The sequence below is a fragment of the Ambystoma mexicanum genome, chromosome 6q, assembly GCF_040938575.1.
Source record: "Ambystoma mexicanum isolate Mex_15411 chromosome 6q, UKY_AmexF1_1, whole genome shotgun sequence".
NCBI lineage: Eukaryota > Metazoa > Chordata > Amphibia > Caudata > Ambystomatidae > Ambystoma > Ambystoma mexicanum.
In genome coordinates this window covers 126,668,260-126,740,348 of record NC_090937.1, presented here as the reverse complement: position 1 = coordinate 126,740,348, position 72,089 = coordinate 126,668,260, and positions in this window count along the sequence as shown.

Sequence of the window (72,089 nt, the reverse complement as noted above, 5' to 3'; positions counted from 1 at the left end):
ACGTCAGGACCGGAAATGCATTCTCGCAGGCAAAAGTGATGCTGAAGTGGGATGTGAGGCAAAAGAGCTTTGTGCTGGCAAGAGAAGCCGGAGCAATGTGCAGACTGCCACCAGCCACAGAGACGCACTGCCCGAAGTGGAGAGAGCGGAAGCTGAGAAGGACCCGAGCGGGGTCGGAGAAGCCAACAGAGCCATCCTAAAGTGAAAGTGAATGAACATATGAGAGAATCCTGCAGTAGAGTATACCAGGTGTTTTGCGAATCTGAGAGCTGCACCCAAATTGTTTCAGGATCTATATGAGAAGATCTTGCAGGAGATTATAGCAGGTGTTTTGTTAGCTGAAGAATCCCAAGGAGGATTAATGCCTTTAGGATTTTGAATTACATTTGTGGTTTTGTGAAAAGAGAATCTCAAGGATTCATGCCTTTAGGATTTTTAATTGCATTGAATATGGAAAAGACCTGGCGGAGGAGGTAATTTCCCCTGGAGTGAATTGCAACGCCAAGTGGAGGGGGTTATCCTCTTGGTCTACAAAGAACTTGGTTATTCTTTTTGAACATTTGTTTTGGTGGGGAGAAATCTGGGGAAGGGAGTCATTCCCTGGAACTGTGAACATTATCCATTTGGAACTTTTGTTGGCTTTATACCTGTTTGTTGAACTTCAACATTTGTGCACTTTTCAAGCCAAAGACAATACCCTTAACACCTTAGAGTTATTTTTAGAATGAGCTAGGATAGGATTTTGCCTGGTCATGGCTTGGATCAGCTACCATACTTTCTAAATGTGCACAAACAACAGGGAAAGATTTACTCAGGACCTGAGTAGCAAGTAACTTATGTTGCACCCAAGGTGTCCCATGAGCTTTCCTTGGTTTATGAACAGACCGTTCCATGGCTAATCCCAGAACACGCAATTCACACAACCTTCTGGGGCTTTTTGTATACAAATAAAACAATTGCATTAGCATGTTGGACACATCACTAAAGTAAGTCCTATCAAATGCATCCTTCATTGCCAATTCAAAACGGTTAGAAAAACAATGGAGAGACACCAGCCATTTAATGTTTTGCTTGAGTAGCGCAGCAAGATCTCGTTTCACACCCAAATTAACAGCTGCTCCGTCAGCCCTAAACCCCACCATTTTCGATTAGGTTAGCCCTGTTTCATTAAGGGCTTCCAATAGACGTTTTTTCAAGCACTCACTGCGACCATCATTCACTGATTTTATTTTGAGAAAAGAAACCTCCACTTCACCACTTTGTGGGTTTACCTATGTAACATACACCAACTGCTTTTCTATTACACCGTTATCTGTGCTACCATCCATTAAAACAGAAAAAGCACCACCAGTTCTTCCTAAAGGTAGCATCCAATGCAAATTGTATGCTCTCGTCCTGTTACAGTATTGATGTACTTGGAGTCCAGATCAACACCATGACGCTTCTCCTGCTCAGCCAACGCAGAAAAAGTTTTAATGGGAATCTCCTCCTTTCCCATTTTATGAAGGATATCCATTCTCTTGCCCACAGTGAGTCTATGCTGATCCTCTGCTGTAGCCAAAGCTCTCCCTTTTTTCATAAAGAAAAATCATAAAATCAATGACTGTCAAAAGCAGCTTGCAATTGCTCGAACTAAGCACAACCCTAAGAAAAATCTTCACTAATTTACCAATTGGAGTGTGGCGATTAAGGTCCACAGCACTGTGTTGTTTTCTGAATTTCTTGTGGTTTTCTGCTCTTCAGTGTTGCTCTGTTTCCAGGTGCTTGGTTTTGCCTGGGTCATATTTTCTCTGCCACCCCAAAGCTGTGGCCCATTTCACAGTATGTGGTTTCGAGGTGGCCATGACTAGCTGAAATAAATTCTACAAGTTTCATGCACCATTTGACTGCATCACAGTGTCAACTGCTCAAGATGAAGATAGCAGCTACACAGAGTTTGTGACAAACTGGGGCAACAACTTGGGGACATTAGTTATCTCATTTGGCAGAACCAAATGCCCAGATGTCAGTCTCTTGGTCTGCCCAGGTCAGCGAGGCCCTGATGCAGCACCTACCAGTTACTAGTGCCGGAAATTCTCATCTGCATAACAAATGAGCCCAGCAAGTTAATATGTAATCATCCATCCGTGATCTGGCTTATTGCAAGTCAGCAATATCTCAGATGATTTAAAATATCAAAATAAAAGAGCTAAAGAAGCAGTGCCATCCCAGACACCGAAAAGCCAACAAGAAAATCATCAGGGTGCCCAAGAGATTGGGAATCTATTCCCTAAACCTATGGCACACAGGCACCCCATTTTGGGACTCCACGGCATTATGGGCAGTACTGAGTGCCATGTTAGCAGCAAATGGTGTAATTTAATGCCGATCAGGCCACCAACGGTTACGCTCACCTGGTATCTACAGGGGCGCCAACCAGCTGGGTTACTCGCTGGTATGCTTCTCAGCTTTGCCCTGATGTGGTCTGCGGGGAAGGTTCTGCCTGAAAATACAGGAGGACTGTGTTCAAGACTGACCGACTGGGGCAAGTATCCTCCCTCCACCCCCGTATGATTTCAGTCCCTCTGGCGCCCTCTCCTCACCTTGTGGTAGAATTAGGTGTGCTCTCCGCCCTGCCTTCTTTGCAGGGGCGCGTTGTCTTTCATGGGTGTGTGCGGTCCAGTTACTTCACTGACGCCGGCCCATTTGATATTGTTCAATTAGGTCTTATTGCTGTTCTTTAGTTTCGTTGCTCTCCTGCATGCCTTTCTTTGTTTAAAATGTCTCTTTTTTCTCCCTTAGGTATGCAGAGCTTCAGCGTGGCAAACTGGTTTGGTTGAGCCCCGCTGGTAAATGTTGGCGCATTAAGAGCACTATGATGTGGTAAGTAAGCGCTATGCGCAGTGCTGCGAAGTCTTGCCTTTGCTAACCTGTGTTTTCCCTCCTTGTAGGTCGCAGTGTTCTTCAGCGCGAGTGGAATGTTTGGAGTGGTGCCAGCCGAGAGGCGGTTGCAAGCTGCAAAGTAACGCGAAGTGTGTTGTCTTGCTCGGGTGTGGTTTAAATAGCCCCAACAAAATAGTCCAGGAAAAGTAGTCCCAAGGCTACCACACCCAAAGCACTAGACCGCATAGCTTGGTTCTTAAAAACCAAGCTATGTGGATGCCTCCATGTTTACTGACAATACAATAAAGTACTTACCAGGCACATTGTTTTTTCATGGTGTATGAGCCTGGCGCCATAGGCGCCAGGACTGGCCCCATGAGGGCTTTTGAAGAGGATGCCAGGTTCTAGAGGCCTGAGTCCTGACTCCACCTGGCCAATGGGTTTGCCAGAGGGGGTTTTGGACGAGGGTCGTGACAGCACACCCCCCTTAGGCCCCTCCCATGGTGTTCCTCTGTCTGGCCTAGGTTTGGTTGGGAAGTTCCGATGGAATTTCCTGATTAGACGTGGTGCGTGGATATTCTCACTGGGCTCCCAGGATCTGTCTTGTGGTCCAAATCCTTTCCAACCGACGAGATAATATAGCTTGGTCCTAGAGTATTTAGAGTCCAAGATATCTTTGACTTCGAATTCTGGTTCTCCGTCAACAAGTATGGGCTTAGGTGGTGTCCCAATCCGTGTGCCGGATTGCATTGGTTTCAGGAGGGACACATGGAATACCGGGTGAATGTGTAGATTAGGTGGTAAATCCAGTTTCACAGCTGCTTGGTTGATAATTACCTTAACGGTATAGGGTCCTAAGAATCTGGGATGAAAGGTCCGGGTTCCTTTGATGGGTACGAATTTAGCGGCTAACCAAACTTTGTCTCCTACTTGATAATCAGGGGCCTTTTTGCGGTGTTGGTTGGCGAATCTCTTTTGTTTTTCTTTGGCATGAATAAGGTGTTCCGTTGCCCTTTTGAAAGCCTGAGTAACGGTTGTGTGTAGAGTCTTTACCGCTTGCATTTCCAAGCTGGCTGGAAGGTCTAGTTCAGAGGTACGTGGATGTCTGCCATAAAGGGTATAGAAGGGCGTTTGTCCCGTGCTTGAATGCAAAGAATTGTTATATGCATATTCGGCTATTCGTAGTAGGCCTTTCCAATTCCTTTGTTCGTGGTGCAGCATGCACTGTAAATATTGCTTGAGCGTCTGATTGGTTCTCTCGGTTTGGCCATCCGTTTGGGGATGGTGACTGGTAGATAGCCGAACGTCGATCTGCGACATTGCACAACATTTTTTCCAGAAGTTTGAAACAAACTGGCTGCCTCGATCAGAGACCAGAACCGAAGGGAAGCCATATAGCTTAACCACACCCTCCAGGAACACTTTTGCTAAAGTGGCTGCGTCTGGGAGGCCTTTGAGAGGAATAAAATGGACCATCTTCGAGAATAAGTCCACAACTACAAGGATGGTGTTGAATCCTTGGCTTGGGGGTAGATCAGTGATGAAGTCAAGGGAAAGAGTGTGCCATGGAACTGGAGAAATGTCTAATGGTTGTAGGAGACCAGATGGTTTTTGTTTCTGTGATTTATTTTGTGCCAGACACCGCAGGACTGAATATATTGAATGATGTCCTTACGCCAGGTAGGCCACCAAAAGTTCTCTTTCACCTTAGCTAGGGTTTTGGCGATCCCAGGATCCCCTTTGATCAGTGAATCGTGATAGTTTGAAATAATATGCTGTTGTAATTCCTTCTTGGGTACAAATAGGCGATCCCTAAAAAAGGGTAGAAGGTCCTTGATGGTATATTGTTCTCCTTGAGTTTGCCATGCGAGGTAGGCATCAGGATTCATTGTCCGTTAGATTTCTTTTCGTAGTTCTGCTTGTGTTAAGGCTGTCGTGATACCCAAGAATTTGTCTTCAGGTATAATAGGTATTGGGTCTGGAGTTGTATATACTATTTCATCTATGCCCATGCGAGATAAGACATCTGCCTTTCTGTTTCTGACTCCTGGTCGAAATGTGATTACATAATCATATTCAGGGAAGAAAATGGCCCACCGTAATTGGCGCGAGGACTGGGCTTTGGCTGTTTTTGAGATATTGCAGGGTTCGGTGGTCTGTGATAACTGTAATGGTGTGTCTGGCCCCCAGAAGGTACTGCCTCCAGGCTTTAAAGGCGGACTTGATAGCCAGGAGTTCCTTGTCCGTGATGGCATAATTAATCTCTGGAGGCGAGAACTTTTTCGACCAGAAGGCCACAGGATGTAGCTGGGCGGTTTCCGGGTTTCTCTGTGAAAGGACAGCCCCCATTGCGAGACTGGATGCATCAGTTTCAGCGACATAAGGGAGGTCTGGACGAGGATGTCGCAGGATTGGAGAGGAGGTAAACGTTTGTTTAAGTTCCTGAAAGGCTTCTTCTGCTTCTTCGGCCCAAGCAAACTTTTTATTGTTTTTTTGTAATAGTACTGTGATTGGGTGCACAACCTGAGAGAAGTCTGGGATGAACCGGCGGTAGAATTTCGTAAAGCCCAGCATGCTTTGTACCCCTTTCAGAGCCATCGGTGAAGGCCATTTCAGAATGGCATCTACCTTGTGCACGTCCATTCTGATGCCTCCTGGAGTAAGGATAAAACCAAGAAAGTCTACTTCAGTGACGTGAAAAAAGCATTTTTCAAGCTTTGCAAACAAGCGATGTTGACGGAGCTTGGTAAGGACTGAACGAACGTACCTGACATGATCTTGTTCCGAGGCTGAGTATACTAAGATGTCGTCTATGTACACTAAGGCGCACACATCAATTAACTCCCTTAAGACGTCATTCATGAAATACTGGAATGCCGCAGGAGCGTTGCATAACCCGAAGGGCATGACTTCATATTCAAACAAGCCGTACTTAGTACAGCAGGCGGTTTTCCATTCATCTCCTTTTCTGACTCGGACCAGGTGATACACTACTTGAAGGTCCAATTTGTTATAAATCTGGGCATCTTTAACTTGGTCTAGCATCTGAGGGATAAGTGGCAAGGGGTAGCGGTTCTTCACGGTGATCTGGTTCAATGCGCGGTAGTCAATACAGGTTCTGAAGTCTCCTTCCTTTTTCGGTACGAAGAACAAAGGACTGGCTGCGGGGGACTTCGAAGGACGGATAAATCCGTTTGCAACGTATTGGGCTAAATAGGATTTCAAATGAAGGTTTTCTGGTTCTGTGAGAGCGTAGATCCTGCCGCAAGGGATTTGTGCACCAGGAACAAGGTCAATCTGACAGTCATAGGGCCTGTGCGGCGGCAATGTATTGGCTTGGTCCTTTCGGAAAACATCCTGGAAATCATGGTATTCACTAGGCAAGATATTTGTTGCTCCCAGGGTTGATACTGTCGCTCCGGGAGTCATGTGGATACAGACGTCGGGTTTCTCCTCTTGGTAATGGCAGGCAGGGGAGCAGTCACCGGGGAAGGTTAATTTTCATGCCCGCCAGTCTATCAAAGGGTTGTAAGCAACCAACCATGGCATCCCTAGTATTAGCCTGAACTGAGGTGCCTTGATGAGATCGAATGAAATAGACTCCCGATGTCCGTCCTGGCACAGCAAGGTTACCCTGGCTGTGCACTGGGTTACTGGTCCGGAAGCGATTTCTGTCCCATCCACGGTGGTTACCTTGTCCATAGTTGGCTTAGAACACAAAGGAAGCCCCATCTCTGCTGCCAGTTCTTGATCAATATAATTTCCAACTGCTCCGCTATCGATGCATGCTTCAAGGGCATGCATTCTTAACGACTGCTGGTGGTTAATTAAGATCACTGGTATTGCAAAGTGCGAGGTCAGCAACTCTTTCTTCTCACTCGACAAACTGACCTCTACGTTTGACAAGCTTGGTAGTTTTCCGATTCCTTAGCTTCATCCTTCTCTGTGGCCCCGACTGTTCTTCTTGGGGGTTTTACTGGACAGTCCTTCAGGAAATGTCCTGGTTTCCCACAATACAAACAAAGCTGTTGTTGTCTTCTTTTGTCCCGCTCTTGTTTTGTTAATGGAGGCCGTATCCCTCCAATCTGCATGGGTTCTACAGCATTTTCAGGTACACAGGGTGTGTTTTCCCTTGGTCGAACATACACGGTCCGAGGGTCCGTCTTAGACCGGTCTGCCTTTCGGTACTGCAACCGGTGGTCTAGCTGCACGACCAGATTTATGAATTCTGCACAGTCTCTGGGTGGATCAACCACCTGGGCTAAAATGTCCTTTAATTTGCCTCGTAAGCCTCGATGGAATAACGTGGTTCTTTTGTTTTCTGTACACCTAGCTTCGGCAACCAGTCTGTTGAAGGTAGCAATGTACGTTAAAAAGTCCTGATTCCCCTGTCGGAGGAACAAGAGTTCATTGTCTACTGCTTGTTCCTGGGGATGGCGAGCAAAACGTTTTTCCATTTCTCTCTGGAACCCCCCAAAGTCATGTAATAGAGGATAGTCATGGGTTACCAACGGCACCGACCAATCTGCTGCACTACCACTCCGTTATGATAAAACAAAAGCTACCCGAGCTTGGTCGTTTGGAAATGCTCCAGGCCTACAAAGAAAATGAAGGCGGCACCGATTGATGAATGCTGCATACTTCCGTGGGCCGCCTGAGAACCTTTCTGGTGCTGCCAGGGGCACTGTTCCAAGTAACGTGATCTGTACCGGAGTGGGTGGTATGGCAGGGTTTTGCATCGTTGGATTGCTTCCAGGTAGAGGCGTCTGTCCTGCCTGTGATTGCAAGTATTGCCTGCTAATCTCTTCAGTGTGTTCTTTAGTCACTATTAGGTCTCTTCGGAGGGCATTAGTCTCTTGTCGAGCAGAATGAACCTCAGCACGAAGTTCTCCTAGTAATTGGGCCAATTGGTCCATTTCTGATGTCTCCATGGTCCCCAGCTGGATTTGTTATGGTAGGCTTCGCGTTCTGTTACGCTCACCTGGTATCCACAGGAACGCCACCCAGCTGGGTTACTCGCTGGTATGCTTCTCAGCTTTGCCCTGATGTGGTCTGGAGGACTGTGTTCAAGACTGCCCGACTGGGGCAAGTATCCTCCCTCCACCCCGTATGATTTCAGTCCCTCTGGTGCCTTCTCCTCACCTTGTGGTAGAATTAGGCGTGCTCTCTGTCCTGCCTTCTTTGCAGGGGTGTATTGTCTTACATGGGCGAGTGCGGTCCAGTTACTTCACTGACGCCAGCCCGTTTGATATTGTTCAGGTAGGTATTATTGCTGTTCTTTAGTTTTGTTGCTATCCTGCATGCCTTTCTTCATTTAAAATGTCTCTTTTTTCTCCCTTAGGTATGCGGAGCTTCAGCGCGGCAAACTGGTTTGGTTGAGCCCCGCTGGTAAATGTTGGCGCATTAAGAGTGCTATGATGGGGTAAGTAAGCGCTATGCGCAGCGCTGCAAAGTCTTGCCTTTGCTAACCTGTGTTTTCCTTCCTTGTAGGTCGCAGTGTTCTTCAGAGCGAGTGGAATGTCCGGAGTGGTACCAGCCGAGATGCGACCAGCCAGGTAAGCCTTTTGAGCAGTTCGTAATTTGTAAATGTCTCTACTGCTTTCTTTGATGTTGCCTCTATCTTCCTCTTTCAGGTCGTTCTGTCCCGGAGGCGTGCAGATTCGAGGAAGCTGTTCTCAGTAGCTGCGAGTGTTTAAAAATGAAGACTGCAGGTAAGATGCTGCTGCTAATGATGTTCCTTTTGTCTCCTTGCAGGTTCTGCTTCTCTAAGGTTCGAGGAAATAGCTGGACATGGTGAGGGTCACGTTGCAAGCTGCAAAGTAACGCAAAGCGTGTTGTCTTGCTCGGGTGTGGTTTACATAGCCCCAACAAAATAGTCCAGGAAAAGTAGTCCCTAGGCTACCACACCCAAAGCACTAGACCGCATAGCTTGGTTCTTAGGAACCAAGCTATGTGGATGCCTCCATGTTGGCTGACAATACAATAAAGTAGTTCCCAAGCACATTGTTTTTTCATGGTGTATGAGCCTGGCCCCATGAGGGCTTTTGAAGAGGATGCCAGGCTCTAGAGCCCCGAGTCCTGACTCCACCTGGCCAATGGGTTTGCCAGAGGGGGTTTTGGGCGAGGGTCGTGACACCAACACTGCCTAAGGATAAATAATGCACATTTCTGTTTTTACTAGCACACTGGTGTAGCTGGGTTGGGTCAAAGGATTTGCACAGGATCATGCAGTTTGGTTAAGCAATGAAGCCAGAATTTTTCAGCAATTTAAGCTACTTACCACATACTTTTCAAACTCTAATTAATACACATTTTTGTTTTGTGTTTCAAGAACCAAAATATGGTTGTTTATTTGCAAAGTACAAAAATCACTCGAAGCGACCACCTTTGTGGGAGTATTTGCACCACCCTGATTGGAAGACTACAAGTGACAGGCCACTACCAATAACACAACCTGCTTGCAGGAGGCCTTTTAAATGTTCTTCCATTCTCGTGATTAAAACACTGAACGTGGCTGGCATCTGTTGGAATCGCTCAGGGAATCTTGGAGAGAGCTTTGTTTCCCAAAATAGAGGATATCAGGAAAGCAGATAAAACTAAGAGAGGGGGGAAAGGCTTTGGAGAGGCAGATGAAGATTCCTCAATAATATCTGAGGTGGTACAACAAATAACCCTTGGTGAGAAAGCTGAGATAATTGCTGATTTAGCATTTGCTCAACGGTATGACCCTGTCAGGATTCAGTCACGTCCGAACAATTCTTTTTCAGCCAAAAGGAGACGTCAGAGTTCAAGGCAACCTTCACACACTAGGAGGGCTGTGCCATCGCAGTCATCCAATGTTCAATCTCGTTTTCTCCGTGCCCATTCTACTAGGTGTCCTGGACACGGGTCGTAATGGCGACTTTGGCATCCACCACACTCTCGTTACAGAGTGTGATGCTTAGGGGTGGAGTTGGCTTCCATGACAACCCTTTAAATAACTTCCGGGTTGCACTAGACGCTGCTTCTGATTTTACAAAATCACGGCTTTGTTTTGCTTCGCTTCGTTTCCTGTACTCTTGTCTATCCTTGCCCTGATATTGCTTCCTTGTGCTTCGTTTTTGACCTGGACCGTTACTTGAACTATGCTTTTGTCTGTCGAGCAGATTGCATCTTACACGTGTACCGAACCCGGTCTGCCCACAGTTTTCTCTCCTGCCTTACGATTCAACTCTGCAATGCCTGCATATCAGAACTGACCTAGCACGCTTACAGACTGCTCTTCGCTTGCCGATTTCAATTACTAACTGCCTGCACGTTAATGAACCAGAAACAACCTCTGGACTCTTCTTTGCCTTCTGATTCAGATCTGCACACCGCCTTCACAAAGCTGAACCCGGACTCCTTTTGATCATCCTCCTGGTTGAGCCTTCACACGGAACGTTCATTCCAACCAACACCTCCCTGGATTGCTGGATTACTCCTCCACTCATCAAGTCCACTCTGGATCTGCATATCTCCTTCCTCTGGTCCTGTAAGACTCCAACACTGCACCAGTGCATTCCTGCAAAGCGCTGTTTGACTGGAGACTGCATAGTACTGGTGCTAAGGTCGTTAGGCGTCCTCGTGCCGGCGGGGTAGTCCTGGGACTAGACACATTTTGATTTGCCTAGGCGTCCTCGTGCCATTGTGTTTTCAGCAGAGGAACTGAATGCACTGGTTGCTCTGTTGGGCTACAAGGACAGATCAAGCCTCATCCTGGTAAGTGCAGTCCCGGACTGGCCTTCTTTCCTTGTTCTTTGACCTTGTTCCTTAATCTAATATCGTACATTGATTTTCCATAGAAATTCTCTTGCTAAACCATCTGCTTGGAGCTAGGAGTTGTCTCAGATCAGATAGGAACAGCTCTTAATATCACTAGGTTAGTGCCTTGTTGACTTTACCCATTTGCTGTGCAGTGTGGAATAGACTCTCCAACTAACTTGTCCTTGTTCCCTTGCAGTGCCTGGTCTTTCGTGTGGTGTTCCCCTCTTTCAACTAATTGACTCTGGACTTCACCTTGTGTGTCCAGAGGGGTACATTGGTAGGAAGAACTCGACGGCTACACTTCGGGTTCAACTACCACGGATTCTGACAGACCCCTTGCTAGCAGAGGCTTTTCTACAGCCTCATCCAGAATCTGGAGGTATCCCGGCAGTAATACCGCCAGGATAAAGCCAGTGCAAATAGTATTACCGTGGAGGACTACACCTCTGAGGTTGAATTCCAGAGTGAGCTCCCTAATGTGTGTTCAATAAAACCACCCATTTGTTTGCCTTTCTGGTAGGGCATTACACACCTTGCACCCAGACTCTAGCCTATATCTACTGGCATCTGTCTGCTGCTTGGCTAATGCTCAATGGATCCATATGCAATTATACTGATGAGCAGGATACCGTCCATGAAGATCTCAAAATAGCACGCCTTGAGAAAAGGTTATTTGTATCCGCCTTGGGCAAATTGAGTAATACTATTGACCCATGTTCCTGGAACCCGTTGGACTTTCCCTGTTCTATGCCGGCTGCCGTGTTGATGGTGAGCATCTTCCTGTATGGAAATGTGCCATTCATATAACAGTCCAGGTTCTACTGGATAAAAGGACATACATACTAGACTGTGCCTCCGATTTGGGCCGACACATGTACTGTATACACAGTGACGCCTTCTTCATATGTGCTCACTCCCCGCACCACCTCAGATGAAGGCCTGGCCAGGTCCCGACGGGAGGAGTGATGGAAAATCCCCTTGCCACCCATCCTAACTGGTGTACCATATTTTGTTTATACTTCCTGACCTGGGGGGCCTGTCAAACATGAAAGGGCACTGAGCAATATGTTTGCTTCACTGGACATTTTTTCTAATGCCATGGCAGATGCAATAAATGCTGCAGCACGGCTGGCACTTGGAGCCGCAAGAATGGCTCATTCCTCCAGCCTTTGTCGCCAGTTTCATTGGCTACCAATTAAGAGCCGTATTCAATTCAAGGTTCTCTGTATTGTGCATTGGGCTTTCTACAATACAGGGGCCGAATACTTGCGTTCTAAGCTAACCAGATATATCTCTGCAAGGCAGCTGAGGTCCACCTCTCTGAATTTGCTGGAGGTTTCCATGTTCTGTCAGGCCGAGCTGGGAGGTTCCCATGTTCTGTCAGGCCGAGCTGGTGGGGCGCTCCTTTTCTGTTTTGGCACCTTCTCTTTGGAACTGAACTCCCTCCCGCCCCATCTTCGGGAGATTAAGGGCCTTGTGGGTTTTTGTAGGGCCTTAAAAACCCATTTATTTTGAATTTCTCATCCTTTTTTCTGGTGAAATCCTATGTCTGACTGCGTTTCTGCTCTTGTGTCTCCTGCAGCGCCTAGATGACTTTGAGCCTTTTGTTTGCACTTTAGAAATGCTAAATAAATAAATAAATGCCCTAAAAGGTAGGTTAAAAGTCTGCAAGTATGGTCTAGAACCATATGGTCCTAGATGACCTGCCTCAATATTAAACACCTCCTGCTGTTTCCTTGTGGATGGCCAGGGCCAAATAGAAACTGACGTTGATGCTCTCATTATGGCGCAGAGTACAGTTTTTGGGACAGTGGCTGAGGTGGGAACCCAAACTATGAGAGTATATTAAACTGGCTGGATCACGTTGTACCTAATGTGGAAGTTTCAATAAAACTACGGATCGTGCTCGTTTTCATACTCTTGGTACTGATCAGCATACTGATGGTAAGTGCTGTGCCACTGATTTCACACATCTGACATGCCACAGAATGTCCCTGACACCCTCTCTCCATATCTTATGAATACCTGATCCCTGACCAGACACCTGAATGTGAAGATACCCAAGAATGCATCACACGCCAGTGTGTGTAATAAACGCAAGAAGCAGCATATACTTTTTTCTTATAATTTGTTTCTTTTATTTGTTTAGTTGATAAATCAACTTTTCAAATTATTAATAAAGACAATATTTACAATTACAAATGTTAAAATTAACATCATGCCATACATAAATGAATATCCAGAATAACTAAAAAAAAGAAAAACAAAGTTAGAGTTCATAAACATTCTGGATCAAATAACATTTCATCATTGTCCTTATACAAATTCAAATTATTAATAAAGACAATGGGCCTCATTACGAGGTGTGCCAGTAAAAGCGGGTGCATTACCGGCATGACGGAACGAGTGGGTCCGTGCTCGTATGAACCCGCTAACAGCGGGTGATTACGAGTGCGCGGGCACGTGCGTTCCCCCATGCCGGTAGTGCCAATTCCGCCATGCCGGTTAAGTGGGACCAACCCCCTCATACCGGCATTGTGCGGCCCGCCCATAGCGTCACCGCCTCATACCAACACCTAAATACCGTCATGGTAAAACCGGCACGGTATAACCGTGTACATAAAATCCGGATCCGGAAATCACGTCATCGCGCAGGAACGGGAAACGGGCCGCCGGCCATCTTTAAAAACACAATCCATTGCCATCCTCCATTACCACCACTACACCCGTGTTGTTGACTGCCAAAACACAACCAGGATGTCAAAGGCCACCGGAAAAAGCACACAAAGGAAGAGGAAGCAGCGCTTTTCAGATGCTGAATTGACAATGCTAGCGGACACCCTACAACAGCATGCTGACATCATCCGAAGCACGGACCTGAAGCATGCGGCCCAAACCCGTAAAAAACAGGTGTGGCAGGAGGTCGCTCAGAGGGTAACAGCAGTGGGGAGCACCCCAAGAAGCGTACGGGATTGCAGAAAGCGCTGGGACGACCTCCGCCTCCGGGTCCGGAAGATCCTGGCGGAGAACTGGAGGACCGCAATGGCGACAGGCGGTGGCACACACTCCTCTGTTAAGCTCACAGCATGGGAGGAGATCGCAAGTGGATTCATCGACCCAGAATCCATAGAGGGGATAGGAGACCAGGAGTTCGGGGCAGCTACTACAACAGAGGAAGGTGAGTGAACCATCACATCCACCTATAACAAAACATGATGTGACACAAGTGAGGTGGAAGTCAGATTAGGCAAGGCAATTCCTTTATCCAAGGCAACATCAACTCACCAACAGAATACTGATTGCCACCCCCTGCACCACACGCAAGCTGAGTGAAATATGTAATCCCAACAGAGGTGCAACATGACCCATCCATGCCCATGTCCCCCCCCACACCTAGACAATCCAATGCCACCAGCCATGCAATCATTGCCAACATGTCCCCTCAGTACACCAAATGCCACACAACAGAAATGAAATCATGCCTGAATGTATGAATATATGACACCGCAACAAATCACAGCTGCCATTTGACAATCTCACTGATGACCTGCATCTCTTCTATCTCCCAGGCATCGATGAGGAAGGTAGAACCCAGGACAGGGGGGCAAGCACATCCATTGTACACAAGGGGACCAGGGCCACCGCAACCCCCTCCTCCAAGAAATTGCCTGCGACCACTCCCAGTGTGCCACTCAAGGCATCAACCCTGCAGGGGGCACCTGCTGCGATAGTGTCAGCTGTACCGCCGGCCACCACGGACGTCGTGTCCACAGAGGTGGTTGAAGAGGCCGAAGAATTTTCGGGAACGCCGACCCCCATTGGCCCCCACTCCCCCCTGCGGAGACAGAGAGCCTGGATGACCCATGTCTCCATGACTCCGACCTTGGAGATTCGGATATCGGCATCTTCGAGGAGGACAGTGCCCAGGACGAGGGCCCCACGCAGGTGCCTGCCACCACCCTGCCTTCCACCACCTTGCCTTCCACCACCCTGCCTTCCACCACCCCACCAGCCACCGGTACACCTGCGACCTGAACCCCCTTTGAGGTCCGTCTGACAAGGGTGGAGGCCCGCCAAGACGAGATGCTGCAGATAATGCGACAACAGGTCGTTGCCGGTAATGAGGCCATGAAGGCCATAGCCATGGCCATTGCTGCGAATACAGCTGCCGTGGAGGCGTCCATGTCTGCATTCAGGCAGTGCATGGGGTCACTGACCGAGGCCCTACTAGCGAACATCACGCAAGTGCAGCAGCCACATAATGGCTCAGCAAGGGGATTGACAATTGACACCTCCACCACGTCAACCCCTTCCACCTCGGTTCAATCAAGCCCTGTGCGCTTAACGCGCAGGAGCGCACGGCGCACGGCCATGGCACCCCCAGACCCAAAAGTCCCAAAGAAATGACATTTTTGGAAATGAAAAAATGTGAGGAGGAACATTGGTGAAGGCAACACTGTTTGTTGCACACATGGGGACATTTGGGATCTGTGGGGTGGGTGAGGGAGTTTGTTGGGGGGTTCTGGGAGGGGGGAGTGGGCACAGTTTTGCACTTACAGATAATACACAAGTTTTCAGGAGAACAATCCATGGCTGGACAGTGTTATTTTTGGTGTGCATCCATTTAACGTGTTACGGTGTTCAGTGTCCAAATAACAACATTCCCTTTGCGCATGTTCACATTGGCCCAGTGTCTGACTGACAAAAGTCATTCATGGTCCCTGTGTCTTAAAAGTATTCGTCAATTAGTGCTTGGTGTACAGCATGGTCGTCCCGTGCATCATGTACTGGCAGGGGGGCTCCTTCGCCTCTGTCTCCATCCCCTTCATCCTCACCCGGCCCATGAATGTCAATGTCAGGTGGCAGTGGTACATTCCTTCGGACGCACATGTTGTGCAGCATGACACAGGCCATGGTGATCTTTACCACCTTCTCAGGACTATATAGGAGTGCCCCACCAGACCTGCTTAGGCAGCGGAACCGCGCCTTCAATAGGCCAAAGGTCTGCTCAATCACAACACGGGTACGAGTGTGCACACGATTGTACTCCTCTTCATGGCTGTTCTGCGGGTTCCGCACAGGGGTAAGTAGCCACGGCCTCAAGGGATATCCACCATCACCTGCAAGCAGATAAAAATAGGTATGTGTCACTCTGAACTGCCACCTTCAGGGTGCATGGTCATGGCAGCAGCTATTTGGTGTGGGCATGCACATGTCCCTGTACGTGTACAAAGTAGTCACCTATATGCAATGTATGCTGTAAAGAGGTGTGGTACACTGGATGGGGTTGAATAGACGATGCAGGGTGTAATCATGCATGCTGAGGCAGATGTGCTGTGGTATTGCGCAAATGTTTACCCTCCAATTCATGCTGTATACTCTTTACTATGCATGGTCACACTAGCCACATTGCCACAGTTGCCACCTTATTCAGTCATGCATTGCTTGCCATCACCATGGTGCCCCGGTTGTGCCTCTTATTTGTTGACATCCATATGCATTATTTGTGAGATGTGGACCAGTGATATGTCATGTTCCGTTTGGCTGGTTCAGGCAAGGAGTGTTTAGCTCTGCATTCATCATCCACTCACTGGCTATTGCCACCCAGCTGCACTATTCCCCCCCTTTCCTTCCCTGCCGATCTATCCCCCCCTTTCCCACGCGGGTGCAGTAGCCCACCCCTTCTGCATCTGCACACATGAGTACCCAACGGCATGCCCATGGCCCTGTTGTGCATCTCACCGAGCAGCCAGGCACGTGGTCCAGCATGTCGCTCCATGTGACAGGGTAGCGTGGAGTTGCAGTACCATGGCATCATGTGTGGATCCAGGAAATCGGCCGCAGCAATGAGTGATGATCTTGCTGGAGTCACATACCATTTGCACATTGATGGAGTGGTATTGCTTGCGATTGCGGTACACCGCCTCTATGGCATGGGGGACTACCAATTCCACATGGGTGCAGTCGATGACACCGACACAATTGGGCAAGCCTGCCAGTGCATGGAAGCCTACTTTGGTTTCAGCTATCTCCTGGCCAGTCCGTGGTAGGGATATATGGGTGCTTGCGTGCTTCAGGAGGCCATCCAGCACTTGGTTCAGCATGCGTGAGAATAGTGGTTGTGAAATGCCATGCAGCTGTCCCACTGTGTGTTGGTAGGTGCCTGTGGCCAGGAAGTGTAGCACAGACACCACCTTTAGTAGTGGGGGGATGGCAGTGCGTATTTGTATGTGGCTGGCAATGTCGTTCTGTATCATGTCCATTATGGTGGTGATGGTGTCACGGTCCAACCGGTACAGGGTGTGGATCTGCTCAGGGGTTAGGTTGAATGGGCTGAGTCTGGTGCAAGGGATTGGTGGCTGCCTACAAGGCACTGGTGGCTGCGCTGGTGGTAATTGCTGGGCCTGTCTCACCCTCCTTCTCCTCCTGCGTCTCCTCTGTGCTGCCTGTTCTTGCTGCTGTTGTTGTTGTTGTTGTTGCTGTTGTTGCTATAGTTGTAGCAGTATAGGCATGTCCTCCTGCGCCATGATTGCAAATGCGAGTGGTAGCATTTTGGTGTAGGAAGGGGTGTGGTGTGTGGGTGTGCTCCTTTTGTACTGGGCCACTCTACATTACCTACACCTCTGGGGGGGTTGTGGTGTGTGGGTGTGCTCAGTGTATACTGGCACAGCCTCCATTGGCTCCACCTGTGGGGATTGTGTGCACCTGTCGCAGCTGCCTTGTATCTTGCTTGCTGTTTGCGGGTGGTCCGCAATGCCTGTTTTGCCGGCATCATGCAGCCCGTTATTACCGGGTTTGCGATGCCGGTATTTGCATGTTTGCGTGGGTTGTGATTGCCCCCTATTACCGGCATGCCGGTATTTACTGCCTGGAGAGGCGCGTGTACGCGCCTATGCCGCTATTAGCGGCACAGTAAATAATGTTGCCGTAAATACCGGGTTTGTGGGTCAGAATGCTACGGTACATTAAATGATGCCGGTATTTACATACCGGCATCATTTTTCACTTACCGGCATACCTCGTAATGAGGCCCAATATCTACAATTACAAATGTTAAAATTAACATCATGCTCATACATAAATGATTATCCAGAATAACAAAAGGAAAAACTGAGGTAAAGTGCATAAACATTCTGGACCAAATAACATTTCATCTTCGTCATTATACAGATTCAACCAAATGAAGGGAAAGGTAACATTGCTTTTACTCTTCAGAAATAGAGTTTGGTAAAATCATGTCCAGGAATTGAACAATTGCTATTTGTATTGTTATTCTTGGATTGGAGAATAACATTTGCCATTTTTGATCCTGGCTTAGATAGTTCTGGAGCGATAGTTTATCCCTGAAGCATTTGCTTCGTTCACTGCTCACTGCCTTACAATCGACTATAAATTGTTGTAAAGTTTCAGTTTGGTTTATGTTCAAACAATAGCGGCAATCATTTTGCTCTGTGGAGATGATTCTTCTTCTGCACAGAATATCGCGAGTGCTCCACAGGTTTAACCTGAACCTCAAATACTTTCTTCGAATGACAGGGCATGGACACTTCACAAAATAATCCGCTATCACCCCATATCTTTTGGTGCCAGACAAGAATATGTCAAAATCTCTATGTGATGAACACTTTGTTACATTTTCCGACCAGTCGTACTGAAAAATGTTTACCTTTGCCCGATCAGGGTTTGTGATAAGTAGATGAATTGTGACAGCTGCATCAGCTAATGCATTTAAAATGTGCTTACGCCATTTAAAAGGAAATTTATTTTTAGATGTAAGTAGATTATAAACTATGATCTTTAAGATGGACGGTTTATCTAAGCCAACTAACGCTTTCCAAAGAAAAGCATTGTTTCCATGTTGCATGTGAGTAAAGAGATGAGAGGCCTAGTTCATAACGAATCAGCGCTAAGGGAGTGCCATTTGGTAGCTGCAAAACTCGTTTCCAATAAATGGACTCTATGTTGTCCCAAAATTTGCGATCTTTCGGTTCACTAGCTTCCACTCCATACAATAAAATTGGAGTCACTTTCATTTTATATAACATGATGGTATGTTTCAAAGAAAATTTTCCACATTTTTTGATCAGTATCTGGGTTTGAGACACTAAGGATTGCAATTTATTTTTAACTTTGCATGTGTACTGTATTAAAGATTTTCTGTGCTGAATTAATGCACTTAGATATTTATACTGGTAGATGTTAACAAGTTCACATTGTCGCAAATACCATTTGCGATTGTGTATTCTGGACTTCTGATTGCTATTACAAATCACTATCTGTGTTTGTTTTGCTAGTGTTGATGTTTAAATTATTGACTTGGGCATAAATGCCCAGTTGTTTCAGCATATTTTGTAACCCCATAAGCGTTTGTGATAAAAGGACCAAATCATCTGCGTATAGTAAATACAAGATTTGTTGTGTTCCAATTTTGGGGGATCACCAAGACAATTTGTTAAAGAATCGCCTATGTCTAGTATATAAAAGTTAAACAAAAAGGAGGCTAGACCCCTATGAGTGGTGATAATTGGTGATAACTTACCATCTAGGAAGATGCGTACACGCATCGACATGTTTGTATGAATTATCGTTATCAACGAACACAGAGAGGAGGGGCAGTTGTGTTTTTTTAGCTAGGACAGAAGCATGGTTCGGTCGATTGAGTCAAACGCGGCTCTGAAGTCAATAAATCCCAAATACAGGGGCTGACCTCGTGTCAGCTGGTGGGATTGAATTAAGGAGAGGGCAAATATGTTCGGAATCATGCCCAATCCCCTGACAAAACCAGATTGAAAGGGGTCTAACAGTAATCCTTTTACTGACCAAGCATTTAGTTCTTTAAAAATTATCCTACAAAAATGTTTTCCTGGGGCATCCAGTAGTGAAATTGGTCGGTAGCTGTCTGGCGATTGTCGATCGCCTTTTTTGTAAACTGGGACAGTTATAGCTTGAGTCCATGTTTGAGGTAACTTTTGATTGTGATTCACGGCAAAAAAGATGTTAAATAATATGGAGGCCCAAAGTTCTGGATGCACTTGCATGATGTAATTAGACAGGCCATCTGGGCCAACTGCTTTTGAATTACTGGCAGTTTCAATGAGGTGAAAAATCTCAGATTGATCAAAAGTGAGTTTAAAAGCAATTGGTACATTTAAGGTATCTAAATTCACACTGTGTTTGGGAACTGCACATAGTTGACTGAAGTGTGTAACCCAAAGATGCGTATTAACAGCAGTAGCCTGTATGCTGATTTGATGACTGCCTAAGGCTTGGTTCATTACTGCCCACATTTTAGAGATGTTTTTACTGGCAAGGGTGCTTAACATGTTTGCTCCATCTCTCTGATAAAGCGATATTCTATGCCCCTTTACCCAGTTCCCATAGATGTTATGTACCTTTTTCAATAAAACAGCTCTGACGGAGGGTGGATCCACAGCAAGTTTTCTAAGATCAGCTTGTTCGTATCAGATTATCAAATACGTGCAAATAATTTTGTCGATTGCTAGTAAATGTTTTTGTTTGCTGAAAAGCCTGAATTGTGTTACTGTATACAATACCAACACTTTCTAATGTGTTGTCATCACTCGACTTTGACTTCATCAGAAGTTGATTAAAATGTACTAAGGCATCCTTTGACCATCAGAGGTGGTTTCCACCACTAGACATCCCTGCTCAGGTACACTCTTAGTAGCAAAGCATTCCAATAGTACACACCATTCTTTAGATAACATATTGTGATCGCTGGCATCAGAAGGAATGACATTGAATTTTTGCACAGCCGGCCACAACGCCGTCTTCACATAGATGTAATCAAGAATTGATGATGAAACACCTTTGTGCCAGGTCAACGAGGGTGGAATGCCCGAGGCGAAAGCACCGTTGAGGACATGCAAACCTCTATGATTGACCAAGCACTTCCATCGAATGAGTCTCTGATTGAGACGCCCACGCACATTATCCATGTACTTTAAATTTAGATCACCAGCAAGAATGAAAAACCTGGTGTTTTGATCTTCAACAACCATGTCTAACAAGCTATTCAGATCTTTAAAAAAGTACTCATCAGTTAATGCAGCAGGATTCCAATACACATTCAGAATGGCATACTCATCAGTAAGAGTCCTAACTTTGACCAACAGCATAAATTCATTAGGGGCTGCCCAAAACCTAGAGGTTAGACCGAAGTTCATTTTGACCGCAGAAATGAGACCTGGTGTTGGTCTTCCCGCTAGTGTCTTGATGGCAGGATTTAGATGTACTTCATAGTTTTCCCAAATTGAGGGAGTGGTTAACCATGTCTCTTGGAGGAGCACTAGATCGTATTTATTTAAATGATGTTGATCATTGTTCACAAGATGTTTGAAACCTCTCGTGTTCCAATTTAAGAGGGAGACTGTGTGATGGCCTGTAGATAAGTCTAGTTAATTCTGCTGTGTTTTATGCTGGCAATTGCAAGACTTGTTTGAAGAGTGGGTATTTCTGACACTTTGATCACTATGGGATTTAATTTAGGAGGTTGAGCATGATTTTGCTGAGATGGAACCATCTCTGATGTTCGATGGTCGATGCTCAGCACAAATCCCAATTTATATAGTGAATCTTTGGCCTGCCAGATTAGGTTCTGTACCACTCTAGATTGCATCCATAGTCTCACTGCAATTAAATTTCGTTTATCAACAAATTCTACTAATGCCAAATCAGCGGAGACAATATCCTCCAATTGTTGAATGTCCGAGAAGATTGCCATTACTGTCCTTCGATTTAAATCGTATTGGGTGGAAGGGGGTGGTTTGCATGCTAAGATTAATGAGTGTAGACCTGGATTTATTTTGATAATGGCGGGCCTCCTTTTGTCACATTTCTGCTCTTGGAAACTTCAGTTTCGACCAATTGCTTTTTTGGGGAGTTAGTAGACTGGGGATTCCCCAGTGCATTTTCAATCAAGCGAATGACCGCTTCAGAAAGTTCGTTCAAAGATGAAGCAACATTAGTTTGCATACCTAAGGCTTGAGGTGAAAGGCTTTCACTGGAGGAGGGGGCCTCAGTTCTTGCCTCTACATTTGGCTGAGCATTAAAAGCTCCTTGGAGTGTCGGGAGTATTCCTGTAGAGCTTGAATCTAGGGATGGGTCCTGACTTGTAGTTGAATTGCTGTCTAGAGGACCAGGGGCTGACGATCCAAACTGCACATGCTCACATGATTTTCTACACAACTCTATTTGGGGTGGAGCATGTCCAGACATGTAGGCATCAACTACCTTTCTAATTTTGGCTCTATGTTGATTTTCACTTAGCACATTCTTCGCCTTTATTTTTTTAGCTGTGCATAGTTCCTGACTGTCAGGATCCAAGGTGCGACCAACTGGAACAGCGCAAGCTGTATTTTGTTGCATAATTACTTTCAGTAAATCATTTAAGGGAGGATAATTCAGTGCTTGAGATGGTTGGAAGCCACAAGGGCCCATTTTTTTTTTAGCATGCATTTGTCAAGAATATTTTTTTTTGATTGCCTGGGAGGCAATCAAATTCTTTTTTTTTAGGAAGAGAGATTGCCTTAAAGAATTGCTTTGTTGACGCTCCCCCCATGTACTTTAAGGCAGCTTTGTTTTTAGAAAGCTTTGAGGCGGACTTTCCTGTATTTTTACCACCATTATTATGCAACTGTTGAGCGTTAGCTGGATTCAATGCTATTGCTTTCTTATGTACACTAGCGACTGCTGGAGTGAAAATTGAATAAAGCTTCCTTTTCCCTTGAGGGGCCACGGTAGATTCCGTATGTGAACTCAAATTCGAATCATGAGCCAAATGGATGACATCTATTAATGGATCATAAATTATTACGTTTATGCATGGTAAGGCTGCCGTGGCCCCTCTATTCTCTCCGGCCTGTGTGGAAGCATGTGCAAAAGGCCACTGATCAGGCTCGGCATCGGTCTGGCACGCTGCAGATATTAGAGAAGCTTTGAGTGGTAAAACAGCAATACTGGAGGTTAAATGCTGTTGCACCTCATGTTTCGTCAGCTTTTGTAAAGATAGCACTTTTTGCATGACCTCCTCCTGCGTGAGTAGTCGTCTGTCAATGGATTGATATATTTTTCCCAGTGCCACAATAGTCAAATTCATGGCTTGCAGAGTAACATCTAATGTTGTTTCGGGATTGTGAGTGCGTAATGTGGTGTTTGTGCCGTGAGTGTTAGTCTGAATTCTACTCGACTCAGAATATGAGAAGGAAGAGACAGTTTCAATAGGGCTCTGAGATACCTCAGTAAACGTAATAGGAGAGCGTGATACATTTTCTGATAACATTTTGTTGGAAAACACTGAGTCATTGAGGTCAAGATCTATCACAGCGTCATCCTCTGCGGATGGGGTTGAGTAAATAGACTCTGTCGGTTGGGCAGTTGCTGGGATACTATCAAGAATTGCCGTATCAGTTATGGAGTGGTGGGTACCAGAAGTTTTTACAGCCTGCTTCAGCTCGGTTTTCTCTACTATAGCAGGGGCTGGTGTTAAGACTTGGACGAGCGTGTTAATAGGCACACAATTACAGGTTCCGTTAAGGTTTGGTGACTGACCCATTTCCAACCTATTCTTCACTCTAAACATATGAATGTCCATATTGAGCGACCCCCCCTCTAGTGCCCTTATCTCTAACCGGCGTTGAGTTGAAATGTGCTGGAGTTTGAGTGGAGTATGCTAAGTTCTCTGAGGGTATAGAGATAGAGAGGCTAGGCGGCATACCCGATTTTAATGAGAGTACCTTCATAGTGCTAGATGTGGGTTGCGTGCTGCTCAGCGCCGTGTTTGACTGTCAAAATGCACAGTTAGTACGAGAGGAAGTTACCAGGAAGAGCTCTCCACCTCTCCGCCGCTGCGATGAGGCGAAGAGGCTAAGAGGTACTTCCTGGTACTTACCTCGGTGCGCGCGCGCTGGTGCGCATGGGAAGCCAGTTAAATAGGCAGTGCCTAAGAAGGGGGCGTGGATTCAGTATCATCACACTGAAGAAATACAAAGAAGTGAATATTAACATTGGTATGCCTTTCCTTCAGGTATATATGCACAGTTTTAGCAAATCACAGTCAAATACCCTTAGTCCAAGAGTAATTACAGCAAATACAATGAAGTCCACAATCCACCGAGTAGCGTGCCGAGGCTAAGAGGTACTTCCTGGTACTTCCCTCGGTGCGCGCGCGCAGGTCCATGCGGGAAGCAGGTTAAATAGGCAGTGCCTATGAAGGGGGCGTGGCTTCAGTATCATCACGCGTTAGTCCAAGAGTAATTACAGCAAATACAGCAAAGTCCACAATCCACCGAGTAGCGTGCCGAGGCTAAGAGGTACTTCCTAGTACTTCCCTCGGTGCGAAGCAGTATATAGATGCCTGTCAGCATCCAAGTTGCAATTGTGGAAGGCGGGAAGGGATTTGTAACATACACCATTCATGTATTATTGTAACTTTACTATCAGATTCCATTTTGTAATGACGTTTTCCGTCTTTTCTCATTTTGCTTTGTGTTTCTGCTTATTTGCATGTTTTTCCTTTTGCCCTGCTGCCTTCCCATGTGTGCCTGTGAATGTTTTCACTTCATCCTGCTTGTAATGAGATTGCTATGAATTCTGAATAATTTGGGATGCATTGCAAGAAAGTCGGTTGAACTGAGCAGTTCATTCTCGCTTGCGAACTGGACCACTCTATGGGGGTCATTCCGAGGTTCGAGGTAAGCAACGGCCCTTACCGGCATGGCGCAAATAGCGTGTCTGTGTAGTCAATAGACAGCTAATAGAGGGCTATTACGACTTCGCAGGCACGAGCTTTGCACCATGCCGGTAAGGGCATTAGCGCCATGCCGTTAAAGGCATGAAAAACGCCCTTATCGGCATCATGCATAGCGCAGATAGCACTACCGGCATGAACCAATGCGGCATTAGCGGTGACCGCTAATAGCGTTCACTGCTATTAGCGGTCACCGCTAATAATGGTCACTGAAAACAATCGGAACCGGAAGTAGCGTCATCGCACAGGAACGGAATGGAGCACGGCGGCCATGTTTAAAAACACAATCCATTGCCATCCTCAGCACACAGGACCTGTGGGACTCTGCTGTGTGTATGAAAACCTTCATCCAACACACCACAATGCCCAAGGCCCTTAAGAAGGGAGCTGCCTGCCAGCGCAAGGAGCGCTTCAAGGAGGACGAGTTGGAGATGCTAGCCGGGACACTGCAGGAACATGCAGAGATTGTTTTTGCCAACAGCATGAAGAGGGAGGCCATCCTGTGGCACAGAAAGTGAGTGCAGTTGGAAACACCCCACGCACCATTAAACACTGCCGTAAGTGCTGGGACGACTTGCGGCTCAGAGTAAGGAACATACTCTCCGTCAACAGGAGCCAGACAGTGGCAACAGGCAGAGTTGCCAGCTCCCTCATCAAGCTGACCCCATGGGAGGACATCTGTGCCAGCATGATTGGTATGGAGGGGATCGAAGGTGTCAGTGACATGGAGTGTGGTGCCACAACATCGGCCGATGGAGGTGAGTGTCCTATGAAAAGACTGTAATGCAGAGTCTGATCAAAGTCAACCAATATGTCAGTCCAAAGAGGCAAGCCATGGCCCAACACACACACATTCCCAGCAAAGTAGCCGGACGCATCACAGACATATGCAGATGCCTGCAGCAAGGCAATGCCATACCTGACACATACCACACAAAAAGTAAATGCCATAAGTCACACAGCATGCAGGCCCCAACAAATATATGTGTCACATAGCATAGGTCTTGGCCAACATGAGTGACCCCAACGTATGCCTGCATTACCCACCCATGTATCAAACAACGTGATCATCCAAACTCAAATGCCTATTACCCTCGATTGTGTGGAAGATCAATTGTCCAAATGTATGTATGATGCCTATCAAAACATCACTCATGCCGTCCCTCTCTTCGACCCCCACAGGATCTGACCATGACAGGGATGGCCAGGACTCAACCCCTGCTAAAACCACCCCCCGGAAGAGGTCCCAGGATGATGCCAACCGCCCTTCCACCTCGAAGGGCCAACCTAGGGGCCGCCGAGCACCACCAGTCAAGACACCCCGTGTGGTTGCAGCCAGTGCACCAATGCTTCCAAGGGCTGTAGAGGTGGAAGCGCCAACACCCATTGCACAGCCAGAGGAATTAGCCGAGGCACCACACTCGGAGGAGTCAAGTTTGACTTGTGAGGTGGCAGCCAAAGCACCACAGGCTGTGGAGGAGGCACAGGATGAGGTATGGGTGCCCTTCGAGGACGATTTCTCAGAACTGCCCCGCACGCCCAGTCCACAGGCATCCCCCCAAATCTCATCCCTTGACACAGACCATGCCACCACCTCGGAGCAGTCTAGGCTGGAGCAAATTGAAGGGCACTTTAGTCCGATAGTGGCGAGTGCTGAGGCCGAGAAAGACACCCAGGAACCGTCAACCTCCACAGGTGCACCCGCAGGGCCACAGCGTGCAGAGCAGCTGACTGCCCTTGTGTGGCAGTTCGTTGAGGAAAATGCACAGGCTAGGCAGGAGTGGCGGGAGAACATCGCCTCTCTAGGCTGGACCATCTCCGACAACACCGCCTCCATGGACAAAATATTTGCGGAGAACACTACCTACCTCTGCGAGGAAGTATCCGCCCTGCGCCAGGTACTAGGCCGCATAGTCGATGCCATGGAGTCAGGGCGTCCGGCAACCCAATTAGAGCAGGCGGCAACACCATCCTCGTCTAGCTGTACCCAGAACAGCCCGCTCCACAGGTCATCACGCACCCTGCGCTGGCCAGACATGCTGCCACCTGGTCCAGGGAGTGTGAATTAATAGTCTGGGCAGCCTGATGTAGGCATCAGAGATTTGATGGGACATGTGTGGGGGAGTTGTGGGGAGGAGGGGGTGAGGGTGTGTGGGGGCGTTGTGGGGGGAGACGGAGGGGGGAGGGTGTGTGGGGGAGTTGTGGGGGGAGGTAGAGGGGGGTGAGGGTGTGTGGGAGAGTTGTAGGGGGATGGGGTGAGGGTGGTGGAGGGTTATTGCACTATCGTTTTCATTGTTAAATTTAATACACCCGTTGTGTCGAAAGTAAGACCTGAGTGGACATTCATCATTGCGCATGTGTCATTTATTCATATACAGTGCATAGTGTGCATGTACCCACATACCCAGTGGGCTCTGTCAAAATATCATGTCACCCGCTGCAGCCATGTGTGTCAGTAATATTGTGCAATCACTGACTGACGCACAGCATGTCACTCCTGTGCATCGGCACCGCAATGATGTGCAGCCACTTCTTCTTCATCCCTTTCATCATCACCAGGTGGTTGCAGTTCAATGTCAGGGGTCAGGGGCACTTTGCGTCGGATACACATGTTGTGCAGCATGACACATGCCATGATGGTCTTGGCCTCCTTCTCATGCCTGTAGATGAGTGCCCCACCTGACAGGCTAAGGCAGCAAAACCATGCCTTCAACAGGCCAAATGTCTGGTCAATGACCACACGGGTAAGGGTGTGGGATTGATTGTAGTCTTCCTCATTACTGTTCTGTGTGTTTCGGACAGGGGTGATAAGCCACGGCATCAAGGGATAGCCATTGTCACCTGCATGGGAGGCATAAAAAGCAATATGTCAATCAATTGATGATGGGCATCTGTACTAGTCACACATGTCGGCAGATCATCTGTCTCACTTTGCCTGAAATCTCACCTGTTTGTCTTTCGAAGTCTTGGTCTGGTTCTTTTCCTTTTTCTGGACAGCTCGAGACTTGCAAAGACACGGGCGTGTATCCTCCGTCGCCAGTGTGTAGTTTATTCTGACGGTAGGAGTCTGCGTTCAATTCCAGGAAGGAGCACAAGCAACTAAGTTCCTGGAAGGAAGGAGACCAGGAAGGAACCAGGAGAATCAAGGGAAGGAGCGAGCGCTACAGGCGAAGGCCCTCGATGAAGGGGAGCGCTGAAGGAGACTAGGAAAGAGAAGCTCAAAGATCCTGGACAGAGGGTAAGAGCACAGGAAAGTAGGAGCACACTTGCCGAAGTTCGGAAGTCTAGCGTTGAGACACGAAGCGCTGCGGGGGCGTGTCCTTTTTTAAGGGACTGGCGAACTCCTGGAAACACTAGCGCAGTACTCGCGCACTTACGTCAGCCATGTTGAGTGTGCCTTAGAGGGAATGTAGCAGTGCCTTATGGACCACGTAGTCAAGAAGGGGCTGAAACGGCAAATCATGACCGCATGCCCCCTCTTAAACTGAGATCCTCCTGGTTTGCCCGGATGGGTCAAATGAAACCGTCGTAGCATTCAGGTTGGACACTGGTTCCCATGTTCGCTCACTAGGTGGATATCCTTTCCATTCCACCAAATATTGGAGGCGATCCCTTCTGTATCTGGAGTCACAAATCCTGGTAACTTCAAATTCGACCTGGTCATTGTTGATCACGGGGGCAGGTCGAGGACAGATCCTGGTGTCATGCAAATAAGGTTTCAGCAGGGACGTATGAAAAACTGGGTGAATCCCTTTCCAGGAATGGGGCAATTGAAGCCTGAAGGCCAAGGGGTTGATTATTTCTCTCATCGTAAAGGCTCCATAGAAATGTGGAGCTAACTTGTTGGGTCTCAGATGTCTAGGTAAGATCTTGGAGGAAAGCCAGACCTTATATCTGATAGCATACTTAGGCCTTGGTCTTCTCCTGGAGTCAGCATATCGTTTTACATTTTCCCTGGCCTTTTCCAAACGACTTTTCACATCCTTGTGTACTGTAACCAAATGGTCTATCCAGGAATCAGCCGATGGAACTGGGGTGGATTGAGGTAGCACAGTAGGTAGAACTGAAGGGTGAAATCCCTGGGAGCAGAAGAACGGACTGGTCTTAATGGTGAATGATCAGAGTTATTGTAAGCAAACTCAGCCACGGAAATCAAGACGGACCAATCATCCTGGACCTGGGAGGCAAAACATCGTAGATATTATTTGAGTGTTTGGTTGACTCGTTCTGTAATTCCATTGGTCTGGGGATGATATCCAGAGGACAAGGCTTGTTGGATGCCTAACACTTTGCACAGATATTTCCAGAACTGGGAGATGTACTGGGGGCCCCGATCCGAAATGGTTTTTGAAGGAAGGCCATGAAGTCTAAAGATGTGGTTTATGAAAATTCCTGCCATTTCTTGTGCTGAAGGTAGCTTTTCCAAGGGAGTAAAATGGGCCATATGGGAAAACAGGTCGATGGTCACCATTATGGTCGTAAAGCCTTTGGAAGGAGGCAGTTCCACAATAAAATCAGTAGCAATAGTCGCCCAGGGACGGTCAGGTAATGCAGGCTGATATAGGAGTCCTGCTGGTTTCTTATAGTCATGCTTATTCTGGCAGCAGATTGCGCAAGCTCGGATGTAATTTCGTACATCTTCGGCCATTCTGGGCCACCAAAAGTTCCTCTGAATGAGTCTGAGAGTTGCTGATATGCCTCGATGCCCTGAGTGGAAGGTATCATAGCAGAGTTTTATGATCTTTAATCTCAGTTCTTGTGTAGGTATCACTAAACTCTTTTCTTTGAACAGGTATCCATCTTTCACTGAGAGTTCCCATCTATTTGTCTCAAGAAATTCCTTCCAGAGATCAGATGAAGGTGTCGCAGAATGAATATATCCAAAAATGAATTCGCCTGGGCAACAAAGACGGAATCGGGAAATATCTTAGGAAGAGCACAAGTTTCCCTTGGTTCATAGTCCGGTCGTCTGGACAAGGCGTCAGCGATAATGTTGGTCACTCCAGGAACGTGGTTTATCTGGAACTGATATTGAGCAAAAAAAAGGCCTGAAGAATTTGTAAATTCCTGTGATCAGTCCTGACTTGGATCGGAAATTTGGCCCCCAAGAGCAGATGACGCCATTCTGTAAAGGCCTGTCGGATGGCTAGTAACTCCTTCTCCAAAACAGAATAATGGGTTTCACTGGGATTTAGAGTTTGGGATAGATAGGCGATGGGATGTTCTTTTTTGTCTTACTATTCTTGTTTCAGAACAGCTCCTATGGTGTAATCAGAGGCATCTGTTTCCACCAGGAAGGGTTTGTCAATGTCAGGTTGTGCCAGGATGGGACCTCGAGTAAATCTTTGTTTAAACTCATGGAAGGCCGAGTCTTGGTCTTTAGTCCAATTAAAAGGAACGTCTTTCTTTAGTAAGGCGACTATGGGTTGTACAATAGCAGAAAAGGCAGGAATGAATTTCCGGTAGAAATTGGCAAAACCCAGGAAGGACTGTATCTGTTTTACAGATGTGGGACTGGGCCAAGATAGGATTGAGTCGACCTTGGCAGGATCCATTTCGATTCCTCAAGGACTTAGGATGAACCCCAGGTAACGAACCGTTGGAACGTGGAAGATGCATTTCTCCGGTTTAGCGAGTAGATTATTCTCTCGTAAACGTTGTAGGACCATAGAAACATGTTCTTGATGTATTGTTGGGTTCTTGGAGTAGATTAAAATGTCATCCAAATAAATGATGACAAAGAGGAACAGCATGTCGGAGAACACTCTATCCATGAACTGTTGAAACACTGCTGGTGCATTAGATAACCCGAAAGGCATTACCAAGTACTCGAAATGCCTGAAGGGTGTCCTGAAGGCAGTTTTCCATTCATCACATTCTCTTATGCGGATAAAAAGGTAGGCTCCTCGAAGGTCAAGTTTGGTAAAGATCACAGCTCCTTGGACCGCTTCTAGGATATCTGAGTTGAGTGGTAGCGGATAACGGTCCTTTCGAGTACATTGGTTGAGCCCCCTGTAGTCCAAACAGGGTCGAAGTTACTTAGTATCCTCCTTAGGCACAAAGAATAAGGATGCTCCTGCTGGGGATTTCGATGGACGAATGGTTCCGTTGGATAGATTAGTGTCCAAGTATTCACGTAGGGCTCTCTTTTCAGGTTCGGAAAGTATGAACATCCTTCCGAATGGTATGACTATGGAGTCATCTGTTTCGATGGCACAGTCTTTGGATCTGTGAGGAGGTAACGCTTGCACAATTTCTGAAGAAAATACATCCGAGAATCATTGGTAAACTCAGGTATCTGGGTGACAGTAGACACACTAATGGGTGGGTCCTTAGTCTCCTGGGGTTCCCGGACACAAGGTTGAGCCTTTTGAGTCCGACAATGCGAGAGACAATACTCTGATCCCAGGAACAAGGATCCCACGGTCCAGTTAATGTACGGATTGTGTCTTTGAAGTCAGGGCATGCCTAGTACCATCGGATAGTGAGCAGCCTTTATTAGGTCAAAGTGTAGCATCTCTTGGTGGTTGTTTATGGACAGTAACAGTTTTGTGGTTTGTTGGGTTATGGGTCCTGAAGATAACGGACTTCCACCGATACCTCCGACCACCTGGATGATGTCCTTGGTTTCCCGGGGAATATGATGTTTCAAGGCCCAATCATGATCAAGGAATATCCCCATTGCTCCGCAGTCCACCAAGGCTAGGACGGAATATGTTTCATCCTTGGTCACTGATAGAAACATTTGAAGAATCACCAGATTGTTTGTGGTTTGACAGGTTTTACTTGGAGAAGACTTGGAGCAGGAATCTTTCTCCCGAAGCTGGGCTCCGTTCAAGATCGGGAGCTGGCGTTTCCTGAACGCCTGGGAGGAGCTATTGGGCAATTTCTTACTAGGCGTTTGTCTGATGCACAATACATACATAGCCCCGTCTCAATCCTACGGGTTCTTTCTTGTGGAGAAATGGGCCCCCGTAAGGAGCCAAGTTGCATCGGTTCAGGATCTGGCTGAGGACTGGGAGTCGTCTCCTTACCACTGGGATATTCCAATGGGGCCTTTGTTGGCAGGGAACGTGTCTTTTTCTTTTCAGATTTTCTTTCCTGGATGCAGAAATCAATTTGCAATGACAAGTCCAATAAAGCCTAGAACGAGCTTGGGCGGGCTACCTGGGCGAGTTCATCCTTGATATCGTCGTTCAATCCACGGCAAAACAGTGTAAAACAGGCTTCCGGAGCCCAATCAGCCTCCTTGGCCAATTGTTTGAAACGGGTGACATATGACAACATATCCTGATAACCTTTTTGAAACTCCAGTAGCCTCTCTTGAGCACTGTAAACTTGTTCAGGTCGATCAAACATAGTTTTAAAGGCATCCACAAATCCTTCATAGTTGTCCAGAAGTGGGTCCCCTGCATTTACTAGAGGTGTTGCCCAGGCCAATGCGTTTCCTGAAAGATGGGAAATTATGAAGCCAACCTTGGCTCTGGGTGTTGAGAAGTAGTAGGGTTTGAAGGTAAAATGAACCAAACACGAGTCGAGAAAGTAACGCAATGTTTTGGTGGTTCCGTCGTATTTGCCCACAATACCCCCTACTATGGCGCTTTCTTGGAAGGCAGAGTCCCTGGAGAGAACGAGTTGTTTCAAGGCGGCATTTTCCGCCTTTAAGTTCTGTACTTCAGTTGTCAGCTCTTGCATACCTCTCATGAGGTCTTGGACGGCGGATTCCATTGTAGAATCAATATTCAATCCTTGGCGTCTCAAACTGTCACACTTTGCCTGAAATCTCACCTGTTTGTCTTTCGAAGTCTTGGACTGGTTCTTTTCGTTTTTCCAGACAGCTCGGGACTTGTAAAGACACGGGCGTGTATCCTCCGTCGCCAGCGTGTAGTTTATTCTGACCGAAGGAGTCTGCGTTCAATTCCAGGAAGGGGCACAAGCAACTAAGGTCCCGGAAGGAAGGAGACCAGGAAGGAACCAGGAGAATCAAGGGCGGGAATGTAGCAATGCTTTATGGACCACTTAGTCAAGAAGGGGCTGAAACGGCGAATCATGACATCATCGTTGGTCACATGCACATGTCCCTTGTTGTATGCACGCCATTTTTAGGCCCTCAATGTGTCCTGTGGCATGGAATAATGGTAAGGGTTGCATCTTCAAGATGATACACGGTGTGCTCTGCCGTCTTGTAGTTCAGGCATTGTGTACGCATACAGCTGTGTTTGTGTAAATTTAGTGATGTGTTGTGTTCTGTAGGATTTTCTGATGGGGAGCATTGGCAGTAGGCTCTGCAATGTTGGGCTTTCTGCGCTGATTTTTGCCATGGTGACATGCAGCATTCCTGTGGTTGATCCGGGATATCGGGCACAACAAAATGTGTGATGATCTTGCTTGCGTCGCCTTCCATCTGCACCTGTTTGTAGTGGTATTGCTTGTGATTGTGGGAAACCACCTCCATGGCATGGAGGCCACCTTTTGTTTCAAGAATCTCCTGGGGAGTCCGTGGTAGGGATATGTATTCCATTGTGTGCTTGAGAAGGGCATCCAGCACATGCTTCAGGATGCGAGTGAATAAGGGTGGTGATATGCCATGCATGTACCCCACTGTGTGCTGGTAGGTGGCTGTGGAAAGGAAGTGGAGCACCAACACTACCTTCAGTAGAGGGGGATGGTGGTGCCTATTTCAATGAGGCTGACAATCGTGTATAACGTCCACGATGGTGTTGATGGTGTCCCGGTCCAGACGGTACAGTGCTTGTGCTCCGGGGTTGGGTTGGCGGGACTGGCTCTGATGTTTGGGATTGGGTGCTGCATGCGTGGTTACGCTAACTGCACTGGTGGGACATGCTGGGCCTGTCTCACCCTCCTTCTCCTGCTGCGTCTCCTCTGTGGTGTCTGCTGTTGGTGTTGGTGTTGTTGCTGGTGTTGCAATGCATGCATGTCCTCCAGCTGAAGTGTTGATGCTACTATTGGATTGATCTTGGTGTGGAAAGGGGTGTGGTGTGTGGGTGTGCTCCTTTTGGTCAGGCCCAGACTACATTGCCTCTACATGTGCTGATGGTGTGCACTTGTGGCAGTTGGGAACACTGCACATGGCATTTTACGGTTGGTCTGAGATGCCGGTATTTACGGCATGCCGGAATCCATTTTTAGCGCCTTCATGATGCCAGTATTTGCATGTCCGCTTCACTTGTGATCTCCTCCAGTTTACGGCATGCCGCTATTGCTGGTATGATGGCCCGAATGGCCGCACCCATGCCGCCATTAGAGGCACCGTTATTTACGGTGCCGCTAATAGCGGTGGGGCTGGTCGGAATAGCCTGGAGCGGTAAGCGATGCCGGTAATCCTTTACCGGCATCGTTTTTCCCTTACCTCCATACTCGGAATGACCCCCTATGTGTCTGTCTTCTGTGTGACTGTGGGCCTCATTAGGAGTTTGGCGGTAACCATGGCGCTATTAGCGCCATGGCTGCCTCTAAATCCTTACCGACTCCACCCTGGTGAATGGAGCTATTACCGCCCCATTCCAAGGTTGGCAAGGCGGTAATTCCCCATTCACCAGGGCCCTTCCCCATTCCCATTTGAGCCCCCAGAGGGCTCAATGGGAATGGGGAAGGCGCTAATAACTGTACCGCAAATTGCGGTACCGTTATTAGCACCAAAGTCCCTTTGCGGGTCCCGTCCTTACCACCTGGTAAATCCAGGCGTTCAGTGCGGACCCGCAAAGGGAACTCGTAATAGGGCGGTAAGGGATTACCGGTACCGGTGCCCTTACCGATACCGGTAGTCCCTTACCGCCCACCTCGTAATGAGGCCCTGTGTGTCTAGCCCTAAAAGATGCTATTAGCACCCTGGGGAAAATGCACAAAATGTGCTATGGGTGAGGTAATAGAAGGAAAACATACAATGGCCTCATTACGACCCAGGCGGAAAACCATGGTGCTAATAGCACCATGGTCCATGCCGGTAACTTACCGACTCCGCCATGGAGAAAGGGGGAATTACCACCCCATTACAAGGTTGGCGGGGGCGGTAATTCCCCTTTCCTCCATGGCCCTTCCCCATTCCCATTTTTGCCCCATAGGGATCAATGGGAATGGGGAAGGCGCTAAGTACGGTACCGCAAATTGCGGTACCGTACTTAGCACCAAGGTCCCTTTGCGGGTCCCTACTTTAACGGCTGGTGTAGACAAGCCGTTAAGGTCGGGTCCCGCAAAGGGACCTCGTAATCAGGCACTAATGGGTTAACGGCGCCGCAGCCTTTTACGGCGCCGTTAACGCATTAGTGCCAGGGTCAAGGCAAGCGTGCGGTGCATGTGTTCTGTTTAGGTGAAATAAGAGAAACATGGCTACCATTAAAATGGAAGCTGGCTTTCCTAGCAATGTCCCATTTCCTTTTTCTGGCATGGCCGTTCAGGTGCCAATGTGGAGCAGGGGTCTGGATATTGAAGAGTAGACCTGAATAGTGCAGTGTTGGGAATAGGTTTGTGGTAAAAGAGTGGACAGACGGAAGAAGCAGGGAAAGGGTGATGTGTACAATGGCAGGTTGACAAATAGGGCAGGGGGTATTAGGCACCACAAACAAACTTCCAACAGGGGCTTCCACCTGTTAATAAATCCTGCAATCATGCAATGCAAAGCTGCAAGGCAGGCGTGAATTCCCTGTGTTCATGGCTGTAAATGGAAAAATAATTGTTGGGAACCCTCTCCGCCTGCGGAGGGTGGAGCCATGAGGAGGAGGTTTGCTCATGGACAGGAGGGGGTGGGATCTCAGGCCAGGTCACGCAACACTGTGGCCCTCATTACAACACCGGCGCTAAACCATGGCGCTATTAGCACCATGGTTGGTGCCGGTGTTGTAACGAGTCTGCCATGGTGAAATGGGGAAATACCGCCCCATTCCAAGGTTGGCGCGGCAGTATTTCCCCATTTCACCATGGCCCTTCCCCATTCCCATTTTTGCCCGATAGGGCTCAATGGGAATGGGGAAGGCGGCAATTACGGTACCGCAAATTGCGGTATCGTAATTGCCTGCGAGGTCCCTTTGCGGGTCCCTACTTTAACGGCTGGTCCAGACCAGCTGTTCAGGTCGGGTCCCGCAAAGGGACCTCGTAGTAAGGCGCTAAGTGGTTAACGGCGCCGCAGCCTTTTACGGCGCCATTAACCACTTAGCGCCTGGGTCGTAATGAGGCCCTGTATCTTTTCACAGAACCCAAGCCTGCCGATTTGCATAAAAGCAAATCATTTTTGGGAAATGTAACAATAGCCTCAATTTTAAATTGGTAAGGAACAAAAGGAGGGCTCCAACCACAGAAGTATTTCTAAACACTATTTTTTGGTGTCTAAATGATTGTTTTCAAGTTATTTACAAATTGAGGTTTCGAATAGTAAACCAAGTATCTAAATGAGTACACAATCGTATCCCCATTGTAGAAAATAAGGCACAAATACCCTATTTATGTAGAAAATATGTATATTTTTAATTCAATTTATTCTTTGTCAGTATTATTAACTCATACACAATCTCAGACTATTTGTCTGAAAAAATGAAGAAATCACAAAAAATCAAAACAAAATCACAAAGGAGAAAGGACCAGAGCTGGTATACTGGTTATCTAAAAAGCACATGTTGGGTGGGTTAGTATCATTTGTGTGATGCAGATTTCATTGTACAACATCAAGGAAAACATGTAAAAGAGAAAACAGTAGCAAAAAGTTAGCACTGTATGGCAAAAATTATTCAACATTTGCACACTTGCACATCGTAATGAAATAAGTAAGGGCACCAGATATTGGGTCCCTGACTGTTGGCTCAGGTTGTTTGATAACCTGGTTTCCCTTTCAATGTCTAAAGGTTTATTTTGAAGGGTAAAAAGGAAGAAAGGAAAGAACTGGTTGGTCTGGTCTCGGAGTGAGCAAGGCACACACTGTCTAGCTATGCTCTAAGGACCTGAACGATCTAACCAGGGTGGCTATTAAATTCTAGAAACAGAGGACCAAAACCATCGGTCAACACCAGGGGGAGAAGCCCCCTATCTAGTTGGAAAAAGGCAAAATAAGCACAGTGTGTGCTTAGTCCTATGGCGTTTCGGCTTGTTGTTGGAACGCCTTCGTCTGGGCCTCCGGGATGGGGATCTCTGTGAAGTTAATGAAAAAGAAAAACGGAGTGTAGGTGAGATCTCTAAGAAGTCTCAAGTGCTATTAAAAACAAGCTAAATACTTGTGAGAAAGAGGTAAAGCATAGCTGCCTATTGTGTAAACATATAAAGAAGATACTATAAAATTAACATAAACCATGTTATTCCTGGTCTGATGTAGATGTTAAAAATGGGGGGCGAAACTGCATGGAGGCTAACCTGTAGGGAAAACGCCGCTTGGCGGTGCCCCAAGGAAGAGTTGTCCTGTATTCATTAGTAATACACTTGAAGGTGGGATGCTGCTAAACTGCTGACAGTGTTCCTTCGGTGGCCAACGGGTCTGGAGCAAAGTGCTCGAAGGGTCACCATGGATTGGGTGAACCTGTAATGGATGAATGGAACAGTGCAAAGGGAAGAGATCACTCAGTGTCTAATGCTGGTGGACAGTGACGAGGTCAGTAGAAAGTAAAGTTGTATGGAAGGAACATATACTGTACCTTTGTGTCACGTAGCTGGGGTCTTTGATTCCTGCTGGGTGAAAAGTTGTGAATCCTAGATTAGCTGTAGGCTAGATGGGTCTCTGTTGCCGTGTGTTGCATAAGTGCAGAAACAGAGCTGAAAAAATGAGGAAAAGCGTCAGCATTGCTGTCGTAGGGAAATGTAATATGCTACGGGCATAAGAACAAGGTCTGGATAAATTGGAACATGTCTGATAGTGATTCACCAAGAAACCCTTTTGAGAGTGTAATGGAAGTTGGAATCTGCTCTTTTCATTGGTCACAATACTCACCCTAACAAAAAAGGATGTAAATTGCAAGACATGTATACCTATTTGGACGCTCTGAACAGTATGTGAGGCTTCGCTGTTTCTGCATTCAGTCTCCCATACTCAGTTGTCTGAAGCGCAGGTTCGTGCTGAGAGCTCGGTTTGAAAACAAATATGGTTGTTTCCTGGGCTTGCCCGTGGGCCTCTGGGGGCAGCTATGCTCTGTCTTGTTCCTGCCCATTTCAAACCCTGTGTGTTCATAACACATGTGATCTCCCAGCTTCCATTTTGCTAAGGAACGCACTGAGCAACGAGAGGCCTGCGTGGTCGCTGCATTAGCCGCGGCGCACTGTTAGGGAGAATTCTCCTTCTAGGGCTAATTTCCCTCCCCTAGTGAGTCCCCCAGCAGCTTTGCTGGATTTCTGAAGTTTATTTTTTCCACCTGGTAAGAGTGTACATCCTTTTTCCACTCTTACATGTGTTTTGGCCTATGTGTTTTTACTCATTTTGTGATCTTTGGCACTGGAGCACACCACTCCAGGTGCCCCTGTTCTTGTATGGGTTACACAGCACCTTCAGTGTAGTAACCCAGGGTTGTCTTTAAGTCTTCCCTCTGACTCCATTTCACTGGGGCTGACTACTGTCTCCCAGAGAAAGGTAAAGTTGCCATTTACTTTACATAGGCCCTCATTACAACACCGGCGCTAAACCATGGTGCTATTAGCACCATGGTTGGTGCCGGTGTTGTAACGGGTCCGCCATGGTTCAATGGGGAATTACCACCCCATTCCAAGGTTGGTGGGGTGGTAATTCCCCATTGAACCATGGCCCTTCCCCATTCCCATTTTCGGGCCATAGGGCTCTATGGGAATGGGGAAGGCGCTAAGTACGGTACCGCAAATTGCGGTACCGTACCTAGCACCAAGGTCCCTTTGCGGATCCCTACTTTAACGGCTGGTGTAGACCAGCCGTTAAGGTCGGGTCCCGCAAAGGGACCTCGTAGTAAGGCGATAAGTGTTTAACGGCGCCACAGCCTTTTACGGCGCTGTTAAACACTTAGCGCCAGGGTCGTAATGAGGCCCATAGTAATTTTTACCACAGGCCCAGTACACCCCATCTTACATGGAGTACTGGAAAGAGCTAATCTGTACCCCTTTTCGGTCTGTACCTCCCTGAGCATTGTTTTGCTCTTTTAACATTTAGGGCCTCATTACGACCCAGGCGGTAAATTACCGCCTAGGTCGTACCTTTACCACCATGGCGTAAACTATGTTTACGCCATGGTGGTTGGCGGACTTACCGCCCCATTCCGAGGTGAGTGGGGCGGTAAGTCCCCATTAACCCATTTACCCTTCCCCATTCCCATTTTTGCCCCATAGGGCATAATGGGAGTGGGGAAGGCGTTAATTACGCCACCGTAAATTACGGTGGCGTAATTAACAACAAGGTCCCTTAGCGCCATGGGTTTTAACACCTGCTAAAAGCAGGTGTTAAAACCTCCATGGCGCTAAGGGACCTCGGAATCAGGCGGTAAGGGTCGGCGCTGTTTACGCCGCCGTAAACCCCTTACCGCCTGGGTCCTAATGAGGCCCTTAGTCTTGGCTGTTGGCAGTGGTATCTACCCTAACTTTTCTACCACGATTATATTAGATAAACATGGTACTGTTCTTGGCTATTATATTAGCCTCGAACATAAACCCGCTTGACCAAATCATCTTTCTTTTGGCTCTGGTTGGGTTTATTCGCCATTTCTTTTTGTTAAAGTCCTTCTTGTGTTTTACTTTGCGCTCCAAACTAGGTTTGCCTTCTTTGTTCACCGTTTTTTGGCGGGCTTCTGCAGAGAAGCCCTCCTCAAGGCGCCTGGGTGTCTAGGTGGGCTGAATGTGAGGGAGGGGTGTAGTCACCCCCTGCACAGGGTATCCTAGGAAACCCAAGTCGCACTTTGCCATGATTGGCTGAGGTGGTTGTCCCGGCTGGACAACCCCCTGCTGCGTGATTGACAGCCAGGCTGTGTGAATGGGGGTTTTGCGCATAAAAGGCAGGTCTCTTGGGTTTGAAGTCAGAGTCGCCTCTGGAACTACAAGGAACCGAAGAGAAGTGGAGAGAACGACAGCTGCTGCAACTACCCTGTCCCGGTGAAGCCCTGCTGCAGTCCTGAGCTATCTACCCTTCGACGACTAAAAGGAGATCCAGTCCGGAGTCTTCTTCCCTTGAGCCTGGTGGGGATAACCAGCTCATCTTCTTCAGCCAGAGATCTCCGTTGTGGTCTAAATCGCTGCACACTGCTGTAGTGGTCCGGATAGCCACCTGCCGAGCCTCTGCTGTTTTTAAGGAGCGCACCTTTTATTCGTTGTCGCTGCTGCCGGCTTCATCCCTGTGTGGTGCAGACCCCCTTCAGACGTCCTCCTTCACAACAAAGCTCCAAGAATCGTGGGTCTGCGGGAAACCAACAGGAACAACTGCCAGGGCACCAGCTGCATCATTGGAATAAGGTACTGTGCTCTACTCAAGGAAACTGGATGAATCCCTTTTCTTCATCCTCAAGGCTAGCCCTTGTCTTCCCTCCTTCTTATAACTTTTGCTTCCGAACATTGACAATATCAAAGTACTTTTGGGCTACGCTGAATCGTGAACTGTCTAACTGTTTGATCTTCGGCAACAGGTCTCCGGTGTCACTTAACCCTGGCTCCGACCCTTTGACTTTTGAACTCCTGTTTCTGAGTGTTTCTCGATACTCTCTGCCTAACCTAAATATTGCCTGTGATTTTTGCCTCCAACTCCCTCTGGGTATTTCAGGTGCTTAGTGTGTTTTTGCCCCGGTAGCATTTAATGTCATGGGTACGCGTTTATTGAGTAGACCGAACTGTCAAAAAGTGATCGCAACTGTATCCGCGGTATCGTGTTTTGTTCATAACACCGGTTCATTCAAACACAGGGTACTTACCTTGAGACATACTGTACAAAGTGAATTGGTTAGTTGTAGTATATTTAACGTGTGGTTTTGTTTAAAGTTTAATAGAGGTGTTGTGTTTATAACTGATGGTTTAAAAATAAATGTACTTATATTTTTTACCTGAAACCTTGAGTCGGTGTTTGCTTGAGCCACAGTAATTGTGGTCCCTTTGTGTAATCTCTGCTACTGCTCATATACACTTGAGATAAGCCTGGCTGCTCTGCTACTGCTACCACTATAACTTAGTAGTACAGGCTTGTACCAAAGGTAAAACTTGAATTGCCACCTGTGGTCTTAATTGTGTGTAGTGGTCCATAAGGGCACTGCACAGGATTCTGCCTAACACGCACAACGGGCCCCTGAAGGACCGTGCCCCCAAGCAGCTAGGGACAGCAGAGGTAGACAGGGGGCACCAGGCAAACAGGAAGGGGGAGGCTTGAAGTGACCCTTAGGTGGAAAAGGACAGGAAAAGGATAAGGAAGGAGGCTTGGCCTACCCACACAAGTGTTGCAGGTCTCTGCACCTTTAAGGGAGAGACAGGACACCTGGCAGGAAGCAGGAGGAAGAGAAAGGAAGGGGAGGAGTTTAAGTTTGGAATGACAGTTCCAGGGTAGATGCCATGTAAAGAGGTAATAAAGTGGAGGTTGCTCCAGTACACCTGTATTGCGTCCTTCATTGGGGTAAGACCCCAACATCTGGTGAGGAGGTGTGTTCCAGCGCACCGGGCTCCTACTCCACTTTCAGGGTCTTGATCCCACCGTGCCCATCCTCATAAAGGCATTCCAGCACTCCAGGTGCACCCGGAAATCCCGCCACGCACCCGCTCCATTGGCACTCCACCATTCCTCCTCTGCCCAGTGCCCCGCCGGCAGACATCCCTCGATGGCTGCGCAACAGCCCACAAAACGCCCATGCAGCATGAGCTGCATAACACGTACCAACATGGCGTCTCCATCACACAGCGATCCCGCTAATCTATAAAGCACTGACAGCAGTAGCCGCAGAGCACAATCCAACGCCACAGCCAAGAATCCAACTAGCAAAGCAGGAGCTGTGCAACACACTACAAAAGGAAACCTCAAAGAGACTGAAGCAGAGTGCCATGACACATGGCCTACCCAGCATGCCCAGACACACACACCAGGAGGAGCAGGAGAAGGGTGGACACACAAGCAGTGGCACAAGAGCACTGGAAGCTCCCGAGGAATGTGTGGCACCCTTCCCACGGCCTCATACATGCCACAGTGAACGTGCTGAGTCTCCTATCTGAACAACTACTTGCCTCCCAGACACTATGAGTGGCCCAGGATCCCTGGTCCACCTGAGGGCACAACCCCCTGCCACACCACCCACATCCACAGCAGCATTACTGCGCAAACCGATTCCCTTCAAACTAACGCCACAGTGACAAAGGGCCAAGTGGGTGGAGGACTTTAATCACTTTGTCAAAGCTGGAGGAGAGGAGAAAACGCCTGCACTATGTGACATGTTCATCCACCTGGTGGGAGGTGAGATCAAAACGATCGTCAAAACTATTGCCCCAGAAGACAAAGTCAATGTTGCCTCCCAAATCACCACTTTCAACAAAAAGCTCATCATCGAGCCCAACTGGGGCTACAAACGCTATGTATTGAACCAATGCACACATAAACCTGAGGAGACCATTGACGGGTTCATCACTCGCCTCCGCTTGAAGAGCACTCGTTTCCAATTCCACCTATTTTTCACTGATGAAGTGATACGACTGTGCGTGATTGAGGGGTGCTTATCGCCTGCCTTCAGGAAGCAGCTACTCAAGAAACCCCTTATCATATATCAAGTAAGTGAGCTGGCCAGAATATTTGAAAGGGTGTACGCACAAGTGACCTTCATCAAGGTAAACCGGAACACCAAACACGAGAACGGCGAGACCATTGCAGCTACCCAACCGCAGCCCCAAAGACCTGCAGATCATGGGATAACCACAGGAAGACCAAACAACCCTATGCCCTTCAGGCCACACAGACAGTGCTACCGTTGTGGCATGAAATTCCCACACTCAGGGGCCTGTCCTGCCCTGCCCTCACCCAAAAGAACTCTAACTGCGGGAGAGAAGGACACTTTAGCCCTCATTCCGAGATTGGAGGTAGCCATGGCGCTATTTGCACCATGGCTGCCTCCAATACCGGGTCCGGCACCGGTCTGGTTGAATGGGGACTTACCGGGACATTCCGACCTGTGCGGACCCGGTAAGTCCCCATTCAACCAACCATTCCCCATTCCTATTTGAGCCCCCATAGGGCTCAATGGGAATGGGGACAATGGGAATGGGGAAGGCGCTAATAACGGGCCTGCGAATAGCCCGTTATTAGACCACACGTCCTTTACGGTTCCCGCTAAGGGACCTCGGAATTGGGCGGTAAGGGATTACCAGCACCGGTCTCCTTACCGGTGCCCGGTATCCCCAACTCATAATGACCCCCTTTGTCTTGCTGCAGGGAAGGGACACCATTCCTCAGCTCCGCGTACGAACATGCAAACGCAAGGGAGGATCTACAGTCACCCACCCCCACTGTCAGTATAGCCAACCAGGCCCAACTCAACCCATTACCAGGGCCAGCTACGTAAGAGCGTTGGAGGAGTCCCATCTGCAAGACCTGGACCAGGGATATGACCTATAGGACCCATGCTCCTGTTTCGGCATTGAATATGACGAGCCCCCAAACCCACACCAGGTATATGTGGAGCAACAACACAATTTCCAATACACTAAAGCGATGAGTATGGCCATGGTACACTCGACGAATATGTCAACCTCATTCAAGGCGAACGAGGGGCGAAAGAGGCACCCAGAATCTCTGTCAATCTAGAGAACAGGCTGTATTGTTTCCTGATCGATTCAGGTGCAATGGTTAACTTTATGGGGGAACAAGAATTCCTGCAGATGTGGGAGAGACCAGAACTCTCGAAGAACAATTTGAGGATATTTCAGAGGGTGGCGGCGCTACCGCTACACTCAATCTGACAATTCAGACGAGGTCTGATGCACAATGGACTGACGCTTAACACCACCATCCACGTCATTCAGGGCCCAACAAAAGGTTTGGTATGGTATTGTTTATTTATATAGCGCCTATACACAGGCAAGTGTTTCAAAGCGCTCAAGGAGAGTGGGAACATGGGGAAAAAACAGAGCCCTTGAAATTCTGAGAGGATAATAGTCTGCACAGGAGAATTAAGTGCTTGAAAAATACATTTAACAGTTTGGGAGGCAGCAAATAGGCCTGCCGGCGATTCTGCAGTTTTAACAGTGCAATTAGGGGTGAAGACAAGAGAGAAAAGACAGACGATCTCCAGGCACCGTGCGTACGGATCCAGCAAATGCACAGAGAGTCACAGGGAGGATCAAGTGCACCCGGTCCGTTGAAACTGGGGTAAGTGCAGAGAGAGCCACTCTCTTGGATAATTTCTCAAGTGCATTGAGTGTGGGTGGGGTGTAGTGCCCTGAGGCAAGTGCAAGAGAGGACTGGCGGGGTGTCGGGGACCAGTGAGACTCTGAGGTAAACCTGGTGGCCAGTCAGTCATGCCGTAAGGAAGAGGAGGGAGAGAGGGAAAAAACAGAACTGGGTTAACAGGGTAGAGGGAGAGAGAAGGAAGAGGAGAAGAGGAAAGTCTTGAGGAGTTTCTGGAATTTAAGGAGATCCAGTTCAAGACAGAGGGCGTCAGGGAGGCTATTCCAGAGGGAGGCACCTGCTGAGGATAAGGATCTCCCTCCAAATCTCTGCATGGAGAACCAGCTCACTCGCAGAAGGTTGGAGGTAGATGAGCAGAGAGCTCGTGAGGGACAGTATTTAGGTAGGCAGCGTTGCAGATAGGTAGATCCCATGCCACAGAAAGCCTTGTGAGCAATGCAAAAGGTCTTGAATTTGATCCTTGCAGCCACAGGGAGCCAGTGAAGGGATTTCAGCGCTGGAGAGATGCGGTCCCTGGGCTTGAGGCCAAGGATAACTCTTGCGGTTCTGTTCTGAGTGAGTTGCAGAAGGAGCAGGGCAGAAGAAGGGAGGTTGAGGAAGAGGCTGTTGCAATAGTCCAGCCTGGAGAGAACCAGGGCTCTGGAGACAGTGAGCCTCTGGGGGAAAGTGAGAAAAGGTGAGTACATCTGAGGAGGTGAAGCTGATAATTAGACTTTCTAGAGATGTCTGAAATTTTAGGGGAGAAAGAGAGTGTGAGCTCAAAGTTGACCCCAGGGTTTCTTGCTTTGCAGGTGGGTGTGGGCGCAGTGCCAAGGGAGGCCGGCCAGAGCGAAAGTGGGAAAGCGGGAGCAGGGGTGCCAATGCAAACGATCTCAGTCTTAGTGGTGTTGAGGCAGAGGTTGTTTGCAGCACACCAAGACTGAATAGCGGACAGTCAGATATGAGTGAGGAGGAGGAGGCAGCTGAGGGTAGCCTGAAAGATAGTAGAGTGTCACCCACGTAGCCATGGAAGTTAGAGGTGAAAGTGACAATCACACGTGCCAGGGTAGCCATATAGATGTTGAAGAACCAGGGGGATAGGTTAGAACCCTTGGGAACACCACAGATTGAGAAAGTGATAGTCGAGTGAAAGGCTCCGAATTACACATGGGAGGTCAGAGAGGAATGAAGTTAACCATGCCAGAGCCTGACCTGTGATTCCCAGGGTGTCACGGAGATGTGCGATCAGGATGTTATGGTTAACCATGTCGAAGGCAGAGGAGAGGTCAGGGAGAATGAGGATAGAGGGGGTGTTAGTGTCAAGATTTGAGAGCAGGTCTTCACGGGTGTTCAGAAGAGCAGTTTCTGTGCCTCTCGATGCTCTAAAGCCAGATTGATGGTCGTGGAAAGAACCAATAGATTCAGTGGAGGGTCAGCTGAGAGATAGCTAGTTTCTCCAGGGGTTTGCCCAAGAATGGAGTGCTGGAGATAGGGCAGTAGTTTTCTGGAATGGAGGGGTCGGCACAGGGTCTTTTGAGCAGAGGGTGCACAAGGGAGTGCTTCAGGGCAGTTGGGAAAGCTCCACTGGCAAAGGAGTGATTGCAGAGACCGCCAAGGCTGGGGCGAGGGAGTCAATATTGTCTTTAATGTCTTTAATGGTTTTGGAGGGGCATGGGCCCACCTGTTTGGATGAAGCCTTCAAAGATCTGACTTGTCTGGTGACCTCATCCGGTGTGACGGGCGAAAGAGAAGAGAGGGTAAGAAAAGGCGGGCCAGGGGAGGCTGTTGGTGTATGATGTGGTGTGGGAGAGATGGTGTATAGGATGTCTTGGGTTTTCGTGGTAAAGTGTGCAGCCAATGCCGATCACCGGTCCAGGGTGAGTGTGACAGAAGAAGAGGCTGCTGGAGGATTGGCCAGTTCCTTGCAGACTTTGAACCGTTTGGCCGTGTTATTTGATGCCGCAGAGATGCAGGCTTGATAAAGATTATTTTCTTGGTATGCATGCGGAGTCAATAATGCTTTTGAAGGAGGTGGCAGGCCAGTTTGTCAGACGGTTACTTAGTTACCACACAGCGTGCTGCCTTGGACTTATCGATATCCGCTTCCAAAAGGGCAAGGTGATCCAATCGACCACGACGACCACAAACAATGGAGAAGTGGTGTTTGCAGTTAACACCATCCCAAGGGACCATAACACCATAACGAAAGACACCATCCTGTCGAGGTTCCCTGATTCCTACAAAAGCCTTGGGAAGCTCAAAGTATTACTCATCAAATTACATGTTGATGCGTCCATCAGACCGGTCCCTCAGAATCCCAGAAGAATAGGTTTCTACCTCCGGGATGCAGTCTTGAAGGAGCTTGACCAGGTACTCCGTGACGGGATCTTAGAACCTGCCACGGGCCCACCCCATGGGTCTCCCCTCTAGTCATCGTCCCGAAAAAAGGAGGGTGCATGCGAGTCTGCATCGAAATTAGAATGGCCAACAAAACCATACAACGTGAACGGCACCGTGGCCATGTATCAAGGACATGATAGTACAGCACAACATCGCAACCACTTTTTCCAAGCTGGACCTCGTACAAGGATACCACCAGCTTGAGTTACACCCAGAGTCGAGAGGCATAACCACTTTTGCCATGTACAAAGGGCTTTTCTGCTATCATCAACTGAACTTTGGTATCTCCTCAGCTTCAGAGATTTTCTAAGAGGTCATCAGGCAAGTCATTCGCCCGATCAAGTCGGCGCTGAATTACAGTGATGACCTCCTTGTTTTCGGCACATCACAGGAGGAGCATGATTCAGCGTTAATAGAGATGTGCGATGCTCTACACAAAGCTGGAGAAGTGCAGGTTTAGCAAGAAAAAGCTAAAGTTTTTTGCCCACATCTTCTCGGACGAAGACCCAGAAAAGGTTAGCACCATCACTAACCTCCAAGCACCAACCCATGTGGCAGACGTGAGGTTGTTCCTTGGAATGGCCGGTTACTGTGCCAGATACCTCCCGCACTACGTGTCCCACACGGAGCCCCTGAGAAGGTTACTACAGAAGGACACCACGTTCAACTGGTCAGAAGAATGCCAAACCGCCTTTGATAACATCAAAAAGGCACTAGCAAAAGCACAGGGGCTCGCATATTTCGTTCCCACATGGCACACAGAGATCACAGTGGACGCCAGCCCAGTGGGGCAGGGCACTATCCACGCTCAGACCAGTGGGACCGGCACGCACCCCAGACACATAGTTGCCTACGCAAGCAGGGCCCTTTCAATCACGGAGTCGGTGTACTCACAAGCTGAAAAAGAGAGCCTAGCAGCAGTCTGGCCATGCAAACATTTTCACAATTTCATCATTGGAAATAAATGTGCACTAATAACTGATCACCAGGCTTTGCTCTCATTGTTTGGAAACCCTCTGTTAGGGAGAACTCCCAGGCAAGCAGGGCGGTTTGCTAGGAGTTCGCAGACATCAAACTCATGGAAGGCCTAACTCCTTCCCAATCCCAAAACGAATGCAAGTCCAGACAAGTAGCAAGTTCAGCTGAGGTTATTACAGCCAACAAACCACAGGGTCCAGATGCTCTGAGGCAAATTCATGCACAGCTCAGAGAACTCTGGTTCGCAGGCCAGTTTTGATAGAAAATTACGTCACAAGTACTTGACACCCTGGGCCCTTCTCCAAAAACCTAACTCCACTCTGGATTGGTTAACGAGTGGTAGTTCCCCTATAGTAGCTCCTACAGATATTATTGGATTTGACATGGCTATGTCAGGTGTCAGACCTAGAGTTTCCCCGAAAACTGTTACTTACTAATTGTTACAGTGTGTGGACCCAATGATTGGTCAGTGGCCTCAGCTACTCACCCCTAGGGTCATGATTTCTGATTGGCTGAGCTAAGAGCCCCCAGGCCTGGGACAAAATCAATTCCCAGCTGGGACTGCACTTGTTCACAGTGCTATGTGCAACTATGTGTCTGCGATGTAACCGTGTGTAGACCATCATTGCCCTGAGAGTGCTCCTTTACCATTGCATGACTGTCTCTCGATTGTAACAAAATTGTTGCAACCATTGCCTGGTCCGTGAGAGGTTTGCTCTTCCCAGCTGCCAACTCTTGGCCCACTATCGGCTCGGCTGGGTCAGGTATCCAGAGACCGTGTTTGTGAGCTCTGAATTATTCTGTATTTTGTGGAGAATTATGCACCTCTGTCGCCAGTATTAGTTCGGTTCAGGGAAAAGAATATTCTTCGCAACATTGCAGCCTTGGCGGTGGCCTCATTCCACATGCGGTGGTTCTGCTAGCACAACATTCTGTATGGCTTCAGGTTTTCTGAGACGATTGTGTCCTAATATGATTTCTCAAACCATGGTCTGGTTTCTACTGTATGTGCTTTCCCATAGTATCCATAGGTTAGTGAGTTATGGCTTAGTCAGGTGCCTCGAGTGCTCCTGCCATTCCATAGGGTTATTTGCATGTAAGCATCTGCAAGCATTCACACCTGGTCTTCTTGCCTCTTTGCAGTTTCTGTGTTGCTGCGATAAGCTAATGGCAAAATAACAAGCGTGCAGACAGTATGTGCATGTCACTGTCCTCTATCTCATAGAACTGTACGCATGTGTTCATCGTGTATTTGGGTGTGTGGGTGTCCCGAATGTGCAGATGGCACGTGTGCTTCATGTCTGACTCAGCTAGGTCATCCTGGTTTCTCTAACAACTTGAGGCATGGCTTCTCAGCGCTTTAGTCGATTCTGTCATATAGCCTTCTCTGGTTCCGTCTTGTGCGTCTTCATCCACTTTGGGTAGTGTTCACACTGCACCTCGGTTGCAGGGTCGACTGAGAGGGTTTTTCTCATGGTACTGGTCCATCATGGGTGCAATGGGGATAGGTGCAAGCTTGTACGGTTGGCGGCCATATTGTCTTTGGTTCTTCTTTTGGTTGGAATGTCTTCCGGGAAGGGGGGCATAGTTCGACCTCCCCTGTTCACCTCGGACACAAATGCCACCCAGGATTGAACGGTGGGGCATTCGATTACAAAAATATGACTACGCTATCATCCATAGACCGGGAGGCGACCAGAATGCAGCGGACTACATTTCACACCACCCGACAGGTGCACTGACGATGCAGAAAGGTGACATGGAATATATTAACTACGTCGCTGCCAACGCCCTACCATTCGTACCGTCACTGGAGTCGATCGCCTCTGCTTCGGCGGCTGATCCATCAATAGCTCTGGCCATCGCCCTCACAAGCAACAAGGGGAAAGACTACTGGCGCGACATCAAGAGCCACCCGGGGGCGAGCAAAGAAGAGATAGAGAGCTGGCAAAGATACACAATGAGCTGCTAGTCAAAGACCACTCCATACTGTTACGAGGCTGCAAGTTAGTCATACCTGCCATGCTCACAGCTGAAGTTATAAAAAAACAGACCACAAAGGACATTGGGGGGCCGACAACACAAAGAAACAGTTAAGATGCCACGTCGGGTTCCTGTTTATGGTCTTTCTAGTGGACAGCTGGGTCAAGAACTGTTCACCATGCCAATGCACCACGAGGGCGGAAGCTCCCATCCCACTACAAACGACACACATACCAGAACAACCCTGGGACCGAGTGGTTGTTGATTTCTATGGACCTATGGAGCCAGGAGACCACATGATTGTATTAATTGATGAGTACTCACGATTCCCCATCGTGAAAAAGGCGACACTAGCATACCCCCAGGTGGCCACCAGGTGGTACTCAGTGAGTGGGGCATACCCTGCACCATCAAGTCAGACAATGGACCCCGTTCAACAGGCACAAGTTCTCAGCGTTTGCAAAACACATGGGATTTGCACACCAAAAAATCACTCCCCGATGGCCCCAAGCCAACAGGATGGTGGAACGCTTCATGGCATCAATCAAGAAGACCATCCAAAGAGCACACATCGAGGCTATGAACCCACATCAAGCACTGTGCAGGATGCAATACGCCTCTTGAAGCCACCAACCAATCACTTGCGGAAATGATGATGCGTTACAAGATACACACCAGGATTGTGAGAAACACTGATGATCAAGAGAGAGGAGATGATGAAATCATGATGAGAGACACCATGGGAAAAGAAAGGGCCAAAGTTGACACCGATATTCGAAGGAGAGCAGTCCCCAAGGAATTCCTGATCAGGGATCAAGTCTTGGTGAGCCAGGCAATGAACAGGAAGACGGATGCAAGGTACTCACCAAACCCCCTCAAAGGATCCATGGTGACAGCTCAAAACGGGTCCCAAGAAATAACGAGGAACAGCTTGCAATTCAAAGACCTCATCAAAAGAGAGGAGCCCGAAACTCTCCCGCCGGAACGCAACCCTGAGCCAAGAGAACCCAGGGATGACCCGTGGGTTCCCCCAGAGGAAGGACGAAAAACATTGCCGGACCTGCCGAGAGACCCAGAATCAGCAGGACCCAGTGGAACATGGACTTGCCCACAGCACACAATTAGAAAGCCCAGACACCTGGTTGAAGTGCTAACCCTGACGCCAGAACATTTGTTCAGGGTGATGTTACGGGTCTCTGTGCGCCTTAACGGGAGAGACAGGAAACCAGGTGGGAAGCGGGAGGAAGAGAAATGAAAGGGAGGAGTTTAAGTTCGGAACGACAGTTCCGGGGTAGATGCCATGTAAGGAGCTAATAAAGTGGAGGTTGCTCCAGTACACCGGTGTCACGTCCTTCATTGGGGTAAGACCCCAACAACAAGGGGTGTATAAAAGCAGCACTCACAGGGAGGCACTCTCTTTGCCAGGACTTCCAGCAGAGGAGAAGGAATACCGCCAGCCAAACCAGGAGGAATGTTTTTAATGACGATTGTGTAAATGTTCTGTTTCATTTTACAGCGGAACTGTTGCAGTGGAGGTGCAGGGTGCATCCAAGCTGCCCTGACCCCACCAACACATTTGTGAAGTTGTACCCATGCATATATGTCCCATTCCAGTTGAGATATGCTGGTCCAATCCTGGTTTCAGTTTTGCATTCTGGGACTTGTAATACTGCATAGCTCTCTGTTATGAACTCTCTTGGTTGTCATTCGGGTGGCTCAGCACTCAGACACAGACCAGCTGTGGAGCCATTGTATTGTCCAGGTAGTAGCTTTATTATACATATGTACAGCATGTACATAGACCAGTTACTCTTGAGGTATCTACAGTGACATATAGGACTGGACAGGAACAGGGATGGGTAATAACACTACATTACAAAGGAGCAGACGCACTGGCCATCCTACCATACCTAGCTCAGGCCCCAACTGACACTCCTAGAACATTCACACAGAGATCCACACAACATTCTCCTGAGCTGCTCATTCATACATGAACATTCTGATAGCAAGCACTCCAGGCCAGTGACAGCACAAGACTTACAATACAACATCTCCCTTTCATACCGATCACCAGCACAACATCTCCCTTTCACACCGAGACCTTTCAACCACAACCCACATCCTCGTCGCCAATGTTATGAACTCTCCTGGTTGTCATTCAGGTGGCTCAGCATTCAGACACAGACCAGCTGTGGAGCCATTGTATTGTCCAGGTAGTAGCTTTATTATACATATGTACAGCATGTTATAGACCAGTTACTCTTGAGGTATCTACAGTGACATATAGGACTGGACAGGAACAGGGATGGGTAATAACACTACATACAAAGGAGCAGACCCACCGGCCATCCTACCATACCCAGCTCAGGCCCCAACTGACACTACTAAAACATTCACACACAGATCCACACAACATTCTCCTGAGCTGCTCATTCATACATCAACCTTCTAATAGCAAGCACTCCAGGCCAGTCACAGCACAAGACTTACAGGGTAATTCATAGAATCCAGCGCACAAGTAGCGCACGCGGCTGGCGCACAGCGTGCGCCTGCGATAGTCTGCGCCAGGCACGTGCGCTAAAACTGATTTCCGCGCACAGCGTATTCATGGATTTCATGCTCCCAAACCAGCCGTGGCGCAGAGAATCGCAGCGAGCCTGCAGCAGCGCCAGTAACGCCCCCAAGAACGCCCTTGCGCAAGGAAAAGCCATCAAAATCGCTAAATCATCGCTAAGGGCTGCGCTAACCCTGGACCACTTCACAGGGCAGGCAAACAAGGAAAGCAAAGCGGGCAATCTTCAAATCAGGAGTACGCGGGAAGTTCTACACGCGACTAGGCAGGGAACGTGAATTACAGGGGTACGCTGGAATTATCACACGCGAACAGCCAGGGAACGCGTATTACAGGGGTACGCGTGAAGTAGAACACGCGATAGGCCAGGGAACGTGTATTACAGGGGTACGCGTGAAGTAGAACACGCGATAGGCCAGGGAACGTGTATTACAGGGGTACGCGGGAATTATCACACGCGAACAGCCAGGGTGCGTGTATTACAGGGGTAGCGGGAAGTTCAACACGCGATTGGCCAGGGTACGTGTATTACAGGGGTACGCGTGAAGTAGAACACGCGATAGGCCAGGGAACGTGTATTACAGGGGTACGCGGGAATTATCACACGCGAACAGCCAGGGTGCGTGTATTACAGGGGTAGCGGGAAGTTCAACACGCGATTGGCCAGGGAACGTGTATTACAGGGGTACGCGTGAAGTAGAACACGCGATAGGCCAGGGAACGTGTATTACAGGGGTACGCGGGAATTATCACACGCGAACAGCCAGGGTGCGTGTATTACAGGGGTAGCGGGAAGTTCAACACGCGATTGGCCAGGGTACGTGTATTACAGGGGTGCGTGGTAATTATCACACGCGAATAGGCTGGGTGGGCCCTCACAGGTGTACCCTGTACACCCTCCACGGCCCCTGCAGGCAGCCCACAAAACAGGGGACTACCCTGCACACCTGATCATGTCCCCCTGCACCCCCATCCACCAGGGGCACCCTCCACCAGGCCCCCACCCATGTCTCCCACCACCCCCACCCCCCCAGCAGTGCAGGGGCACCTGCCAGCAGGCCCCCACCCATGTCTCCCACCACCCCCACCCCCCATCCACCAGGGGCACCCTCCACCAGGCCCCCACCCATGTCTCCCACCACCCCCACCCACCAGCACTGTGGGGCACGTGGCCAGCAGGCAGTCAGGCAGCAGCAGATGGCAGGTGGGAGCGTGCTCAGGGCTCTGGGCGACTGTAATTTGGCCTCCTGGCCAGGAGCGTGGTCTTTCGTGTTTGAACGCGTGGACAGCCTGATAGGGAGTGATTTTGCACGTGAAAATCCCACACTCAGCGAATCGCGCGAAAACCCGTCACCAGCATATGTGCGTTTATAGTTACCTGCACGTGCAGTGTCAAAGCGTGTGATTGGTGAAAATGGATCTACACGCAGGAGTGACAAAGCGTGTGATTGGTGAAAATGGATCTACACGCAGGAGTGACAAAGCGTGTGATTGGTGAAAATGGATCTACACGCAGGAGTGACAAAGCGTGTGATTGGTGAAAAGTGAGCTACACGCAGGAGTGTCAAAGCGTGTGATTGGTGAAAAAGGATCCACACGCAGAAGTGACAAAGCGTGTGATTGGTGAACATGGGCCAAGCACGTACACGCCGTAAGTGACGCTGTACGTGTGGGCCTGTATATAAGGTAGTGTAGAACACCATTTCCTTGTACGTGCTTTTCGTGGAGAGCGAGTGGGTGAATTCTGTACTTCTTGTCGTTTCACACGCGATTTACTTCACGGCGTTTCCAGTTCGTACTCCCTGTTACCTCTGACAGCTTTTTCTCTATTTCCTCTTGTACTGGTTTACCTGGGCCTGTTCCCTCAAACAGTGTCCCCTTCTACTGTTGTCCTGTCTCCTCAGACAGCGTACACATCTTCTTTTGGCGGGGGTGTTGCCAACCAAACGCGCTCATTTTTCACGCTCTTTTACCTGGCAGACGGTGAGTCACGCACGTATCTAACTTCTGTGCTTGCCCCGTGTGTAGCCTACCCCTTCAGAGGTCATTCTAGGCTGCGTGTGACACGCATACGTTCATTTTTGTGTTACTGGATGCCACAGCGTAGTGCAGGGTTTTCCATCAGCACACGTGGTCTAGGAGGGGTATTGTGCACGTTCCTTAACTTTTTTGGGGTGCCTGTGCGTTGCGTGACCCGTCATCTTTCCCCAGGGGTGTCATATAGCCTTGCCACTGCACTAGGGTACGAATACCATCTGGTACCCAACCCCTTTGACACCCAATTGCCCAGGACAATTGTGCACACCGACTCCCATACGCACAATAACATCAGTGCCATGGTTGGGAGGCGTGCAAGCCGTAAGGGTGGCAAAGGTGGCCGAGCCACACGTGGTGGCCGTGGAGGATCCACTAGGGGACGTGGTTGTGACTTGCAGGGTGCCCCTGTCCCCCCCAGTCTGGAGGACCAGTCAGGGACACCCATGCCCCCCCCCCAGTTGAGGGTCATGTGGCTGATACCAACCCTGATCAGCCCTTGTCGGACCAGCCCATTGTGGCACCAGACCTGTCCGAGGGTGATCCCATCGCTGACATCCAGGTCAGCAGGTCCACTGCACGTGCACCGGTGCACATTGGTGTCATCAGGGCACGCGCATCTATGCCAGATAGGTCATCTGCTGGCCCCCGTAGCCAGGGTGTGGCTCCATCCACCCCACCTCTCATACACCCTGCCAAGACTGTGTCGGTCCTAGTTCATGCACCTCAGATCAGGCCTGACCCCATCCCTCTACCCCCAATGCCTGCACCTACTCCCATGCTGAGTGTGCAATCCCACACACCCAGTACTGAGTCCACCACGGCTCCTGCCCCTAGTGTCCACAGCGGCGTAGGACACTCTGGATCCCCACCCCCTTCCAAGCGCAAGAGGAAGAGTGCACGTCCGGCACAGGCTGATGCCCCAGGCACGGCTGCACAGTCCGGCCCATCAAGGAAGCCAAGCTTCACAGACGCCGAACTGAATGCACTTGTTCAGTATGTGTCAGATCATGATAGGGAAATGGTCATCGTTGCAGGGTCCAAGACCACACATGCCAGACGCCAGGCACACTGGCAGACCATTGCTGACAGAATAAGTGCCCTTGGAGTAGTGAGGCGCACAGCTAGTGATTGCCAGAAGCGCTGGAATGACCTTAAGCGCAGGGCAAAGGATAAGCTGGCCTCAAGTCATGCCGCAACCTTGGTGACTGGAGGTGGGTCCCCAGCACAGGAAATAGAACTCACACCACACGAGTCCGTAGCTAGATCCTACGTCACCGAGGGACAACTCCAAGGTGTGGGAGATCTCCCTGATTACGAGGCATCATCCGGTGAGTGCACATGCATGTGTGTATTATCCATGTGCATGGTGTGTGTGTGAAGCATTCATGTTGGGTGCCTGTCAAGGGGGTGTGTGGCAGAGTTGATAGTGGCACCCATGTGCCTCATCCAGTATGTTCAGTGCAACACCATCTGCCCACAGCACTATCCCTACTGGCAACAGTGCACATATGGCCCTACACCATGGAAGTTGCCCTTGAATTGTCATTTTGTCACTACATTGTTGCTCATACTCCCCTGTCTATTCATCTGATGTCTTACATACCATTCCTATACTTTCCCCCAGCCAATCAAGTTTCATCTTCACATGCCTGACATGCAATGATACCACATGCTAATGCGTCCTCTGTATATAAATGCCAACCAACATGCTGTCATACTGTGGATGTTGCCTTGACATCCACCTCCTACCTGTGTGCTTTGGTACCGTCTGGTTTCGAGCCCCATTCCCTCACACTCCATGCTGCTCTTCATGGTCTATCTTCCCTGACTTCTACAGTTCAGACCATCGTGCCCTACTCACGACACCTGCTTGCTAACAGTCAAATGAGGGCACCCTGCCCTCCAATGCGACCCACCCTATTGCTGACAAGTGCATCTGAGCCTACTCAAAGCTAACTCTCACTGACATCTGCTCATACATGCCTTTGCCTGTCCCATAGACCCTTCACATGGTCCCTGTCCTCTCTCCTTGCTCCTCTTCCACCATCAATGGTGGGACCCGTTGGGGTGTACTCCTGGCCTCCTTCCAATCCTCAGAGGCCACAATTGATGTGCATGGTAATGGGAGCATCTCAGTCCAAGGCCCTTAGGCCAACCTCATTCTCCTTGAGAAATGCTACCCACATCTCATCAACTTCCTTTCCTCTCCTGCTGTCCCCCCTCCTCTCTCCTCATCAATCCTGCACTGCCTCCCTGCACCCTCCCATGATCCTTCTCCGCCTCCCACTCAAACTCCTACACATGCTGCACCTCTGATCTCTAGCACTCCCCGTAAGTCCTACAAGGCTGTCAACCTCCTCCACAATTACACTCCTTTCACTGCGGCTGCATCAGGCATTCCTCCGATATCTGTCACTTACATGAGGTTATGCACCTTGACATCCTTGGTCTCATGGAAACATGTCTGACGGCCAGCTCTGTCTGCATCCTTCACACACTCCTACCTGATGTTCAGGAGATCCTCTCCTTGGCCCGCCACTGCTGTGCAGGGGGGGTGTGCCCTTGGCTTCCCTGAGGGTATTCCTGCCACTGTCACTCCTACTTAGACCTACTCCACTCTGGAATGGCTTGTGTGACGTCTCTCTCTACCACACCTTGACATTCACAAACTGTGCGTACTGTGTCTGGGAAAACTGGTCAAATGTACTACTTCCTTTCTGAGTGTCCTCACCTCTCCTCCTCACTCATGTCCCCAGACACAGAAATCCTCTTCCTTGGTGCTGTACGCATCCACCTGCATGCTTGTTGACCCCCCCACGTGACCTTTCTGTGACCTCAGCAACTCCCTCTCACCCTCTAGACTCCCGTCTGTCCCTACTCATTCTGCAGGGCACACTCTTGATGCTCTGATCTCATCTGACTTTCCCCTCTCCGTCCATCTCTGCACTCCTCTCTCCTGGAGTGATCACATTCTCCTCTCCTCCCAGCTCACCCTCACCACCCCACAGGCAAAGCCACCCTCACCACTGTCACACACCTTCTTGGTATTCCAACCCATGAAGTGTGTGTCAGTCGAGGCTTATGCTGCCAAAATCTCCCCCCCATCCAGCTCCCCCTTAGGCTCACTCCCATCCTGACAGGGCCCACTCCATGCTCCACTCTATGTCAGGTACACTGGATGTCTTTGCCACGGTCATGACCACCTGTCTGAAGCCCCATGCCAATGCAGAGTCCTGGCATGACTCGGATCTTGTGAACCCAAACCACAGGTGCCGGGTGGCAGAGAGGGAATGTCCTGCATCATGCTCATCCTCTGGCAAACTGGCCTGCCACATGCTCCAAAGGCAATAGCGCCTCACCCTTTTCACCAAGATGAGATCCCCAATCCAAGGGCACATATCTGCGGCATGTGACAACTCTGCAGGACACATAGAAATCTGCAAGGACCTTGCCGAGCCAGATGCAGTGTGTACCTCCCCTGTCCCCTCCGAGCCCACAGCACTGCATGATTGTCTCTGTACCCCTATAGGCCACCCCCCCCAGCACTTGTCTGCGCCTAACACCATCTGCCCTTGACGTTAAGTCCTACTTACCTTGTACAGCACTTCCAGCCGCCACTTCCCCTTGCACTTCATTGTGCCACCCACCCCTGCACTTGCGTGACATGAATGACACCAGCACCAGTAGGATTGTTGACTGGCATCCCCTTCTGCCCCACCACCCCTCAGTGCTCCGCTGTACCTTCATACATTTCTGGACCGGTGCTTCACGAATGCTATATGATTCCTTTACAGGTGATGGGGAGGTGGAATCTCATTGTTTACTGCATTTTGTTGATGTAGACAAGGCACTGTGCATTGTGGCCAATTGGGACTAGCAGATCCATGTACAACATGTTAACTTATTGATGTGATGATGCAATGTCAGGACCAGAGTGGTTGAAATCCAAAAAAGTTGCCCTCCTCTCCCTCTTCACTTGGTGGCTATGTCACATGCCATGTGTGTGATGGCATGTGCCTTTGACATGGCAATCACCGGCCAATGTGTGATGGCAGTGCTAGGCAGCATGGTGAGCAGGCGTTGCTCTCCAATCTGTACATTGTATGCCCTGAGCCTCCCCTACAGACCCAGTGATGGTGAATGCATAGGAGGTCTCCCAGTCATGTGGGACATGTGTCGTAGAACTACTGCCTCTGTTGTTCATCAGCCCTTGTTGCATGCCATGGTGCTAATGCCTGTTTCCATTTTTCTCTTTCATGTCTTTGCAGGGGACGAAGCACTTGTTGATGCTGGGGATGTGGTGGTTGAGCCGTCCCAGGAGGGCAACCCGGGCCGACCTTCCACAAGTGAGGGACGTGGTGTGTTTGTGGGTGAAAACCCACAAGTGCTGCAGGTCGTGCTGTCGAGGGGTGTCTCTGGGGGTTCCTCCCCCGAGCAGTATTCAGGTGTAGACTCGGAGGATGACACCTATGTGCAGTCGCAGGTGAGTGTTCTTGGGAGAGAATCTCCTCTGTCCGACCCACCTGCAGCCGGGCCATTGCCCTCAATGGGGATGTCAGTGTCGGCAGCTCAGCCTCCGGTGGTTACGGATGCAGGGCCACACCACACAATCTCTGATCCTGTTCCTGGGGCTGCAGATCAGAGAGGGAATGCAGTCCTGCAGCCTGAGGCCTTGCCGGCACAGCAAGGCGCAGTCCGCCTTGCCCCAGGCAGGTGTGGTGCCTGTCAACGTGGTGGCCGTATGCCACCTGGCAATACCGCTTGGGAGCAATCCATCTACGGTATGGCCACCCAACAGGCAGCATCATCCGAGATGATTGCACAGGCCATGGATAGGGTGGCCACTTCCATTGTCCCCCCAGAAAGGCTGATGGAGTGACTGGAGCAGGCTACAGAGTCCATCTGCCAGGCACACAGGGAGGACATGTTGGCGTCCAACATGGACAGGCGGGCGGCACTGGCGACTCTGCGGGAATCACTTTCCATGGAGTCCCAGCGCCACAGGGAAGGCCTGAGGGAAGAATTCCATCACCTCAGGTCGACCCTGTTAGAGCTTGAGGCTTCATCCCATAGAAGGACAGAGGAGCAGCTGGAGCGTCTGACACGGACGCTCTCGGCCGAGATGCAGGCAACTCGTGCGGAGGTCAGGTCATCCCGGAAGTTACTGCATGGGGACCTCCGCATGATTATAACCCAGAACCAGAACTACCAGACCCGCCTGCTTGCAGCCATGGAGGAGCAAACTCGTGCTTTGCGTGGGCTGCCTCCCATTGTCACACCATCTTCTGAGGCAGCTCCCCCACCTCCTGAGTCAGCTGCAGGGTCTGGCCAGAGCGATAGCGACTCATCTCCCACAACAGAGTAGCCGTGTGGGCCACGAGCCTATGGGGTGTTTTAGTTTCCCATGATCCACACAGGTGGATTGTGGCGTGCATCCTGTCCTCGGACCTCATAGGTGGCCCCCCCCCCCCGCCGGCCCTTTCATGGCCATTTTTTCTCAAATTATTTTTCTTTTTCAAGAGTGTTGCCTTGTGTGGGTACCTGGGCATACACTGTATTGTGGCTGGGCACATGCAGGCTTGTCCTGAGTTTGGTTTCGATGCTTGGGTACCAGGCATCCACACCCCTCCTGCTTCCGTTTCCATGGGCTTGCAAAGGGTGTGCCCAAGTGACAGCAAATTACACGGTGACATTGGACTCCCATGAGCTGTTGGCCAGTCCATAGTCAATACTGTGTAGACATTCATAGTGTACATTGTTGTTGCACCTAACTATGCATGATGGTTTGATATGTGCCTCTACTTACATATGTTGCTCATGTTTTGCAGGTATTTCACACAGTTCTTCACACGGGCATACTCTCTGGAGTCAGACTACATGTCGGTAGATGTGCACTGACACTTTTGCGTGGCGCCATCACTGTACATCTGGACGGTGAGGACATACCAGCAGAATCAGGTAATGAGACTACCATTGATTACATGCATTGTGTCTTGTTTGGGTGGGCTTCAGGGTGGGTTGGTGTGTAATATGATAGAAATTACTCTTACACAGGTGTGTAGTAGTGGCTCCAGCGCGGTTAGCTGTTCAAGTGCGGCTATGTTCCATTTGGGGCACTGCTATTTGTGACACCGGTGTCATGTTGTGATGGCCAGTTTGTTTGCTCTCACATACCATGACATGGTGTCCTCAGTGGCGGGACTGTGAAGGGAATGGGTGACATGGCAATGTTGTCATGTAGTGAATCGCCTGTGGCAATGCATATTTGATTGATGGAGTTGTGTCTTTTCGTTGTGATGCATTGCTGGTGTATGTGTAGGTAGGGGTGCACACATAGTGACACTTCCATGTTAACAATCTCAGGCTGATGTGTATCTGACAGTTTATTGTCAAGTAATTTTGTGACATTGTCAGGTAGTGTCATCATTGATTGTCAGATGGTATGTGCCAGAGCAGTGTGCACTAGCCAGCACTGTGATTCCTAGGTGAAGAAGTTGGCCACCAGTTGCGTACGGGCTGCCTCCCCCCGTGCCCTTTCCCCTCCCATGCGCAGCGGGCGTGCATGTGGTTGTGGATGTGGGGGCACCACCATGTCCACGGGCAGGCCCCGGCGTGTTGCAACGTTGTGCAGGACACATGCTGCCACTATGATCCTGCACACTATTCGGGGAGCATATAACAGCTGCCCGCCAGAACGGTCAAGGGAGCGAAAGCGGGACTTCAGCACTCCGAATGTGCGCTCCACTATGCCCCGTGTTGCAATGTGGGCTGTGTTGTACCTTACCTCGGGTGGCGTGGTGGGGTTCCGGATTGGGGTCATCATGTGGGGGCTGATAGGGTAGGCACTGTCCCCTGCGGAGGTGGTGATGGGTATCATTAGTGGTGTTGTGTCATGACCCAGTATCTGACATGCATGCATGTGCAGTGGCATTCATGCTCACCAAGCAGCCATGTATCTCCATGCTGGCCAGCCTCTAGGTCCCGGCATAGGGTAGACATTCTGTAGATGAAGCTGTCGTGGGTGGACCCGGGATAGTTGGCATATACTGATGTGATTATTCCCTTGGCATTGCATACAACTTGCACGTTGATGGAATGCCAGTGCTTGCGGTTTCTATAGATGTGCTCTGTTGCCCTGGGTGGACGTAGAGCCACATGTGTGCAGTCAATTGCACCAAGCACTTTGGGGAATTGAGCCACACCATAGAATTCCTGGATGCACGTCCGCCTTTCTGCATGAGTCCTGGGGAGATATATGTGCCTGCGGACTGATGGCCATGCAGTGATGATGTTCAAGACCTGGTGTAGGCAGCGTGACTGCGTGGCCTGTGACACACCACCCACTATGGCACTTGTCCGCTGAAAGGATCCAGTGGCCAAGAAGTGCAGTACATTCAGGACCTTCTGCAGGGGGCTGAGTGCTTGGGAGCACAGGGTGGGTGATGTGAGGTCATCCTCCCACTCACTCACCAGGTCCAGTATGATGTGTGCTGGAAACCTGTACCTCCCATACACCTGGTCATCAGGCATCCCGAATAGGCTGGTTCTGGGTGTGAATATTCTGGCCCTGACTCTCCTCCTCCTCCTCCTTTGGTAGCCCACAGCCACTGCTGCTAGGAACGGTATGTTCATCCTGGCATCTGGCTTGTTTATTGAAAAGTGCGCAAATTAATGCCTTGCGCGTGTTCTAGGCGAGCGTGTGACCCTCGCACCCCTGGAATCTAGTTCCCACTCCAATAGCGTGTGGAAATTCCCACGCAGCAGGCATACAGGTGCGCTGACGTACTTGCGTGTGTAAGTGCCCGCGCACCCCTGAAATACACGTACATAGGCCAATCGCGTGTACGCGCACTTTTGGCCAATTACACGCGATGAAATACACGTACATAGGCCAATCGCGTGTACGCGCACTTTTGGCCAATTACACGCGATGACACTCTGACGTGCAGTATTTCCACGTGTGCTCCGTCATCACGTGCTGAGTGGGGAACGCCCGTGCGGATCACGTCAGATGCGCTTACGCAGTGAGGGACTCTGGTCCAATAGAATCGCGTATGCGTGCTGACGCACTTACGCGCTAAGGGCCTTTCCTCGGATTTCACGCTGACGTGCAGGAATTTCACGTGCCAAATCACTCCGTATCAAGCTGGCCACCCGAAAACACACGGAACACCACGCTCCTGCCCAGAAGGCCGAGTTACTGCCCCCCCCCAGTGCCCTGAGCAGCCTCCCACGTGCTATCTGCTGCTGCCTGCCTGCCTGCCTGCCTGCTGCCACCGTGCCATGCCATTTGGTGCCTGCACATCAGCCATCTGCAGGGGTCCAGTTGCTGTGTCCACCCCTGCTGGAACTGAAGACTCCCAACTGGGATTACATCGCTCCACAGCCCAGCCCCAGGACCCAGTTGCCCACCCACACCTGCCTCTGGGGTTGCCATGTCGGGCACTTCCACATCTGGCACCAGTGGCAACCCCAGGCCAGAGGGGCAGAGGGGCACCAGCTTCACTGCCACCGAAGTTGGTGTCCTGGTGGAGCATGTCCTGGGGCAGTATGATGCCCTCTTTGGATCGTCCCGCGCCAGCAAGGAAGGACGGGAGAGGATCTGGGCCGACTGTGTGGTTGCCATCAACGCGGAGGGGGTGGCAACCCGCAACATCCAGAAGATCAAGAAGCGCTGGGAGGACTTGAGGTCCAGGACCCTTGTGAAGGTCCGGCGCCTCGTGGAGGGGGGCCGGGGCCGCATGAGTTCCATCCAGAAGAGGGTCCTGGAACGCGTACGCCCAGCGCTCCACGCCCAGGTCCTTGAGAGGGAGGCCCGTCTGGAGTTGAGCGGTAAGTGTGCAAGCATTACTGTGTGAGACAGGGCATGTTGCGGTGTGCTGGTTCTATGATACTTGCCTGTATGTGTGCCATGGGCCATGTATGCATGTATGTGTGCAGGGACATCATGGTCATGCATGTGCGACCAGTGATGTGTGACCCACATGGTTGTTGCATGTGTTGAAATGCGGCATGGGGAGCCCTATGCAGATTTAGGACATGAGAGCATGCCAGTCTCTGTTCCTGGACATGGATGGGGGTGAAGGATGGGTGCTGATGCCAGGTACATATATGGTAGCCATGTCTGTGTGCCTGACCTGCGTGTCTGTGACTTGTGCATGCCATGGATGCATGACACATGTGTGTGACAATGCACAGATTCAGTGACGCACCCAACTTACCCTTGTTTCGCCTGTGTTCGTTGTGTTTGGGGCCAGATGGATGTGACTGAGGTGAAGTGTGTGCATGTGATATGCATGAGCCATGATGCATGTGAGTTACATATCATTGAATGTTTCAAGAGTCAATTGGACATGCATGGAAATGTGCATGGCATGCACCATGCCTGTTACTGTGTGTGTTTTGCCTGGACTGACCCATGTGTTGTGGAGGGACATGATGGAAGTGTACTTTGACAGTGGTGCTCATCTGCTATTGCTTCCTGTCTAGGGGACCATTGTACAGTAGCCTGATGCTTGTGTCCTTTGTCTCCCTCTACGCAGCGGCTAGTGAAGAAGAGGGCGGAGACGGCGCTGTGGAGCAAGGCGGCGGGGATGCCCCCACGGCTGCAGCGGAAGGGGTGGGTGAGCCCCCACAGGGGCCTGCTACGGCGGGAGACGGTGAGGAGCCATCCAGGTTGGTGGTTTGCACAGAGGAGGAGGAGGCCGACACTGGTGCACACATGGGGCCTGGTGGGAGCATCCCTGCTGGTGCAAGTGGTGCAGTCCAGGGGCAGGGGGCAGCACAGGTCACCGTGGAGGTGCCTGTGCATGTCGCTGTCCCTGACCCTGTGAGTGCACCACCATGCACCAGCAGGGATGCCCCGTCCCAGGCCCGTCCGCAGGTAGAGGGGATGTCCATGTCAACTGACTCCCCTCCACCTGCGGCCGTGGGAACCCCTGGCCGCGTGGAGAAGGTCCTGATTGGGGTCGCGATGCGCACGGCTGTGATTCGTGATGACGTGCGTGCTTCCCGGGAGGAGCACGCACGTCATCACGAAGTGCACCGTGCCGACGTGGCCCAATTGGGATCGGCCATGTTCGGGGGGTTCCTGCATGTGTTGGCCAATCTGACGGCCCTCTCCTCCTCTGTGCAGGCTATCCACCGGTCGTTCTCCTTGCCGTCTTCCGGCCCAGATGCCACCATGGCCCCCTGTGGACCTGCCCCGACCAATGCAGCCAGCTCGGTGGGGATCCCATCCCTGCCACAGTTGGGAGTCGGAGGTCCAGCAGGGGTGGACAACACAGCAAGTGGACCCCAGCAGATGGAAGATGTGCCGGCATCATCGGGCAGGGCACGTGCACGACGGCGTCGGTGGTTACCATCAGCCTGGATGCCGTCGTGCTGGCAGAGGCAGTGGCGTCGGAGGAAGCAGCGGGCTCGACGTGGGAGGCATCATGGCTCAGGGCCATCAAGATCAGAGGGGCAGGCATCGGCCGGAGGGCAGGGCAACCCTGGCATGGCAGTGTGTTCCGTGTGGGAGGAGTTTGGCCAGCGGATAGGTGCGGAGCGGCAGCGGGCGGAAGAGGAGCGGCTCGCCATGGCCAGGGCGGAGATCTCCATGCGTCGGGCATTGAGGCGGGCTGAGTGCTTCGAGGAGGCTCGCAGGGATTTTGGTGAGCACATGGGGTTGTCCCTGCGAGACCTCGGGGCCAGGACAGAGTCCCGCCTCCAGGACATTGACATGGAGTTCGAGGATGCCCTGGCCAGCATCACCAAGTGAGCCGCAGGACTTGCCCGCTGCCTTTGTATATAGTTTTTTAGTTAGTTAGTGCTAGGTTTCCTTTATTTATTTTTATTATTTTGGACCGCTCGGACAATGGCCACTTTTTTGTACATATTTTTTTTATTAGTTAGTATTAGGTTTCATTTGTGGTGTTGGGCTCATGGACCCTGGAACATTCCTGTATATATTGTAATTTTTTGGGAGATACATTTTTTTATTTTCTTATTGTTTACACCATGACGTAATGGTTTTTCTTTGATTTCCTACTACATGGTTTTGCTTTGGACAAATTCTATTTATTTTTTAATCCTTTGTTTTTTGGTTTATCTTTTTTGTTCTCGGACATGGACCTTTTATTTACTTTGCGACATAGTTGTATGTTTTATTAGTTTACTTATTTTATGTTTTTAATACATTTTTATATGATCTTACACTTGTGTTATTTTCTCTTTGGTTTCTTACATGTCATGATATGGGTTTTGACATTCACTTGCACCCATTGTGTATGTGTGTGTGACGGACATGTGTTCTTTTGCATACTTGCCTTTGGGGTTGTGTCATGTGATTGCATTCACTATGTGGGTGCATGCAATCCTTGCCTGGGTGTTTGTGCTGGGTATGCTGGACATTACTGCCATGATTGTGTATCGTCAGGACCTGGGGCCAGGGGGACATGGGTGGGGGCCTGCTGGCAGGTTCCCCACAGTGCTGGGGGTGGGGGTGGTGGGAGACATGGGTGGGGGCCTGGTGGAGGGTGTCCCTGGTGGATGGGGGGTGGGGGTGGTGGGAGACATGAGTGGGGGCCTGGTGGAGGGTGTCCCTGGTGGATGGGGGGTGGGGGTGGTGGGAGACATGGGTGGGGGCCTGTTGGAGGGTGCCCCTGGTGGATGGGGGGTGGGGGTGGTGGGAGACATGGGTGGGGGCCTGGTGGAGGGTGTCCCTGGTGGATGGGGGGTGGGGGTGGTGGGAGACATGGGTGGGGGCCTGGTGGAGGGTGCCCCTGGTGGATGGGGGGTGGGGGTGGTGGGAGACATGGGTGGGGGCCTGGTGGAGGGTGTCCCTGGTGGATGGGGGGTGGGGGTGGTGGGAGACATGGGTGGGGGCCTGGTGGAGGGTGCCCCTGGTGGATGGGGGGTGGGGGTGGTGGGAGACATGGGTGGGGGCCTGGTGGAGGGTGTCCCTGGTGGATGGGGGGTTGGGGGTGGTGGGAGACATGGGTTGGACATGGGTGGGAGCCTGCTGGCAGGTTCCCCACAGTGCTGGGGGTGGGGGTGGTGGGAGACATGGGTGGGGGCCTGGTGGAGGGTGTCCCTGGTGGATGGGGGGTTGGGGGTGGTGGGAGACATGGGTTGGACATGGGTGGGGGCCTGCTGGCAGGTTCCCCACAGTGCTGGGGGTGGGGGTGGTGGGAGACATGGGTGGGGGCCTGGTGGAGGGTGCCCCTGGTGGATGGGGGGTTGGGGGTGGTGGGAGACATGGGTTGGACATGGGTGGGGGCCTGCTGGCAGGTTCCCCACAGTGCTGGGGGTGGGGGTGGTGGGAGACATGGGTGGGGGCCTGGTGGAGGGTGTCCCTGGTGGATGGGGGGTGGGGGTGGTGGGAGACATGAGCAGGTGTGCAGGGTAGTTCCCTGTGGTGTGTGCTGCCTGCAGGGGCCGTGGAGGGTGTACAGGTAATGCCTGGGAGCACACAGCCAATTCGCGTGTGGAACTTCCCGCGCACCCCTGCAATCCACGTACCCTGCCATATCGCGTGTGGAACTTCCCGCGCACCCCTGAAATCCATGTAGCCGGCCATATCGCGTGTGGAACTTCCCGCGCACCCCTGCAATCCACGTACCCTGCCATATCGCGTGTGGAACTTCCCGCGCACCCCTGAAATCCACGTAGCCGGCCATATCGCGTGTGGAACTTCCCGCGCACCCCTGCAATCCACGTACCCTGCCATATCGCGTGTGGAACTTCCCGCGCACCCCTGAAATCCACGTAGCCGGCCATATCGCGTGTGGAACTTCCCGCGCACCCCTGCAATCCACGTACCCTGCCATATTGCGTGTGGAACTTCCCGCGCACCCCTGAAATCCACGTACCCGGCCATATCGCTTGTGCAACTTCCCGCGCACCCCTGCAATCCACGTACCCTGACTAATCGCGTGTGGAACTTCCCGCGCACCCCTGGAATCCACGTACCCGGCCATATCGCGTGTGCAACTTCCCGCGCACCCCTGCAATCCACGTACCCTGACTAATCGCGTGTGGAACTTCCCGCGCACCCCTGAAATCCACGTACCCGGCCATATCGCGTGTGGAACTTCCCGCGCACCCCTGAAATCCACGTAGCCGGCCATATCGCGTGTGGAACTTCCCGCGCACCCCTGCAATCCACGTACCCTGCCATATCGCGTGTGGAACTTCCCGTGCACCCCTGAAATCCACGTAGCCGGCCATATCGCGTGTGGAACTTCCCGCGCACCCCTGCAATCCACGTACCCTGCCATATCGCGTGTGGAACTTCCCGCGCACCCCTGAAATCCACGTACCCGGCCATATCGCGTGTGCAACTTCCCGCGCACCCCTGAAATCCATGTACCCGGCCATATCGCGTGTGGAACTTCCCGCGCACCCCTGAAATCCACGTACCCGGCCATATCGCGTGTGCAACTTCCCGCGCACCCCTGCAATCCACGTACCCTGACTAATCGCGTGTGGAACTTCCCGCGCACCCCTGGAATCCACGTACCCGGCCATATCGCGTGTGCAACTTCCCGCGCACCCCTGCAATCCACGTACCCTGACTAATCGCGTGTGGAACTTCCCGCGCACCCCTGAAATCCACGTACCCGGCCATATCGCGTGTGGAACTTCCCGCGCACCCCTGAAATCCACGTAGCCGGCCATATCACGTGTGGAACTTCCCGCGCACCCCTGCAATCCACGTACCCTGCCATATCGCGTGTGGAACTTCCCGCGCACCCCTGAAATCCACGTAGCCGGCCATATCGCGTGTGGAACTTCCCGCGCACCCCTGCAATCCACGTACCCTGCCATATCGCGTGTGGAACTTCCCGCGCACCCCTGAAATCCACGTACCCGGCCATATCGCGTGTGGAACTTCCCACGCACCCCTGAAATCCACGTACCCGGCCATATCGCGTGTGCAACTTCCCGCGCACCCCTGCAATCCACGTACCCTGACTAATCGCGTGTGGAACTTCCCGCGCACCCCTGGAATCCACGTACCCGGCCATATCGCGTGTGCAACTTCCCGCGCACCCCTGCAATCCACGTACCCTGACTAATCGCGTGTGGAACTTCCCGCGCACCCCTGGAATCCACATACCCGGCCATATCGCGTGTGCAACTTCCCGCGCACCCCTGGAATCCACGTACCCTGACTAATCGCGTGTGCAACTTACCGCGCACCCCGGTATACACGCACACGTTTATTTTTTCTCTCAGCGCGTGTCTGTGTTTGTGGGTACCCCTTTGTACGTCATTTGTCCTGGAGGGCCACAGTATTGGACATTGATCATGTCTGTATATAGGTGCTATTTGTTGGCGCACCTTTTAGCGCACATTTCTTGCAGGCGCAGAGACGCTACCGCCTGCTTTCTTGTGGCGGTCGTGTTTGTGCCTGTTTGTGCCTGTGCGCTGCTTTGAGCGTGCGCTTTTTTGCCCTATTCTATTCCATGAATACGTGTTGTATGCGAGTGTGTGGGCGTTCCACGCACTTGCCTCCTAAACTTTCCCCGTGCCGCCCACATTCTTCCCCATTCCGAGTGTTGTGCCCCATTTTATTCCCCATTCCGAGTGTCCCGCCCTGTGTTCCGCCTACTTTAGAGCTGTGCGCTGCGCTCGGAGTGATAGCGCAGTGGCCGTGGCGCACGACGTTGGTTGACCTGTGCGCCGGCCTGCGCCGCGCGCTTTTTCCGCGCACGTCCTCTGCTTTTCTTGCGCACGGACTTCCATGAATCGACGTGCGCTGGTTTCCCTGCGCTTTTCGCTAATTTTCGGCGCAGCGCACGTATTGGCCCCTCTGCGCCGGGATTTTCGGCGCACATTTATTCCATGAATCGGCCTGCAACTGTTGTATGGTGGGGGCTTGCCAGGGCCCACACCAGCATTCACACTCAGCCACGCATTCACTCGCCAGGGACCACACGGGACACGTGTGTGCTGCTCAGGTCGCCGGCTCGAACTGCTGGGCTGACCGTCTTTATTTTCAACGCGCATGCGCAAGCCTGGTTGTCGCTCGCGCATGCGTAAACAATGCGTATGCACTACGCAACCTCCCTCCTTTTCCCCCAAACAAGAACACGTTATAACAAGTATACTTGACGTTAACAATTCAAACTTGAACGAGCAGTCTTCCACCTGTTCCGAGGCAGAGTCCATGATAAAGTCTTGGAACCTCTGCGGCGGCTTGCGCCCCGCCCTGCTCGGGTACCTACGTGCTTCTTCAGTGGGTGTCCCTGGTGTCCCTGGAGCCTCTGGCGGTCCATCGTTTCGTGGTGGATCTCCTGCGTCGGACTCTGTCTCATTTGCGTCGCTCACCTCGGGGTTTGGTGCTGCCTCTATCCGCTTGAAGAACGATGCATTCCTCGTGACAGTTCCTCGGGCATTGGCTGCGGTGATCATGGACCCCTTGACGTGGGTCACACCCAGCGGCTGCGCCTCGTAGGGCAAAGATAACTTTCCTTCTGGCCTTCGATTCCGTACCAGCACAGTGTCCCCCACGGCAAACACCTTCTCCGGTAACCTTCGTCGGACACTCTCCCGCTCATTCTGGCCCTTTCCGCTCGCACCCGGTTCTTATCAATCTTCCCCAGACAGCGGCCTTCTACCTAAGGCAATAGCCCCCGGGGAGCTCGTTTGAAGAGGCCCTCTGCTGGCGCGACCCCAGTGGACTGATGTGGGGTCGTGCGGTATTCACGCACAAAGTCAAACAGGTTTCGGCGGAGTTCCTCCCCTCCATTCAGTGATATACGGGACACTTTATTGAGCGTCCGCATGAAGTGTTCCACCTCCCCATTTGCTCTCGGCCAGAGTGGGGTGACCTTCCGATGCTCGATCCCTCTTTCCACACAGTACTGAGCAAACTGCTGCCCCATAAACGGCGCTCCGTTATCCGAACATATCTCAATGGGGAAACCATGGGTGGCAAACATTTTCTCCAGGGCCAGGATAGTGTGGTCACTGGCCGTGGATTCAACCAGCTCCACCTCAGGATAGCGTGACCACTGGTCTACCACCGCCAAAAAATACATCCCTCGGCCCGTGGATCCAAAGTCAGCATGCACCGTCCCCCACGGGCGTTCACTCCTTTCCATGGCCTGGATAGGCAGCCCTCTCTCCACTGGACTTGCTGCTTGGCAAGGTATGCATGCTCTCCCAAACTCGTCCACCCTACTCTCCAGGTCCGGGAACCATACTTTCAACCTGAGACGGGCCTTCGTCTTTGCCGTCCCCTGGTGCCCTCTGTGGGCGAGCTGCAGCACCTTGCCCACCAGTGCACTTGGGATCACTATCAGCAAAAGACCGTCCTCAGCCACTGACAGCTCGTGGCATGCCCTCCAGAGAGCCTGTAGGTCCTTCTGTGCGCCAACGTCCCTCCTGGCATTGTTCATGAGCACTTCGCAACACTCTCCACTGGCCACAGACTCCTCTACTATCCGGAATACTTCGTCCGCATTCGATTCCTCCGCAATCTCTTGGTGCGCCAGGGCGACAGTCAGCGCTTATTCCACGACCTGGTGCACCACTTCTACACAATCTGCCACCTCCGCCGATTCTCGGCGGCACCCGACTCCTGGGTGGCGGGACAGATAGGCTGCTGGATTGTGGGTGCCAGGACGGTACAGCAACTTGACCCCATACTCCGAGAGCGAGAGCATCCACCTCTCGATACGTGGCGGTGGCTTGGGCGATGCCCCGGACATGATCGGGATCAGGGGCTTGTGGTCCGTCACAACGACTACAGGCTTTCCTAGGATGTAGATCCGAAAGTGCTTGCAGCTCCACAAGATAGCCAGGGCTTTGCGCTCAATTTGCGAATAACGTTTTTCAGTCTCGGTGAGCGCCTTGCTGGCGTAGGCAATGGGTCGCATGATCCCCGGTGAGTCCGCCTGCATGAGGACTGCCCCTAGACCCACCGGGCTGGCGTCTACCACGATCTCCAACTCCCGGTCCGGATTAAAATAAGCCATAGTGTCTTGCCCCAACAGGGCGTTCTTGATGGCGGTGAACGCTCTTTGTTCATTCCCAGTCCAGGTCCAGGCCACATCAGTTCTGGTCAGCGCCCGCAAGGGTTTCGACAGCGAGGCCAAGTCGTGAATAAATCGTCCACAATAATTGACCATGCCCAGGAAGCTCCTGATTTCTGCGGGCGACTCCGGCGGGGCCGCCTCTTGAATGTCCTTCACTTTCTCCGGGTCCGGTGAGATGCCCCTAGGGGCGGAACACAAACCTGAAAAATTCTATCCAGTCTTTTAAAAATTCACACTTTTACCGGTGCAGGGTTAGTGCCAGGCTACGAAGTCTTTCCAGGGTGTTCTCCAGGCGCTTCAAATGCTCCGCTTCTGATCTTGCGAATACCAGGATGTCGTCCGACATGTTGATCATGCCTTTTAGCCCTGACAGCGCTCCCCTAATGGCGTTCTGGAAAACTTCCGCTGGCGAAGACACCCCGAAGCTGAGCCTCTTAAACTGGTATAGCCCCTCGTGAGTCATAAAGGTGGTAATGTATCTTGACTCGGGGTGGAGCTCCAGTTGATGGTAGCCTGACCTCAGATCCAGTTTAGAAAAGACTCTCGTCCCCTGTAGTTCGCCGACAATGTCATCTAGGGTGGGTGAGAGATGACGTTCCCTTTTGATCGCCATGTTTGGCAACCTCATGTCCACGCAGATGCAGACGACTCCTGGCTGTTTGGGCTTTGGGGCGACCGCGATCGGAGAAACTCATGGAGTCGGGCATTCCACTCTCTCAATAATTTCTAGGTCGACAAGTGTTTGTAACTCCTTCTCCACCTGTGCCCTCAGGTGGAACAGGATGCGGCGATGTTTGAGTGCTGTTGGTCTCACCGACCCATCAATGTGGAGCCTGATGGGGTCCCCTTTTAGCTTCCCTATCCCATGAAAGACGGTGTCGAAACGCTGCACAGCTGAGGAGGGAGTGCGGGCTCACGCTTGTCACAAAGAATCTCGCCTTAATCCTGCTCTGTCCATGGGACACTGGTGCCACGAACACCCCCTCGATTGGAAGTGGCATGTCTCCGCCGAAGGCATAGATCAGCGCCTTGGATTCCGCCAACTCGGGAGGGCCTGGGAGGGCTTCATAACGTTCAGTCGCTAGCACACAAACTGACGCCCCCGTATCTATGAGAACTGGGGTGGGGACCTCTCCGATGTTTACCGTGCATGTCGGTTGTTGGCTTCCTTTTGGACCAGTGGCAATGCTTGAGATGAAGATTTCCTCTTGCTCCTCTGCTATGTTCAAGTTCTGCAGGCCTTGCTCGACTGACGACACACCCCTCACCCTTCTGGTATTGCTCCCACCAATTCTCGCTGGCCCTCTCGAGGCCGCTATCGGGGTGGATGCCCTGCACACCCTCGCGTAATGTCCCGGTGTGCTGCACCGGTCGCAGACCCTCGACTTC